This window comes from Marmota monax, unplaced genomic scaffold, assembly GCF_021218885.2.
Source record: "Marmota monax isolate L192 unplaced genomic scaffold, Marmota_monax_Labrador192_F-V1.1 WCK01_AAM20220418_F8-fsc00019, whole genome shotgun sequence".
NCBI lineage: Eukaryota > Metazoa > Chordata > Mammalia > Rodentia > Sciuridae > Marmota > Marmota monax.
In genome coordinates, this window is record NW_026695242.1 from 20,196,718 (window position 1) to 20,268,806 (window position 72,089).

Here is a 72,089-nt window from a genome sequence, read left to right on the forward strand (position 1 = left end):
GATGATTTTTATTTATATTGTAGATTTACTAAATGGTTCTGAGATGTTTCCATCTTAATAATGAAAATGTAATGTCCATATCAATTATATGCTTAGATGAATTCTTTTTCCTTCTCCACTGGCTATGCTATTTTCTGCATCAGAGAAAAATTTGTTGAGCAGCATAGAAGTTTTGTTTTGCATTTGATATATAGGGCTATTAGAACTTCATGAGCTACAAATAGAAGTTTTTTTTAAAAAAAAACATATACTTAACCCCTTCTTGAAATATTCAAAATAGTCAACCTGAGAACCAGAGAGTAGAATGTGGACAAGGGGGGACTAGAATTAACTAGTTGTTAATTAGCACACATGAAGATCTAAAATGAATAAGTTCTAGAGATCCGCAATTGACATTGTTATTACAGTTAGTGCTACTGAATCGTATACTTAAAATTTGTTAAGTGCGTGGATGTCATGTTGTGTTAAGTATGCTGAAGAGATGTGTGCACTCCCATGTCCCTTTCAGCATTATTCTCAATAGCCAAGACATGGAAACAACCTAAATGATCAAACACAACACAAAATGGGATTTTTTTTTATCCTTAGTAAAAAGAAACCAGGAAATTCTGGCATTCACAACACAGATAAAATCAGATATTTGATTATTTGAAATATTTGGATATTTGATTATTTGGTTATGTGACATAAGTCAGACATAGAGAGACAAACATGAAAGATACAATTTATGCAATGGAATCTAAAACAGTCAAATTTATGGAAGTGGAGAACAGAATGGTGGTTACTAGACACCAGTGGGAAAGATGAGGTAGTAAAGAAGTTGGTAAATGGCTACAGTTATAATTAGGAATAATACATTCTGGTTTTCTACTGTACAGCACAAGGACTACAGTCTAATAATATATAGTTTATAATAGCTGAAAGAGTATTTTAAATGTCCTTCCCACAAAGAAATGATATATATTTGAGATGATGAAGTTGGTAATTAGCCTGATTTGCTCATTCCACAATACATACATGCATCAAAATATCACACTGTATCCCATAAGTATATACAGTTATAGCTTGTCAATTAAAGGTAAGATTAAACTTAAGAAATAAAAACAAATTTTAAAACCAAACTTTTTTTAGTAAACTTGGTTTGTCTTTAACATTTGAGATCATTGTGATAGGTCTATTAATATTTAAATTTTAACATTTTGTTCATAAAATAACTAAAGTATCTAAAAGGGTATTTGGAAGTAAACTTAGAACCACATTTTTTAATGTGTGTGTGTTTGAACAATGATTTTTGTTAAAAAAAATAAGCAAGAATAATTTTTGTCTCCAAGTCACTTACAACTACTTGTTTACATAGAGATGGCATATTCAAACATTGTGGCCTCCAAAGTCCTTTCTAACCTTATCAACAGGAGGCCTACTATTTTGATTTCCTATTGTCTAGCTCCTATTTCTTCTTTGTACTATTCCCAATTTAAATTTAGGTGACAACTGTGATATACTTATTTTTTTTCTGAAAAAAATTATATATGGTATAATATTTCCACAAAAATTGTAATAAATAGTTCAGAGGAACTTATACTATTAAATGGGCTAATATGAAATTATCAATAAATGAATTAAAGAGCTAGGTAAAACCAGGATTTATATCTGTAGTAAGCTGAGTTTTAAGATGCAGGTATTTTACCCCAACCAAGATTTCTTATCCTTAGTCTCAGAACTATGATTATGATGAGCTACCAGGCTGTGATTATGTTATACTACGTGACAAAAGGAACTTCAAAAATATAATTGAAGTCACTGATGATCAGGTTATTCTAAGATTACCTACCAGGTCTCATTTAACCATTCAGGCTCATTAGAACCAGTGTGCTTTCTTCATCTGATAGAAGCAGCAGAAGGCAGGGAGATTCCTGCACTAGAGGGATTCATTGTGTTGTTGCTGGCTCTAAAGTAGAGGGATTCATGGGGGACAGTCTGTAGAAGCTAAGAGCAGTCCATGCCAACAGTGAGGAAGAAAATGGGGAGTTGAGTCTTACAACTGTAGGGAATTCAGTTCAGCCTCCAGAGACTGCTCACATTCCATTCTCTGCTTCTATGATCAGACAGCCTCTTCAACTTTTTAAAATCCTTAACACCTGCAAAGAATTTTCTTGAATCTGGCAACATTTATAGCTTCCATAAATTAGAATATGGATACCTTTATGGTTGGCGGAAGGTCATTTTTAGTCTGCTACAGTAAGTTTTAATTTTCTCTGAGATCAGTGCTCAAGAATGCAATATCTAGGTCTTATGGTAATTGCATATTTAGTTTTGTGATAAACTGTCAAACTATATTCCAGAATGGCCATACAATTTTACATTGCCACCAGCAAGGTATGAGTGATCCAGTTTTTCTATGTTTTATGTTTTTAAGCTAAATTTGTGAAACTTTGTTATACAGTGACAGAAAATTCACAAACTATACCAAATTTTATATTAGAGATGGCAATATACTTGACATCTTTTCATATGTCCAAGATATTAAAAATGTTAAAATGAAAACATAGATAACCAATCAGAATGTTTTTAAAACTTATCAACTAGAAGTAATTAATCTTTAGGTAAGATGATGATATATGATACATATTCCTCACTATTCAGGATGTATGTATAGGAAAAATAATAGTATAGGTTATGAAAATGGTCATGACTATATTCTTATGAAGATTTTTGATTAGGGGAAAGATTGCTCATATAGGAATCAGTGAAATTATGCTAATTCATTTTGCCAAATTTCTGTGAAAATGTCTATATTTTGATTCTCTCTTACCTCAATTTGTCTATTTTTTACTTTTCAACCTACTCCAATATAACATCCACCTTAATAATATAGAAAAAGAGCTCTCAACTCTGGCTAAATCCAATTAATAATTTTCAGTTGTGATATTCATTGACCACTTAATCTATTTGGCCCCTTCCTTGCTTTTAAAAGTCTGTTGCAACATCCACCAGCACATGCTTTCCTGTGTATTTCTGGTATAGATACTTCTGACCTTTTATAGTAACATCCTTTCCCCACTTCTATTAAATGATGGAGTTTTTCATGTGTTGGTCTTTCTTTTTGCTAACTTCTAAGTCACACATGTACAAGGCTTTAAATTCCTCTACTCAGTGACTATGGAATTTGTGTCTTTCAAAGCTTTCAATCCAAATACCCACTTGCCATTTTAATACCTACACTTAGATTATACCACAAAATCAGTATTCAAATAATAACAATAGTCTGAATCATAGTATAAATAATAAAAGAAAGCTATCATTTTTTTCCTTTGGCAATCTTAAACTTGGTTATCTTACAACAATAATGATCTGGGAAAATTGTAACTAGTCTTGCCCATTCATTACAGCACAATAAACCTTGGGAATATTATTGGTAAAAATTTTTACCCAAACCCTCTTCAACATTAACAGGCTGACTTTGCATTGTACTGATTTTTATCAATTTAATCATTTCCGTTATTTCCATTTCCCTTGCCATATCTCCATCAGGGTCAAATGAGACAGAAGCTCCCCTCACTCTTTATTGGGACCTCAGAAGCAATGTCTTAAATGGTCTTATTTTGTCCACTCTTAATCTCTTTCAATCTTTCATTTACCAGACATGCAGGATGGTCGTTTTAATAGTTAAATATTATTTCCCACTCATATATAAAGGCTATTCAGTAGTTTTCCATTTTTATTAAGATAAAATCTGACTGTATAATCTGTCCTGTAGGACCTGGCATGGTCATCCTCATAGCATGTGTGTTTATTGAACGTTTATTTTGGGACTAATCATGAGTCATGCAATAATGAACAAAAACATATCTAAGTCCTACCTTCTTAAAGCTTGCAAAATAGTGGGATACACAGAAAATAATTGAATAATTTTGCAGTCAATGTAATTTGCAACTGGGTCAAGTACTTTCAAGTACACAGGGCCATGACTATAAGTCTTCAAGATGACTTTAAAATGGAGTAATTGGATGTGGTGGCTGCCAAATGTAAACGCATACTCCACAATTTTGCATGAACATTTCATTTTACTTTATTTTTCTATTAATCATTCTGCAAATTATTGATTGTTGTATACCTCATACATAAAATTGTGTAAAATGAATAAGTGCAGTTTAAAGAATAATCATAAAGTATGTACCCATCTATTCACTCCCTCAGCAAAGACAGAGTACTGGTTTCTTGCCAGTTCCTTGTGTGCCTAGCACTAGTTATTTCCCCTTCTCCTCCCTGTCAGAAGTAACTACTTTCCTATATATTTCTTTACTTTTCTCTATAGTTTTGCAATTTATATGAACAATCCTAAAACCTCTTAGTTTTACCTAGTTTTGATCTTTTTAAAATAGAAAAAAATATGATGTACCTTCTTGTGATATTTATTTCTCTTATTGATGTTGTATTTTGAGATATGCATCTTTGTGGAAGTGAGGCTATATTTGTTTCACTCATAGATACACCACAATTAGTTGTTAGTTTTTTCCCCCATAATAAAGTGTTCTGCTATGAGTTTTTCCATTCATGCCACCTAGTAAATGTAATTTTAATACTTTTTTCCAAGGGATATGCCTAATGAAGCCAGAATTAGGCAGATAGGCAAGGGTGGTATCTAGAGAATAGAAGGATCGAGATGTTAATTCCTAGATGTTGGAGCCCTTATCAAGAACTCCCTGCTCCAACCTGTTGCTAAGGTAACCTGTCCTAGAAATTGTCCCTTCCTACAGGGAGTTGTAAAAGTTGCTAATTAATTCACCCTGGGCCCCCTTCACAGATCACTCCTCCCTGGCCACTCCAGCCCACCTGTTTCCCACCTTTTGGCCATTCCACTGAGCATTTCCTGGGCCTAAGTCAGGAAGGAAAGAGATGGGGGGAAAAGGGCAGGAGAACCAAGGAAGCCTAAGACATATAAAAAGGCAGAATGCTCTCACTTCTGGGGATACCAAAATACCAGATATGGCTCCCTTCTCCCTCCTGGGAGAAGTCTATATAACCCCTTTTGTAGAGTCAAAAAATATGTGTCCAAATGGTATCCAGAATCATCATTTCAATTTCCCCTTCTACCAGAAAAATATTAATGTTTTTGTTTTTCTGCTATAATCTCACCAAATCTAGGTATTTTTCAGAACTAAATATGTTCCAAACTAGCAAGTGAGATGTTCTCATTGTGGCTTTAATATGCATTAAATTTAAAACCTTTCTTGGTTTTCAAGACAATTGAAAATAATATCAAAATTTTATATTTTTTGTTATTTTGGTGGGTCTACAATTCATATTTTCTCCCCTGCCACACACCCTCTGTGGCCTTAAGCTCACTGCTTCCTTATCTGCTGTTCCTGGCTTCTTATTTTACACAGCTATAGCTTTTTGATGGTTTCATCTTAAATAATATCTCCTCATGAGACTTGGGTGTACACCCAGGGTGAAGTAAGCCCTTATCCGTACAGGGTAACTTATGCTAATCTTCTATATATTGTTTTTTACATTGTCTTAATAACTCCCAAATATGTCATTTTTAGTTTACTATTTTGTTTTTTTCTTTTTGAGAAGGGAATCCTGGAGAAACAAGGAATCTTATTTATCTTGCTAAGGATGTATTCATAAACCCTCAAACATTTCTTAATAGATAGTAAGCATTAAGAAACTACTTATTCAATGAATAAAAACTAACTTGAGATTTTAGATATGAGACAATAGAAAACTAAATGAAGGCAAGAAACAAAAGAGTTAGAGAAGAGGTAGGCTTCCAGAGATCCTTAGCTGGTACAATTGATGGGATTAAATGATCAGTAATGTGGGAATGTGAGAGGAATTTCTTGGATAATATTCAAAATCTTGCATGAAAATTGAAGACCTGAGGCCCAGAAAGATTAAGCGACTTTCTCAGGATCACAGTGCTAGTTATATCTGGGTTTGAGCTAGTGATCATGGGCCTCCTAAAAGTCAGATTACTGTTCCTTCTATTTAAACCAGGTGCTTTCACCTTATATAAACCTTATGCTTATATAAACCTTTTGCACCAACTTTTCTTTTTTAGTGTTGATGTTAAATGCAAAGGATAAAGTAAAAACTAGAAACCATTTCTTTTTAAAAATTATATGTTCTTCCTAGTTCTACATGAAGACAGAATGTATTTTGACATATTATACATATAAGGAGTCTGATTCTTCTGGTTGGACATGATATAGAATTACATTGGTCATGTAATCATGTATGCACATAGGAATGTAATGTCCTATTCATTAAATATCTTTCATATTGCCATTCCCTGTCCCTTTCTTTCTTTTCCCTTTGTCTGGTCCAAAGTACTTCTGTTCTTCCCTACCTCATCCCTCCCCCTTATCGTGAGTTTGCATATACATATCAGAAGATTCAACCTTTGGTTTTTCGGGATTCACTTATTTCATTTAGCATGATATTCTGCATTTCAATCAATTTACTGGCAAGTGCCATAATTTTTTGTCTTCTTAAAGCTGAGTAATATCCCATTGTGTATATATACCACATTTTTTTTATTCATTCATCTGTTTAAGGGCACCTAAGTTGGTTCCATCATTTAGCTATTGTGAATTGAAGCTCTTATAAACATTGATGTGGCTGCATCACTGTAAGTATACTGATTTTAAATTTTGGGAGTATAAACCGAGTAGTGGGATAATTGGGTCAAATGGTGGTTCCATTCCAAGTTTAGAAACATATTTCTTAAATACAATTTTTTTTTTAAAAGTGCAGTCTTGTGTCATGAACTCTTTTAGACAAATGTTGATTTTTTAAAGTTGTTCTCAGAGCATCTGCATTTGAAATATTACCATCATTCTTTTGACTCTGGAAAATCAGTTCAAATATATGTGCCAGAAAGAAAATCAGATCAAATAAGAAAAAAATTAAATTTATTATGTTGGAAAAGGACAATTCATGAACTGAGACTTCAGATTCCCTTATTGCTATTTTGACCTTGGCATATTATTGTCATCTCTTTTCCTCTGATGGTTAATTACTGCCACTTTGCGCCTGTTATTCTGGAGACCCATCTTTGCAAAAAACACTAGAGATTCCAGTTCAATGGCAATTTCTGGTACTATTAAGCCTCAATTATCAGTGGGAACCACTACTGTGGTCTTACCTGTGCCAGTTCCCTCCTTTGTCCTGTATTTCTTACCACTGTTGAGGGTGTGGAACTTAATCTTCGAGGAAAGCCTGGAGGGCAGAGGATAGATGACAGCTTCAATTTGTCCCCAGCCAAAGGGATGAGGAGGCTCATCTAATCACTCCCATCTGTTTTGGTTTGAGTGTTGGGCATAGTGTACTACTTATATGATTAAAAATTAGCTCTCTGAATGATTACCCTGATTATAGCTTTTGCCAATATCCATAGCAGAAGTACTCTCACCAGAGCCAGTATCAAGCTGTAAGATGTCATTGCATAATGTTGATTTCGGAAGAGATGTACAATAACTCACAATCACATAGAATTTTCACCCAGATACAAGGAGATACAAGGAGAACTCAAAACATTCCAAGGAAGAGATGAGTGAAATGAAAACTTTTCAGGCAGTTATGAGTTTTAAACATAATTTACCCTTATTTTTAATATGTTTTATTTATTTATAAATTTATATAAATTTTAAATTTTTAAAATTTGTTCCAACTAGTTATACATGATATTAGAATGTATTTTGCCATATTATAAATATATGGAATATAAATTCTCATTGTTCTGGTTAAGTTTATATAAAATTTAGTAGTGGCCATGACTAAGAACTGGCTTTTAATAATCCTGAAAATGTAATCGTCAGTACTTGTGTACTGGTACACACAGCTCAGATATACAACTGCCTCTGGAGATCCCAGTTTTCCAGTACTTTTGTTTCAACCTTCACAAGAACTGAGCATCTCCCTTAGCCAGAGGAAGTAATTGTTTTGATATTGGCAACTACTTGTAGCAAGAAGTTAGTTGGTATGCCTTGGAGTGGTGAGTGACAACATTCTGTTGATAGGGCATCAAAAGTATCTGCTAATTTATCTTCCTTTAATAATTCATGAAAACTTATATGTTGGAACTTAAAATGTTTGCTTTATATGCAACAGAGGAGGAATTTCTCATTTATTGCATATCAAAAATATGTTAAATGATCTTAATTTTCACCTGTGTGTGGGCTGTTATCCACCATCCAAAAGGAAGGACTTAAAAACAGCATACTACAGGGGCACAGCCACATCAATGTTTATAGCAGCACAATTCACAATAGCTAAACTGTGGAACCAATCTAGATGCCCTTCAGTGGATGAATGGATTAAAAAAATGTGGCATATATACACAATAGAATATTACTCAGTAATAAAAGAGAATAAAATCATGGCATTTGCAGGTAAATGGATGGTGTTGGAGGAGATAATGCCAAGTGAAGTTAGCCAATCCCCAAAAAACAAATGCCAAATGTTTTCTCTGATATAAGGAGGCTGACTCATAGTGGGAAAGGGAGGGGGGAGCAAGGAGGAATAGATGAATTCTAGATAGGGAAGAGGGGTGGGAGGGAAAGGGAGGGGGCAGGGGATTAGCAAGAATGATGGAATGTGATGGACGTCATTATCCAAAGTACATGTATGAAGACACGGATTGGGTTTCAACCTACTTTATATACAAACAGAGATATGAAAAATTGTGGTATATATGTGTAATAAGAATTGTAATGCATTCTGCTGTCATGTATTTAACAAAATAAAATCAATTAAATAAAAGAAAAGAGAGGCATTATATTCAGGATCCCAGACCAGTAACCAGCTAACCATTGATTTTAATACAAGTTTGTGTGACTTTAAAGGCTGAGCTATTTATTTCAGGGTCATGTGATTATTTCTTGTATGTTATGTCACACAAGTTGGACAGAGAATAAGTTTGTTCATTAAAAATTCTAAGGATCAAAAAACAAGACCAAAACAAACAAACAAACAAATAATATCAACAACAAATACTTGAGGATAAGAGGTATGTATTTGGCCTAGATTTCCTGATGTGAAATATTTATATCAGAAAATTAGCCCCATTTTTATTGATGAAGCAATAAAAATGAATTTGGGCCCAAAAGATCTTTCTCATCCACCAAGCAACAATCCTCTTCATCTACCCAGGAAAGGTCACAAGTTTCCAAGGGGAGATGTTTCCAAGGGAAACAGTCTTCATGAAATGTCTAAGTAAAATATGAAAAGAAATGGTTTGGGCAGGGAACTCTGAAGGAAATTTAAAAATTAAATAAAATCCCCTTATTCAAATAATATTTCTCTAAGTTGTTGTCAAACTTGGAAACAAAGTATCCTCAGACATTTTCTCTGTATATCACCATCACCTCAAGAAAAACCCTGATTATGAAACAAGAATTAAAGATAGGCAGTCATTGTGAAAATGCAGAGGCCGGTTTGGGTTCTGGAAGTTACTTTCAAGCCATAATTTTTCTCAACATTTCTTAAAAGCAGCCATAGATAATAATAAATGAGTAAGTATGAGCATGCATAGTAATAATTTTTTTTTTTTTAACAAAATGGGAGAGAGGTAAAATATAGCCATTGGACCACAATTTGCAGGCTCTTGATTCAGGTTAATGAACTTTATCACTAAGTGCCTGATCATTCTGATTTTATTAAATAATATAAAAAAATCAAAGGATTCATTGTTGATTTTTCTTTCTTTAAATATATATTGAATTGGTGCTTAATATGTGTCAGATCCCATTCTGGGCACTGGTGATAGAGCATTGAGTCAAAGATGTCTCTTTCACTAGGCTGTTATCAATTTATGGTAGAATATGATTGATGGACATATGAAAATAAGCAAAAATGAATAATGTTATGTCAGGTATTGCTATGAAGAGCAAAAGATGAAATCGGGAAAGTTGGTAGAGTAAAAACTACTTTTTGTTAGAAAATTGATGTGAAAAACATGACTGATAAGCTGATATTGCAGCTTAGATCTAAATTGGAGAGAGAATGCCAAGTAAATAACTGGAAGAACTCTCTTCTGGAAAGCAAAAACTCTTGAGATAAGGTGCTGAGAGTGGAGAGAGCCCTGTGTATGTCCATAGCACAGTGTTAAGTCCTGGATGTTTACAGTAGGGAAAAAAGAGAGAGGAAAGGATGTCAGAAAGAAAGACAAGGCCCACGTCACATGGGCTCCATAGTTCATGGTGGGGAGTCTGGATTTTATTCTGAAAGTGTCAGGAAGCCATGTGAGATGTTGAGCAAGAGTAAAATGATCTGAGTCATATTTTAAAAGGTCATGATGCATTCTGTGCAGAGGAAGTGAGCAAGAGAGGAAATAGAGTGTCTGAGGAGCACTGTAGCATTCTAGGGGAGAGAGCACAAAGGCCTGGATTACCATGGTATCTGTCAGGTAGAGAGTAATGGTCAGGCTATGGGTATTTTGTGAGAGCAGAGCTGACAGGATGTGCTTCTCCCAGATCTCTGGCATCCTCATAGCCATATTAATGTTCTCTAGTGAACTGGAGGTCTGCTGTGACCCTGTCTAATTTGACAGAATTTACTTAACCAGGACCTTGATTTCCTTCCAATACCTCTCCTGACACCAGGTGGCACATCCAAAGTAATAAATATGATGAGCTAAAAGAGCTGGCAAGAAGAAAACAAAATAGAGGCATTTTTCATGGAGTACCTTGTCACAAAGAAGGAGAATAAAGCTGATGCAGCTTAAGACAACATCAGGCCTTGGCTGTCAAGGCTGCCCCTCATTTCAAAATGTTGGAGACACTCCAGTTTCCCCATGATTCTGCATCTTTTCCTGACTTTAATGCTCCAAGATTGCACAGGGTGGATTCTAAGAAATGCAAACCCATAGTCATTCAGATAGCTTGTGTTGGAAAGAGGGCCTGCTGAGCTTCAGAACTTCAGGTGGGGGTCAGCTCCAACATCTGGCCTCATTAGCATGGAGGCCACTGCTGCTCTCACTGACATATCACATACTTCAAGGGCTGTTAGGTGCTCCAATTTGCAAGCTCACAGAATCCCAAATTTATGAGCGGAAAGTTGTCTTAAAGGCTGTTTTAACTAATAGTCAGCCAAAGGCAAGAGGTCTCTTATCTTAGCCGAGGCAGCCAAAGCAAAGGTAATTGCCTATCAATACACAATTGGGTAGTGGCAGAGCTGTGTCTGAATTTGTAAAGATTCTTCAGTAAGAGCTAGGGATAAAGAGACATTGGAACTGTTTTCCTTCTATAACATCAGTGGAAACAGTTATTTTGTATAGCTTATTATGCCCAGTGATGAGCAGAGCAACCTCCATTTCTCAAGTTTGAGCAAGTAAATGAAAATGTTTTCGTCTTATGTTGTAATTGGCCACTTCTGACAATGAAGTGGTCTTAAAATAAGGGTTTAGATTATTACTATTGTTTTAAAATCTCCAGTGTCAGAAAACAGGAGCAATTTTATACCTATTAATTGGTCTGAATTAAACTGAGGATATGTCCCTATTTCATTTTCAAATACTTTAGCATTGGAAGTGGCAGAATAGTAATGTTCTCCACACTTTTAATATAATTCACTCTTCTCAGTCCTAGAACTTCTCACAGATGACTGCTATTAATATTGATTCTTAATTTCCAATGCCCAAGAGAGTTGGTAGGGCCTTTACTCCTGATGCAAGAACTCAAGGGGATATGTCCTTGTCTCCACACCAGGCTTTTAATGTGTTTCCCAGAAATAAGTGTCATTAATTTATTGAGGCTCTAATTCACCATCACTAATATAAGATATGCAAAAGACATGGGGAGGAAATTAGTATTTGTTGATCAAAATCTGTGCTTCCTGTTTTACATATTTTAACTTAGCAAATTGAAGTTTTATGGAGACTTACAAGTATATCCTGCCCTATATATTTATTTTCATTTTCTTCTATACATTTATTCAATCAGTATTTATAAAGTATCAGTTATATGACAGGTTCTTTTCTGCATATTGAAGATGTGTCAGAGAACAAAATTGTAAAACCTTTACCATAACGGAGAATTGGAGAATGGAGAAATTAGAACAGAGATATTCAGCACTCAAGAAGTAGTAACTGCTATGAAATAATACAAGGAAGGGGAGTGGTTGTAGCATCTAGGGCGAAGAGTTGTTAGATGGAATGCAGTATTTCATTTGAAACAACATGGGTGGGAGGGGTGACTCTGGGAATGAGACTTTTGAGCAAAAACCTTGAAGAAGATAAAGGTGACAGGCATGGGAATGTACATGAGAAGAAGGATACAGGCACCTAGAAAGGAGAGGGCCTAGTGTATTAGGGGAAGATCAAGGAAGTCAGTGCCACTCAAGCAGTGTGAAGAGTGGGGCAAAGTGGGAGATGAATTAGATAAAAGTATAGGAGCTAGCAGGTCATTGTAAAAACCTTGACTCTTGGTTTAAGTGAGATGGAAAGCCACTGAAGAGATGAGAGACATTTGGAGCAGAGGAGTTTCATTGACTGGATCACTCTGGCTTATGTGTTGACAGTAAGCTGTAAGTTAACAAAGGAGAAAGAGTGAGATGAGTTAGAAGGCTATTGCAGGGATATAGATAAGAGCTGTTGAGTCAGGTTAATAGTCCTTGAAGTGGTAAGGAATAGTAAGGTTCCTAATATAGTTTGTACCAAATTGGACATTTTGATTTGTTGGATAAAGACAGAATAATCAAGAATGACTATTTTTTTTAACCTATTAGACTGATAAGGTGGAGTTCTTCTGTGATAAGATAAAGAAGAGTGCCAGATGAACATATCTACAGTAGAGATTAAATGTTCAGTTTGGGAACTTGTCCAAGTTGTCAGTGTAGCACTTTTCTTTTTCTTTTCTTTCTTTTTTTTTTTTTTTTTTTAACTAATATGCCTAGAGTTTACAGAAGAGGTTTAAGTAGGGAATATAACTTGGACCATCAGTGTATAGATAGTATTTAAACTCACAGAAATGGGATTACCAAGAGAGAGAATATAAGTACAAAAACAAAAAAGGACAGGGGCACCTAAGGGGCTCTATCACTTGCAAGTTGGTGAGGGTGGAAGAAGCAGAGAAGTAGAAAAATGAAGGAGGACTAGAGAAGCAAGTGGTAGTATGATATCCTGCAAGTCATCTGAAGTGTTTCAGATGGATGAAATGATCAACTGTCAGATACTAGAGAAGAACCATATAAATGAGTTGAGAAATAAATTTGTATTTTGCAGCATGGAAATCATCAGGAGCAGTTTTGGTGAATGCTAGGATTCAAGACTAATAGCAATATGCTCAAGGGTAAAAGGAAGGAGTAAAACTAGGATATCATTCAGAGTTTAATTTAGAAAGGAACAATAATAAAGCACTAACAAGAGCAACAAATGGGACAGTAGTTGAAAGGAGATATAGAGCTAAGGAAAAGCCACAACAAAGTTTTTGAATGGATAAAAAAATGGGATTTGAAAAACAAGCAGAAAATATTCCCTTAGAAAGGGGCACAGGAAGCTGCCTAGTGATGAGGTGGGGGGTGGGGGAAGTTCCTGTGAAAGGTAATGTAAATTCTTTTCAGACCATTCATATTTCTTCAATGAACATCTTATCTGCTTTATGTATATAAGATATACTTTACAAAAATAATTAAAATAAGCTAAATTATGGGACGCTTATCTGCTGAAAAAGAAGATCGAAACTTGGTGTAGGTTTGAGGATGGATAAATTTTGGAGAGGTTGTTGAAACACAGAATAATGAATAAACAATAGAAAAGTAGTAAGAATGATGGGCAGCCCTAAGCCTGATGAGATTAGCGTTAGTACATTTAGCAATAAACCTGTCAGCTCTGTTTGCAGGTACAGAGGGGACTGACAGCTGAATTTAATAAGATTGGGCTTTGTTTTTTTTTCCCTACTAAAATACAACAAATAAAGTAGGATAGAGAATGGGAACTAAGTACATATACCTGGTATTTATTATAATACTGGACCATTGACTCTAGCAGGTTAAGAAGTGTTAAAAGATGAGGCAGTATAAGTGATAACGAAGCAGTAATGGTGGAGCAGTAGATGTTAGGTTCTCATGGGGTTGAAGAATTTAGTTGGGGTACTAAAGAGAGTAAGCTGAGAATTAAAAACAACAACAACATTGTATCAGAGGGTGGAATACAAGAAAATGAAGTTGAAGATGGAGTTTCTGATCAGAAAAATAAGTTTGAATATGTAATAGAGACTAGTACTCACTAAAAGTTCCTCTTTCTTCTCCTTCCTTACACTATAGAAAATTCCACTTTCACATTCCTTGAGTGTAGTTATGTTCATGTAACTTAAACTAGTCGAGAAAAAAGAAAGCAGATGGGATAATGACTTGGTGATCTTAAAAGACTGCAAGTGGATATTGGGTGGTGGTGCAGTGTGAGGACATGAAAACCAAAGCCGGGAGCTTTGGAACAAAGAAGAAATCTGAAAAGAAGCTATAAAAAGAAAGAAAGATGGAGATCTGGCTATTTTAAACAACACACATGCAATATAATAATTTCTTATTAGACAACCATAGCAATTCTTCAAATAAAATGTATTCTACTAAAATTCTCCTTTGGAAGAACTTTGAAACCCACAATTTCTGCTCTTCTCTCCTTCCCCAACCCCCACCTCTCTCTCTTTTTACCTTTCCCTAGCACTGCCCCTCACCATGGGAGTCACATTAAAGCATACTGAAAATGGACTTAATATTCTGGAATCCCCATGCATTAGGGGATTATGGGAACTCAATTTCTAATCCTCTAATATAGTTTATAAATCATGGAATTCACTAATTTTTGCTTCTAGTTTTCCTCAGTTTAGTTTCAATATTTGCCTTGGTTATTAATAAATTAAGAAATGTGATTTTCTTTTATATTTTAAATAGTATTATAATGTGCCTGAGTTTATTTGAAATAATATAGTGTGCCTGAATTCTATTTTACATGTACATTCTTCTATTTTTCCTTTTCAAAAACTATGAGTCATATATTTGATTACTCTTTTGGCTATTTTTCCACTAGAGGCTTAAATAATTTAGGCCGTAATGTTTAATATTTTTGTAAGTTTGTTTCTGTTGCATATTTTATCGAGTGCTTGCCAACTTTAGGAACTTGAAGAGTAATTATGAGTTAATATTGAGGACCTACTTCATGTTCTAGACAATCCTTAGTACCATATATTTAAACCTCATAGCAATATTTTGAGGTAAGATTTAGTTCACATATTTAAAAGGTAATTGTTACACTTGAAATATGTTACAATGTAGAGAGGGAGAAGAGTTCTTTGTCATTAATGGTAATTAGAGATTAGAATTCCATTGGACCTTAAAATAATGAACATCCCTTTACTTTGTTTATAAGAAATTACTTTAAACATTCCATTGGAAAAAAAATATATTTGAGGTTTATTATAATATTAACCAAATTGCATAATTAGAGAAACTGAAAATGCTCAGTATACAGTAACATGGATTTGGTACAGAAGTACTAAAAATAATTGAAGTACTAATATTTTTACTGAGTTTATTAAATTTTTACTGCTTTTATTGTCAACTTTTAAAATGCCTCTATGTTCTACTATAATTATTTCTATTTATTTTTCTTTTGGCTATTCTTACTGGCAGAAACACATGTTGTAGCTTAAGCTTGATCTTTCTTTCTTTTTTTTTTCCTTTTATGAGTTAAAGTACAAATTTATTGTTTGTTATGACAGTATCTCAAACTTAAATTTTAAACTCTTTTAAATTTGCTTTTTTCTCTTTTTTAGTATACATAATATTAAATATGAAATACTCTATTGGAAAATATAAATTTTGGAACTCACCTGTTAAAACTTAACAGTCCCTTCTTCTGTACCTCAAATCTTTGCATCCACCAGATCTAATGACATCATTATGTCATCAGATAATTGAGTCCTACTTACACCTTTAGTTATGTATTCACTATCCTTCTTTGTTACTTTCAAAAATATAGGAAACAAGCGATATGACTCTGTTTTTGCTTTATTAAACCACTCCCAGAGACTAAATTTCCTTCATTTAATGTTTATAACATGTTGTGAAAAGTTTGTTAATAAATCAGAGAGAAGTAAAATTTTTAAATTTTGCCAATCAGAATGAGGAAAAGAAGCACAATAATTTCCCCAACTCATCATTAGGCTTAGCCTGCTCCTCAGCTCTAATAATATTGTTTAATTTCTGTAAGCAAATATTAAATGTATCATGCACTATTTTTTTATTTAGTCCTTATGACAAACTTGTGAATTATAATTGATTATGATTTTATTCTGGGAAGCTGTGATAGTGGAATTTAAGAAACTTGCTCAGAGTTTCACAGTCAAGATATGGAGGTATTGGTATACAACTGAGGGTCTGTTTCCAAACACTGTTTCCTAATCACCAACCATTTTTCAAGGTATGGTCCTCAGATGATTTCTCATGCTTTATAAAACATAATCCAGGGCATCAATCTGGGTGATGGACCATAATCTCCATTTTTACTATGCTGTTCAAGGAATTGTGGCATTCATAATTTGAGAACTTTTACAGTAACACTTACAATTGGCCTTTTTGCCTGTTTTTTTTTTTTTTTTTTGGATGCTCTTGTTCTTACTTTCAATAATCAGCTTCCCTCTACTCTCTAAATTCAATTTCTACCTGAGACACAAACAATAAAGGTCTGTAGCTTGAAGGTAATTAGCACCAAGTCAGCACTTAATTTAGGTTATGTATTTCTTCTTCTTCTTTTATGCCCTTTAAGCAGAGGGAATTGGAACTCCCCCCAATGTTTTTAAAGCTCAACTTTTAAATGTTTTTTTATTAATGATTTTTATATACAAACATTTTACATATATATATATATACACACACACACACACATACATATAAAATATTGATGTCCCTTTTGACATGAACATACAAGCATGGAACATAATTTACTCCCCTTCAGTCCCCAGTAATTCCCCTTTTCCCCTTTCCTTACCCTCTGCCTTCTCGAGGTTTCCATTCCTCTACTTTGCTGGTCTTCCTTCTATTTGTTTATAGATTTATTTATTTATTTATTTATTTATTTATTTATTTATTTTTACTTACTGCTTCGTACATATACATAAAGGTGAAATTCACTGTGGTATATTCATATAGCATAGTTTACTCAATTTCATTCCACCTTTCCTCCCTTTTGCTGTCCCTCCTACCTCCCCCTCAATTCCCTTCCTTTAGTTCACTCTACCTTCCATTTTCATGGGATCTTCTGCCTCAGCTTTTAATTTTTTTTCTTATTTTAGTAAAATTTCTGCATATGAGAGAAGACATTTGACCCTTGACTTTCTGGGTCTGGCTTATTTCACATAGCATGCATATGCTCTGCAGTTCAACCCATTTACCCGAAAATGCCATAATTTTATTTTTCTTCATGGCTGAGTTAAACCCCTGTTGAATATACCAATTTTTTCTTAATTCATTCATCTGTTGATAACACCTGAACTGATTTACTAACTTGGCTAATGTGAGTTGTCCAGCTATAAATGTTGATGTGGCTGTATCGCTATAGTAGCTCAACTTTTTTGACTAGTCTTGTCTAGAACTCTTCTACTTTCTATCAGACACTTATAATGCTACTCTGATTGAATTGTGTCCCATTTACTTCCAGATGCCTTCAGGCCAAGTACTATCAATCTTTGGCTTAGAGCTACCACTTGCCATCTCCTAGTTTGGATCTGGAACATCTTCCCAAAAGCTCATATTTTGAATGAATGATCTCCATTGCATGAAGGTTCAAAGCTGGAGGTTCTGAGCAATGACTATGGCTCTGACCTTATCAGTGGATTCATATATTTGCTGTATTAATTCACAAGAGCTGAAGGGACTGTTGGCTGGTAAATGTTGGCAGTTAAACTGGAGGAAGTGTGCCACCGTGTTCAGGGGTGGGGTGGCCTGACCTTGGAGTATTGCTGTCCCAGGCCCCTTCTCTCTCCCTCTGCTTCCTGGTTGCTATAAGGTGAGTGAATTTCTCCTGCCATGCCTTCTGCCCTGTTTCCCCTTAGAGCCAGCTAACCAGACTGACCCTCTGAAACCATGAGCTAAAATAAAATAAACTCTTTCTCTTCCACATTGTTCTTGTCAGACATTTTGGTCACAGTGGTGAAAAGCTGACTAATATACCATGAGTCATGGAAGATTTTATATATTTATGACATTATTTTGTGGACTTTTATTTCTTTTTATTTCTTCAGCTGAATATAAATGATCCACATACTCTATTTAAAATAACAGGCTTCTTTTCTGGACTATTCCAGTGACCTGGATAATTCTTGTCCTGAAATATAGCATGTATCATTTTAAAAAAATACAACAACTCTATCATATAGGAACATACCATGTAATCCATCTAAGTTCATTAGATGTAACAATGACATATTCTTAAATATCATCTCAAATATTCAAATCCCAGTACCAAAAAGAAAAAAAAATTCAAAATCTCTTACAATTTTTGATTTAATGATTCCATAATTGCATGAAGTACGTTACAACATCTCTTTCCTGAAAACAACATGAGACATCTATTGAAAAACGACATTTATTGAGAAAAATGATTTCTTCTCAGAACTTAATTCAAGAGGGGAAATTACTTGAAAACTAAGGTATTCTAGCCCTGAATTACAAAGGGAGAATTTCATTCTTATAGGCTCTTAAATTAACTTCTTTTCACTATTTTCTGCTTGTTTGTCTGACTCTGGTTTTTCAAAGGACCATAAATTCCAAGAATATCAATAGATCACCACTTCCTTTGCAATTTCTTGACTATCTGTTTCTATTATGTATACTGTTCCTTATGACATTCCCCTTCTATTACATATTTTTTCCTTTGGCTTCATTAACATTGACTCTAAGCCGTTGTCAATAGGATGAATAAAACATATTAAGGAACCCCTAAGCCAGCTCAAGATTTTATTTCTGATCATCACTCAGGTTGAATTAATTAGTATGCCTTTTGTGAATAATTTATAAACCAAGAATGAATAGTATCGTTAATTGGAATGAGTTCCTGTGGGTTGGTAAATCATTATTCATGACCAATAGTTATATAAAGAAAGGACTTTATGCCTCATTGGTGCATTATCACATAATTCTCCAGCAGCGACTGAGAAAGAGTAATTGAGTGAATAAAACTATTTGGAACAGCATCCTATAATTATAAAATTTAGGACAAATGTAGAAAGAAATGTATTCAACTTCTTGAAAGTTACCAAGGAATTGCATACTGTTTCCTCTGCTTTTCTGTTTAATACACAGCAAAATAAGAAGTGAGAAGATTTTGGTAGATACACCCTCTTGACCTAGTGGTGACTACCTCTTTTCTTCTTTCATTTTCTATAATTGTCTCATATATGATAACTTTCCTAGGAAAATTCAAAAGGTGAACACTAAAGAAACACTAAAGAAAAGGTGGAGATCTGCTTATGTCCTCGATTATCATGTTTACAATTTGATTAAAGATTCTTACTCCTCAGTTGATTGGAATAAATTACCTCTACTCTAGTAAATTACCTATAAATGAATTATCAGTATAAGTGAAACTGAAACAATATAAAGATTGAATAATAGTATGGCAGACTGAATAATGGTCTTTCCAACAATATTCACATGTACTCCCTAGAACTTTCATAGGTTGCTTAAGTGGGAAAAGGAAATTTCCAGGTGTAATTATGGCTACTACCCCCTTAAACAGAGCAATCATCATAGATATCTGGATGGACCAAATCTAATTCTATAGGTACTTTCTCTGTCTGGAGTCAGAGAAACATGACAGATTATGAGCTTGAGAAAGACTTGAGCCACCACAGATGGTTCTCAGAATTAGGGGCCACATGTAAGGACAGGAGAGAAGCCTCTAGGATCTCATGGAAGACAAGAGAAGGAATACAAATAGCCATTAAGTGCAAACACTGACTCCTGGCTGGTAACCAAGGAGGAGATGGGGACCTCACTCTTATAACTGCAGCGAACTGAATTAGGCTAAGAGTTTGAGTGCAAACTGGATCCTTTCCCAGATTTTCCAGTAAAGAATACAGACCTGCCAACACCTTGAATTTAGCCCAAAGAGATCTATGTCAGACTTCTAACCCACAAAACTGTGAGAGAGTGAGCGTTTGAAGCTGTGGCAATCTTTTTATGGCAGTAATAGAAAACAAATTCAAAGAGTAATGAAACATAAGTTTATGATTTGAGCATGTAACTGTCTCTGTATCTCTACATCTCCATTTGTAAAGTGGCCAGGATAAAAGTATCTAACTCATTGGACTGTTGTACTTCATGACAGGTCAATTAGCTTTAGATAGATAGAAACAGACACAATGTCAAAATGGTGATCAGAGTATAGTAAAATAAAATAAATGACATAAAGGAAGTAAATGTCATGCTATATTCAAAACAGTCATATTTCGTTAAACTGTATGCAAATGAGAGAGGAAACACACATTTTCAGATAGACAGTGATCACAGTTCATTTGAGGTTATGGATCTAACCAACTCTTAATATCAGAAAAACTGTCCAGGTTTAGTCATTTCAGAAAACAGAGAGTACTTTGTTCTCTTACTAGAATTGTGCCCAATTTGACAAGGGTTGAAATGGCTTATGATTCTGTCATTTAAGATGCAGTTACCTACTTAAGCATAAAACTTATGCTTAAAGTAAATTTAATATTATTTCAAATCAGTATGCAATTTGATTGGCATTTAATTCAGCCACACTGCTCAAGGTGGTTCTTTCCAAAAGGGTTTTCATGAAGCCAGCTTCATCACAGCCAGCACTGAGTGCAAGTACTCTGTGCTTGAGTAGTTTGAAGCCTTGTAATCTAGGAATTAGATCCCTTAACCTATTGAGATTTTGTATCCTGAACATGGTCTGATTAATTAATGATATATATGAAGTAAGTACTTCAACTCACATAAATTTGGTATATAGAATATTGTTTTGCAGTTCTGAAAAGGATATCTAAAGATATTATCTCTGGGAAAATTAGCTTGGCCACTTTAAAAACCTTTAGATTTAAATCTTATTAGTGTTCACTTTTCTACTTGCAACCACTGGCTTATAACCCAATTATACTGCCAAAATATAGGTAAAAAAATCTAACCTCAGGGAGAAGTGGGAAAGCTGTTTTCAATAATTAAATCACAAATTCTCCAATGTAACTAAATCAAGGAGAAGGGGAAAAACACCTAATACTAAATTATCAATGCTCTTTGACAGGCATTTGCATAGAAACCAAAAAAGGTAAAAATGAAATTGAGGATGTGCTCCTTTGCCTCAAGATCCAGGCACTCCTGGAATAAACTATAAAATAATTCAGTTGTTTTTCCATAACCCTAATCAAAGTTTAAAATGAGAGGATAGTTGTTACCTCTTTCCTGAACTTTCTCTTGATGAACCTTCTGTGGGATTGAACTCCCTTGGATGCAGATAATTAGCAAACTTAAGTATAGCCATGTATCACTTAGGGATGAGGATATGTTCTGAGACATATATAATTAGGTGATTTTTATCATCATGTGAACATCACAGAGTATACTTACTTAAACCTAGAATGTGTAGGTCAATCACTTGATGTACATTCTTAATGACTCCACAGACATGGTACACATGAGATGCAGTTGGGTAATATGGCATATTGTTTCACCCTAAGCTTTTATTTTTATAAATAGAAGCCACACACTCTAAAACAGCAATAATATTCTAATAATTACATAAACCAGTAACAGTAATTTATTATCATCATCAGTATCATATACTGTCATTTTAAAAAAGATTCAATTACCTACTTAAGCATAAAATATTATTTCAGATCAGTATAGCAATTTGATTGGCTGTACCTAGTTATTTGTGCTATACTTTTATATGACTGGAGACACATAGGCTTGTTTACACCATCATCACCACAAACACATCTGAGATTGGTACATTGCTCTATCATGTTACATTGACTGTCATGTAACTAGGTTACAGAAATGTTTCAGTTCCATTATAATCTCATGGGACAATTGTTGTATGAATGGCCCACAATTGACTAAAGCATTGTTATGTGGTATATAGCTATGGGTAAAAGTGAAAATGTTACTTGTTTATGGTTAGAATATTCCATGTTCTACATAGAATTTAAACTCAAACATAGGTTGATTACGATCCCAAGAATAGTTCAATAATAACTTGAAAGAATATCCCATTTGGGTAGTGGCAGATAAAATTTCACTTGCAGTGGCACTGGACAATATATTAACACAATTCCATCTGAATTTTTGTAATAGTGTAAGCTATGTTTTTATAATTCATATATACTCAAACATACAAAAACCCTTCTTTTATGAAGAAAAACTTGAAAGAAAATGCAATAATAGGTAAGTAAGAGTATAAATCCATGGAATTATCCTCTAAATGAAGACTAAATCAGCCAAAGATCAATGACTAAAATTATTCTAGGAACATGGACTTGGTTTATAAAGAAAGGATCTATCCTTGTGTTATATATATAATAGATGCTTAGTACAATGATGATAATAAGAGTAGCTGCTGGTTTTTGAGAGCTCAATTTATGTCAGGCATTACCTTTAAAAAATTCAAATCTATGGAAAAACTACTATTGTTCTCAATGAGAGATAAGTGAAATTATATAGGTCAAGTATTGTGCCTATAGCTGTGTATTTAAAAATTTCGTTTTAGAAACAAAAGCATGTTAGTAAAAACATTATCAGGCTATAAAATTACCCAACTCTGCCATAATTCCTGAGATGTCTTGTCAGATGGAAAGTTAAAGAGAACAATCTATATTATTTCAGAAGTTTCAAGATAAAATCTATTTTACCTCCCCTTCAATTTGGGTGGGGGGGACTTAGTGACATGTTTGACCAATAGAATGAAGCAAAACTCTATATTCTGTAAACTATCAAGACTTAAATCATTGGAATTCTTCCAGCTTTTATCTGGTCACTTGGGATGCTCATTCTCAGAGAAGCCAGATTCTACATAAAAATTCTGAGTATTCTAAGATTGTAGCCTGCCACAGTCTGGCTGCAGCAAAATAACCGGGGGGTGAAGAGCAACTTGTGTAGATTGATACAGCAGGAGTGGAAGCCATTTATTGTAGGACAACAGAGGTATTTATACATTCCACACAGCTTATCTTAATTAACATAAACTAGATACAGCAGTCAACCAATAAGGAATCTCCACACTTAATGGCTCTCTGGCATTACTTCACAAACCACTCCCTCTGGCAAAATGCCAGGCACCATCCAGACTTGTTTACAGACTCTAACAGTAGCCTGTGAGGAATTTCAAGCTAGCTATGTGGGAAGATAGAGGAGACAGCAAGTTGCCTGACCAGCCTTAGCTGGTCCACTCATCCCAGGACAGGCACCAATGTGAGTTAAGAAACCATCATGGATATTTAAAGACAGAAACAGACAAAAGTAAATATGTGGAGAAGAACTGAAGAAACTAGCCAGCAAACAAACTATGGGCTCAAGACACATCACCAGTCAAGCCAGCCCTACTACCTCCAACCATTTGAGTCACTCTAAGCGATACCCCAGGCTTTCTGGAGCACAGATGAACTACACTTTCTATACTTTGCCCAAATTCATAATCAACAAAATTGAAAGCATAATTATACTATTGTATAATGGGGCATATGAGGACCAGATTCCAAATATACCACCATAGTTGACTTAAAAGAAAAGTAGTACATATCATCATGATGTAATTATACAGACAATGACATAAACTTGATAACTTCAAACTGAATTTAGCCTAAGGCTGCCTCTGTATCTTGAGTCCCTACATAATGAACTGCAACCTTATATAAGTATATAAACAAACTGAAAGCCAAACTTAGGAGCATACTTTGGTGACTATTAGCTGAGTTTCAGCCAATCAGTAGCTGCCACTCCATCAGATGATTTACGCAAGGCAAGCACCGAGCTGTAACAACTCAAGCTGTTTCTGTATATCACTTCCCTTTTCTATCTTCCCCTTTCTCTTTCTTGTGAAGTAGAACTCTTTTGAGCTTCTTTTAGTTCTGAGGGCTGTCTGGTGAATCATTTTTAGCTGACTTAAGCTCTGTTAAATGTGAAATTTTTTTTTAAAACACCCTCACCAAGGGATTTAAACTCTCTGGTAGAAATTCTGTACCCCTTAGGGAAACAGATTTCTAAATGCATAAATGGAGGCACATATTCAATTGGTATTTAAATAATGAAATCAGTAGCCATATTTATCCTTACATCCTTACATCCTTTTGAGAAGTATGTAAGGATAGCATGTCACAAATTATTAGTGCAAATGCATGTAAAATTCTATTAATATCATAATATTTATTATTTTCTTTTTTTGTTAATCATTCTACTTAAAGAATCATATTTTTCCAGAGAACAAAGTTGTAGGTCATCTAGGTCAAGTTCCATTGACCTTTACTTATTTCCTGAAGAACCAGGTCCTTGTTAATATAGATAGATCATCTATCTTAGATAAATAAATAGATGATCAGTAGGCCATATGATATATATATATATATATATATATATATATATATATATATATATACTGGTACACCAAAGTTGTGTGTCATGTAAATCTTTAGTGTTTAAGTTTTTGAGATTTCTGTGTTCCTGGAAAGATACTATTCCATATATTTGCTGGTCATTAAAAAAAATGATGTACAGGTTTAGCTCTAGGTTCTGCCAAGTGAAGGCAGATCTCAAAGGTAACAATTAGGGGACATCAAGCATAAGCGAATGGTTGATACTAACTCTGTTAATACTTGCTAGTCATCACTTAACAGGCATTATTTGCACTGAAAATTTATGATGAAAATATCATGCTCAAAATAGAAGAGAGAACTGTGCATCCCTGTTCTCCATAATTTTGGATCCTCATAATGTTGTTTTGGCCTAATAATTCAGACTGCTTCCTGATTATAGATATCAAGTAATTAAGACAGAAGACAAAGAGAACTTTCCATATTATGCACTTATAATGATAGATGCCTGGCAGGTAAATATCAATATGAGTTTTGTTAGAAGCAAATCACATTCAAACCATAAAATTGCAGCTGATTTTAGTAATTTCACTGACTTTTTCATTTTCAACAAAGATTACAGAATGTGAAATTTACCTGAAACCAAAATTTGGAAACTGCCGGGCATGTGAAGCACACCTGTAATCCCAGCAGTTTAGGAGGCTGAGACAGGAGGATGGTCAGTTCAATGCCAGCCTCAGCAACAATCAGGTGCTAGACAACTCAGTGAGACTCTGTCTCTAAATAAAATACAAAATAGGGCTGGGGATGTAGCTCAGTGGTCAAATGCCCCCAAGTTCAATCCCAGTACCCACCCCGGCAAAAATTTGGAAATAGAAAGAAATCCTTTCAACTTGAATATAATATTTCAGCCTGTGTTTCTAATGAAATTTTAAAAATCTGAAACAATTTTATAGTAAAACAGCATTATTTCTCTTCTATGTTATATTTTGATGGATGTCTACAAATGCTGTAAGAAATCTGGTGTACAGATGACGATAGATAAATGTAGTACTTTCTTTGACAGAAGTGACTCTAGGATGCAGAAGATAGAAATGAATTAATTTAGAAAGTCACTGTTAGTCCACAAATCAGGGTCAGGCTATCCAAACTTGGGATATTTACTTTAAAATAGTTAATTTTTATTGAGTTCAGACTAAATACTACACAAATAATTAGGATTTCCCACAAGGATATGTCATCACCCCAGCTAAACAACTCTGTTCTGAAATTTAGTCCAGGAAGGAATCCTGCCTTTCTTTACTAAGGCCACATCCATGTGTTCTGTTCCCCTTGTGAATCAGTACTTCTTTGCTTCATGCTGTTTGTACTTGTGTATTTCTTCAGCTGTTTCTTTCTAGCAAATTTCAGTTCTAATTTGCTAAGGGAGCTAAGTAATGGACTGTGTGCATGTCTTGTTTGCTTTTCAAATAAGCTGCATATTAGGCTATCTGTGGATTGTGGGGCTTCAAGATTTCACTCATGAAAGTCATATGTTCCTGTGATGTCAGGTCCTGGAGGCAGTATGTGCTATGTATAAGATGTGAATTCTAGACTTTAGGCTGATAGTGCAACATGCAAGCCCTTGAAAGTATACTCCTTTGCTATTCTTCTACACCCCACCACCATCCAAGAGAGTTGTGCCTTCTCACCCATTAATCCATGTTCTGTACAAAAGCATCTAAAGATCAACTTCTTTGAGCATGGGATAAGAAACTCAAATAAAATTGTCCTTGCACATTGAAGGCAAGGGGAACATGTATTTACGATCCCCTCCTCAGGGAATAACATGCTGTATTAGGCTCCTACTTGGTATCTAAATGCTTCAGGCTAAATACTACACAAATAATTAGGATTTACCTAATATTATAATATTAATATTATAATATTATAATAATGACCAATGCATACCTTCCATATGGGTATTCTGCTATAGACACTGAGGTTAAATAAACACAGAGATGCAAAGTCCACTAGTTCATTCTCACTCCTATTTTTTCTTTCTTTCTCCCTTGTTTTTTTTTTTTTTTAAAGGCCAGGTATGGTCACACATGCCTGTAATTCCAGAGACTTGGGAGTGTGAAGCTGAGGGATCACAAATTTAAAGCCATCCTCAGCAACTTAGCAAAGCATTAAGCAACTCAGCAAGACCTGTCTCTAAATAAAATATAAAGAATGGCTGGAGAAATAGCTCAGTGGTTAGGTGCCCCTGGGTTCAATTCCCAATGCAAAAAGTAAAATATAAAATAAAAATATATAATAAAAATAAATTGTATCTCCTAAAGCCAAAGTTAATTATTTTAATTCCCATGTTCCAACCCAAACCAAGAATGAATGAATGATCAAGGACCCACTGCAGAAATACAAATTTTCTTTTCCAAATCTCATGGAAAGGCTATGGCTATTCATTTGAAAAGAACTGTAAAACCTATAAATCTTTTAGGTCGACATCTCTGAAAGTTTGTCATATCCTCTTTGCCAAGTACAATTTTTTTTGCACATAAAAACTATTCAAATAGTTTTGTTCATCTGATTTTTTTGTTTGATTGGTTGATAATTGCAATTATGTCAGTGAAGTGGAAAAATAAAGTGATACTTAAACCAAGAAGGAAGGCCATTTCTCCCAGAATAGAACTATTTTAAAATATTGAGTGCAGGTTTCATCTAGATGTAAATTTGAACCAAATTTGACTCATTTGTTGACTCTGTTGGTGTCCCCTATCCCAGTATCATATGGTTTACAATGCAGCTAATCAGGCAGGAGGTCTGAAAACACAAGAGACTATGTTAATATAAAGCAGAAAACCAGTTATTTTTGCATAGTTTTGAGCAGCAACTTTTCATCTTTAAATCCTGCTAACAGTTAGTACTCAGGATTACACTTAAGCAAAATAAGTACAATGATTGCCTACAGGAATTCAGAATGTAATTGTTTTTTAAACAAGATATAAAGTTACACAATGATTTGATATCATCATAATGACATAAAAATTCATTGAATGCCATTTATTCAGAATGTAAAACAAAGACATTTTATATAAGCAGCATTTTGTATATATACTAGCATATTATTCTTTATTGATTGCCCATAAGCCTGAAAACTTTTAAGGTGCTTTGAGAAGATTATAAGAAAGGAAAAATATGTGAAATATATTTGGTTTCATTTCTGAGTTAAGTGCATTTATTGAATGTGAACACTGCATTCAGTAGCAACTTTGGAATAGTGTTTAATCAGGAAACGTGTATTGATTCCCTGTTTTGTACAAGCCAAAGTGCTAGTTCTGGAGCAACAGAGTTAAATTCAGATAATTTCCAGGTTGTTTGCAATATATTAAAATGGATAAAAATGTACATTTTTTGTACATTTAAGCTTTCTTAATAATTTGGAATGGTGTAATCTAATTTAATTGATCTAAGTTGAATTTTGTCAATATTTTTGATGATGAAAGAGAAGTTTGAATTATTTTCTTAAAGGAAACTTTAATCAGGTCTCAAATAATTTTTAAAAGGCACATTATTTTTTTCAAAATTAGATTTCCCCATTTTATATTAAAGGCATTTTATATCATGAACTCCATATTTTCCATCACTGTCTCCTGAGACTTCCCTCTTTATACACCAGATACTTTAGAATTTTTCTTTCTATCCCTGAACACATGGTAGACCCCCCTGCTTTGGCACCTTTTGTCTATTCTTTTCCAGTTCCCATCTAGCAGTAATTAAGTATGCTTTTCACAAGTACTTTTGTGAAGGATTTTCTGATATCCCTATAATTCCTTCCTCAAAATCTTAGTTATATTCTTCTTGAATTCTCTCTCAGGTCACTGCTTTTGTAACATTAAAAGAGTTTTGTTTGCATTTTTAATAGCCACCTGATAGCTCATTGTGGTGTTTTTTGATGTTTTTATTAGTACATTATAGTTATAAATAATAGCGAGGTTCATTTTTATGTAATCATAAATGTATATAATGTAGTTTGCCCATTCTCAATTCCCAGTACATCATCTTTCTCTCCCCCTTTCCCTTCCTGTGTTCTCCTTCCTTTACTTGTTTTCCTTGCTTGTTTACTTACTTATTTAAGTTGGCCTATTATAGTTGAACACAAAAGTAGAATTTGTTGTGATGTATTTATATGTGTGTATAGCATAATTTGATCAATTTCATTTCAAAATGGCTCCCCTTATCCATTACATTGTCTTCTATCCTCTTCCTGTACTCTCTATTTTCATGATATCCCCTGCCCTTTTTAATTTATTTTTTTCTCTCTACCTTCTGAAAATGAGAGAGAACATTTGGCTCTTGATGTTCTTAGTCTGGTTTATTTCACTTAGCATGAAGTTTTCTAGTTCTATTCATTTAACAGTGAGTAATATAATTTTATTTTTCTTAAAGACTGAGTTAAGACTCCATTGTGTTTACATACATGTTGGAGAAAAGATAACCTTTTTAACAAATGGTGCTGTGAAAAGTGAATATATGCAGAAAAATGAAGCTAGATCCTTATCTATCTCCCTACCCAAAAATCAACTCAAAGTAGATGAAAGAATTATGAATAAGTCCAGAAACAATACAAGTGCTAGAATAAAACATAAGGTCAACATTTCTACGTGTATGTTCAGACCTCAATTTTTTTCATAAGACTCCTAATGCTCAAGAAATATAAGCAAGAATCATTCAGGGGGATGGCATCAAATTAAAAAGCTTCTGTACAGCACAGGAATGATTAAGAGTGTTGATATGAGAATCTACAGAATGTGAGTACATCTTTTTTAGTTACTTTTTTTTTTTTTTTTTTGCTACTGGGGATTGAACCCAAGGGTACTTAACCACTGAGCAACATCCCAGCTCTTTTTATTTTTTTATTTTGAGACAGTGTCTCACTAGGTTACTTACAGTCTCAATAAATTGCCAAGGCGGGCTTCAAACCTGTGATCCTCCTGCCTTAGCCTCTCAAGCTGCTAGGCTTACAGACGTGTGCCACTACACCCAATTTTTAGTTACTCTTTATACAGAGAATTAACACGTAGAATATATAAAGAACTCTACTTAACACCATAAAAACTGAAAACAAACAAACAAACAAAATCACAAATAACCCAATCAATAAAGGGACAGATAATTCAAACCAAGTTTTCTGAAAAGAAAAAAATACAAATGGCAAATAACTATATATGTAAAAAAAAGTTCAACTTCCTTAGCAATCAGATAAATGAAAATCAAAAGTACACTGAGATTTCATCTTACTTCATTTAGAATGGCAATCATCAAGAATACAAATAACAATTACTGGCAAAAAAACAAGAAAAGATAAAGTTATACATTGTTGGTGGAACTATGAATTAATATAACTATTTTGGGAAGTAGAATGGAGATTAGTCAAAAGGCCAGGAATGGAACCACCATATGAGTCAACTATTCCACTCCTTGGTGTTTATCCAAGAGAACTAAAATCAGCATCCTGTAGTCAAAACACGCATACTAATGTTTATAGCAGTGCAATTCACAATAGCCAAGTTATTGAACCAACCCAGATGCCTTTCAACAGATGAATGGATAAAGAAAATCCTCATGCCCCCCATACACATACACTGGAGTTTTACTCATTGTGGTTTGGTTTGTATTTCTCAAATGACTATAAATATGAGTGTGTTGCCTCTCCCCTTGTTTTTGAGGAGTCAAACTTCTGGTTAAAAATCTATGAGTGATTTTTCAGGCCTCAGCAAAGGCAATTACAAGGCATGATAACTAGCCAGTATTTTAGAGACTTTTAAAGGAATTACTGTCAAGGATTCAGACCCCCTACCCAGACATGTCCTTATACATATCCACATTCCTGGCCTAGGAACTTCCATTTGCTGGCCTGTTAATCAGTAACTTTCAGCAGATGTGTCCTAAGACTACCCACAGGGAGAGGTGTGGGACCTAAAGAACACTTTTCTCTACTCTGACTTAGGTCGAGAAACTTAACAAGAGCCTCCCAGACCCCCCACCAGCCTCATAACCCTGCTCCATAAAACTGCAGCAGTCTTTTTTTTCCCCCAGAGTTCCTTCACAGTGAGACAATTCCCCACATTTGTGCTGATCTACTTGATTCTCTATGGACACACCATTCCATGGGAAAAACCAGAACAGTGAGGGGACTCAGTTTTCTACACTTTAGCTTCTTGTGTATACATTACTATTTTAGGAAATGATCAAAGGCTTGACTATTTCTTTCATTTTGGCTTGATGTCTTAATCTGTTATTCTGATACTTGATATCTCAACACTCTCTGGTTCAGCTGAGCTCTGGGTATTTTTCATCTTTCTTTTTTTGAGATTTCAAATATTTGGGAAGTGGCCACTGTGTGTCAAGCACTTTGCTCAATGCTAAGCAGCAACAAGAAACTAAGGATATCCTATTAGCAACACTCAAATCAATTTTTGCAGGTTAATATAATAAGAGCTATAACTGACAGCACAAAGGGAGTAAGGAGGAGAATTAAACAAGTCAAACTGTGATCAAAGACACCATCCTAGCTAATAAGGTTGGAATGTGAAGGAATAAATAGATCTTGGAAGTATGCTAAGAAAAGTGACTTCTAGGCCAAAAAAAAAAAAAAAAAAAAAAAGCCATGAGTCATCATCATGACCATCAGAAACATCAAACAGCTGCAATAAAATAAAGGATATATTTTCAGGTTGTTAGAGATGAGATTATAGGGAATGATAGAGGAAGTTCAGTGGTATCACTTTGCAATAAACATCAATCTATAAATGTACTTGAAATATTTTTAAATTTTTTGAGATAACGTTCACCTAGCATAAAATTCACTATTATAAAATTTTAAAAATATAATTGAGATACACAAAGAAATTTCTGCATGAGTGGGGTGCAGTGTCACATACCTGTAATCCTAGTGGCTCTGGAGGCTGAGAGAAGAGGATCGTGAGTTCAAAGCCAGCCTCAGCAAAAGCAAGATGCTAAGCAACTCGGATCCTGTCTCTAAGTAAAATACAAAATAGTGCTGGGGACGTGGCACAGTGGTCAAGTGTCTTTGAGTTCAATCCCCAGTACCAAAAAAAAGAAAAAAAGAAAAAAGAAAAGAACTGCATGCTTTCACTCATTTGTGGAAACTAAAATGTTGATCTCATAAAAAGAATAAAGTGGAATAATGGTCATGAGTGGGAGGGGAAATGGGAAAAAGTTAGATAAAGGGTCCCCAAACACAGAGAGGTAGATTAGTTTCAGTTTGTTACAACAATCCATGATATATCTCAAAATAACTACAAAAGAAGAACATAAACATCCCCAATACATAACAATGATTAATATTGTAGCAGACAGAGGTGTTATCCTAATTGAATCATAATACATTTTACACATGTATCAAATTATAGTATGTCCCATAAAGATATATAAATAGTCTCAATAAAAATTTAAAAAGTGTTTATTGTATTCAAAATGCTTATAAAACCATCAACACTAATCCCAGAATATATGTTATCCTCAAAAGCTTCCTCACACCTTCCAATTTCCCCTCCTACATAACCTGGAAACTACTGGCCTGCTTTCTGTCTCTATGAATTTTCCTATTCTGGACATTTAATATAAATGGAATCATACCATGTGTGTCCTTTTGTAACAGACTTCCTTTAGTTATCATAATGTTCTCAAAGTTCATCCATATTGTGGTATATCCAATACTTTATTCCTTTTAAAGATTCAGTAATATTTCATCATATGATATAACATTTTATATATTACTCAACTGATGTATTTTGATCATTTATATTTTGGCTTTATGAATCATGCTGCTTGAAGTTTTGTATACAAGTTTTCATGTGAACATGTTTTAAATATTCTTAAGAATGAAAGTTCTGGGTCATGTGGCATCCTGTGTTTAATTCTTGGAGGAACAGCTAAATATTTCCACAGCTTATACAACATTTTATGGTCCTACTTGCTGAGAGCCATTGCCAAGTAGGAATGACACATCACAATTTCTTTGTCAGCCTACTCCATGTTGCTTAGAGGAAGGTCTCTCCATGGTGGACCCAGGTTTTGCAGTGACTTTGCATGAAAGGTGACCTTGCTCAAGGACCAGGGCGGATCCGGGTTTAGGGTAGATCAGGGTTTAGGGCAGATCCGGATTTAGGGCGCTCTGGGTTTAGGGCTGTTTCAGGTTTAAGGTGTACCCTGCTGGGAATAGGGCGTATCCTGCTGGCTCAGGCACGCCGCTCCTTGAGTTCCCGTTGAGTTCTCGCCGGATTCAGAGAGTATTTTGGGATTCAGAGCCCGGTGGAGAGTGTGGATTTTCCCAGAAAGTGGATTTCCCCCAGAACGTGTTTGTAGAGTGCCGGTGTGAGTTCGGGAATAAAGAATTGCTGTTTGAATCTACAAGGCTGTGAGTGGCTCGTGATTTTGTGCCCAGCCAGACTGCGGCACCTACTAGCAATGCAGGAAGGTTACAATTCTTCCATGTCTTCACCAGTGCATATTTTCCAGTTTTTCAAAATTATAGTCATCCTATTGGATATGATTCGATATCACACCATGGTTTTATTTGCATTTTTCTAGTGATTAATGAGTTTAAAAATCTTTCCCATGCTTATTGAATTCTTCAGAGAAATGTCTATCCCAACCCCTTGTGTGTTTTCTAATTACATAATTTATCTTTTGATTATTAAATTAGAAAAGGTTTTATGTATATTTGTGATAGTAGTCCCTTGTCAAGCATGTAATTTGTAAATATTTCTCCCATTCAGTGTATTGCCTTTTCACTGTTGCTAGCAACTTTTGACACATACATGTTTTGAATTAAAATTAGTCTAATTTATGTTTTTCTCTTATTGCCTGTGCCTTTAGTGTCATAGGTAAGTAACTGTTGCCTAATCTAACTTCATGAAGATTTACACTATATTTCTAGAAGGTTTATAGCTTAACTCTTACATTTATATTTTTCTGATTATTTTATGTTAATTTTGTATATGATGTTGAGGGAAGGGTGACAATTTTTAAGGGGAGGCATGAAGATATTGATTTGTCACTTCAACATTGATTGAAAAACAATTATTTCCTTCCATTGAATAGTTTTGTACCCTTATCAAAATCTACTAACTGAGTATAGAAATATTTATTTCTGTACTTTCCATTCTTTTCCATTTGATCAATCTGTTCTTCTGCTGATACCACCTTGTTCTAATTACTATAGCTTTGTTGTAGATTTCAAACTGGGAATGTATCTTCCTGCTTGATTATTATTATTTTTTCTCAAGATGGTCTTAAATTTCTTTGTAAAACTTTATTTATCATTCTTATTTCTCAGAATGGAAAATTGATTGTGTTGAACCTATAAGACAATCTCATTTTCCTTCTCAGAGTTTTAAGTCAATCATGGATGTTACTATTGATTTGTACTTCTGTTGAACTTATAACATTGTGCTTCTTAGAATTTAAAAAGTCTGTCAAAATATCATACTTCAAAGTCAATAAATATTAAAGTTTTAATATTTTTTCCAAGGAAACTTTTGGATAAATGTGTATGTTCTGATTGTCCTTGAGTTTCCTTAATACCCAACAAAAATTCAGGTTTAGGTACAGCATACACTGTACTTAAATAAAAGATGATATAGTGAGTTTCATAATTTTGTAAGAATATTTACCTACCTGTGACCTAAAGATCTTGACCATCACTAGGCATACTATAATTTGACAAAGACATTTTTAATGGTTACTGAATATAAAATTACCAACCTACTTTTTAAACTATTGATATTGTCTATATTCTACCTTTTTTTCTTTAGTATACTTGATGTTTGAAAGTTTAAAGAGATACATCCAGTTATGTTTATATAGCATTAAATTTCCTAGATTTAGAACTTCTATGTATAAATTTACAGGTACAATATGAGGTGTCCTTATCTTTTCTACCACACAGGGAATCTGAAATTTACAGCATCAATCAATGTGCCATATACAAAATATTTGTACCTAAAAATGGTCTGTTAGATTGATTTGTACCTTGACAAAAACAGATAAGTACTTAAAATGAGAATTATTTATTATAAAAAGATAAATGCTCAAATAAGAATTAAGTATTACAAAAATAGTCATATTCCATGAGAATTAGTTATTACAAGAGCACTAATTGGACACATAGTTTTTATTCTGTACAAAATTTAAATTTTAAAGTGATTTATTCATATGTACATAAACTGATTATGTCTTTCCAGTCATGAGGTCTTTTCATTTCTAGTTTGATTATATTTTTCCCCAAGACTATGATTACAACTATGTAGACGTCCAGATGATTTTGCCAATATGTTTAGATAGTGACAATAATGGTATTTTAATTGGTATTATAGTAGAGGATTTCTGGATAAAACTCTGCAAATGTCAAGTGAATTGTTAGCCTCTTACCTTGAACTGTTTGTAGATTTTAGAAAACTGAGGCTGGTGCACAGCAAGCTCAAGTGTTTAGGCTAAGCAAACAATCCTTTCATAAAGAATTGACAAATTTCATTTGCTCTCTTTAATCAACAAGAATGCTTAGCAGTGATGTGTTGGGGAAAAGTAGACTCAGTTTGTTATTTTTAATCAAAGTTTTTTGAGAATGATGATAATTTTGAAATAATTGTTCTTAGTTTCCATTTAATTTCTATACAAATTTATAAAATTATACAAATATCAAAAAACTAACTGACGGATTGTGATTTTTTTTATTTTGATAAGTATTTGGGGGAAAATCAGCATACACTGACAGAAATAATATTTGAACATGAAGGGTTTGTTTGTTTTTTGTTTCAACTTGAAGAATGTTGCTAGAGAAGTTTGATATGCTGTTGAAGGCAATCAGATCCATACCTCAAATTAGGTTGCCAGGCCCTAAGTTGTATTGAACAAATAAATGAACTCAAGCTATTGTAAACTAAAAATCTTGTGAAAAGTACTGCATTGGTAAGATGTCTATTTAAAGAAGGACACACATTAGAATCTAACAACAATTATATGTAGCAGAGGGAACTTTGTAATTGTTCTACCGACTGGAGCTCTTTGTAAAATTATTTGTATTTTTAAGTGACTGAGGTACCCAATTTACCAGAGAGGTAAACAGTGACTTCAAACCATATCTTAATTAATTTGTGCCTTCTCAAAGATAGAGTCCCTACATATAAAGGGTAAATTTAAGGTATATCTTTTTTCTTTATATCATAAGTATTATTTTCAAAATATGTGTCCTTTAGTGAAATTAAAACAATTAGATAAAGAAAAGATTATATTACTTATTGAATCAATACTTAAGGATTTAGATATTTCTTATTGACTTCAGAGAAATAACAACAACATTAACTGATTGATATTGCACAGAATGAGAAGCATTTCATATGGAAATAGCTGGGTATAGGGAAATAAACTCTGGGGTTTTGTATCATATAGATAAATTTGCATTTTTGCCTCAACACTTACTTTTTATCTTGAATATGTAAACTACTGTCTACCTAAGTTTACCGAGTTACAACTTCTTCATTTAGCCAGGATGAATAATAATATGTACCTTATGAAGTTGTTGGAATATTACATGAAAGAATGTTAGTTCACACACCTAGCCAAGTCCTTAGTGAAAATAATCCTAGAAGCAGACTTCCTACTCATTTAGGGTCAAAAATCACTTCTGTTTAATTTCATCTTATTGGCTGATTTCTTTCTGCTGAAGCACATAGAAGCAGTTGAGTATTTAGAGACAGGAACTCCAAACTGTCAAATCTTACCTTTTTTTTTCACTTAAGTATTTCTTAAGGGATAAACCAACTTAGCTGTAAAGTATTTCTCAGAACATGAAGGAGTCTCTTGGGAAGTAAAATGGAAGCAGGTAAAGCAAAACGAAACCAAGAAAACTGGGGAGTCTGGGACCCCCAGTGGTGGTCTCTAGGCTCCTTGCAATATGTGAGAGTTGGAGTTTGCAAGGACTAATCAAGTCTTTGTCTGGTATTATTATACTGAATTTTGCCGTTCAGATGCAAGACAATTGGTAGCATCACATTTTATCCACTTCCTACTATTTAGACTTTTAAATAATATTTTTGCATGAAATCATTCTGTTGAAATACTTTCTCTGTTTTTGTGCTGTTTTTAGTACAGTGGTATTTCTTGCAATAAATGAGAATTGTTTTTTTAGAAAAAAATTAAGGACAGAAAAAATCATATTTCTTTATTTTACTGATGGATGGATTTTTACAAGGGTATTGTTCATGGAATTTTTACTGAATGAGTAAAATTATATGTGAAAGTATAATCACTGTAAATCTGAGAATTAATTCAGAGATGCTGGGACAAAAGACATGGCTCAGACAATCAATTTATAGAAACTGGGTTCTTTTCCTAACAAAATATATTTTTAGAAAAAAAATGTTTTTAAAAATTTATGTTTATTTTTATTTCTTCCTTGCCTTTTCCCTATCTTTCCTCCCAAGCATGACCACTCAGATTACTTGTAATTTACTAAATGCAAATAGGTGAATGCTGCTACAAGGTCTATAGTCCTCCTAAGCCCTTAGCTACCCCCAAGTACTCCTGTCTATTCTCTTGTTAATATATGCCTGCATTTGAGCAACCCTCCAAAGAAGCTAAGATACACTAATCTCCTTACCATCACATCTCCCGACCTTAACATAAAATCCTAAGTTCAAACTGTAATTCTCTATATGCCATCAAAATCTGTAGGCCTTTAATGAAACTAATGAATTTACTTTAAATCACAATTAAATCCAACATCTCTAAACATTGTCTCCCAACACAAAGGAAAGATCTCGGAGCTATTCAAAACCAAAACAAATTTATAGGAGAAAATAATAACACAGCAATCAAACAGAGCTGGAAAGAAACATGAGCACCTTGAAAAAAGGAAGAAAAGGAACACAAACAATGCAGGACAGCTTAAATTTACAGGAGATGCTGGATGTATCAGAAAAATGGTCAAATAAAGAACTCAATGCATACCTGACTCAGATGGAATGGAATCTTAAAGAGATCATTAGACAGCAAATGTAAGCAATGAAAGAATACTTCTTCGACAATGAATTACACAAACAAATTCAAAAAGCAAATGAACGACTCTACAGGGATATAGAGGTTATAAAATAAAACAAACAAACAGAAATCCTAGAAATGAAGGAAAGTATAAACCAAATTAAAAAATCAAATGAAAGTATCACCAGTAGAGTAGACCAAGTAGAAGTCAGAACATCAGAAAACGAAGACAAAATATATCATCTCAAAAAGAGTCTAGTCAACTCAGAAAGGTTGGTAAGAAATCATGAGCAAAACACCCGAAAAAAAATGTTTTTTAAAATTTATTTTTATTTTTATTTAATTAATTAATTTATTGCATTTGTGATTATCTCTTTCAACATCCTGAAATTTTAGATAATCATCTTGGAAGGTGAGATAAATTTATTTGCTTTAATTGTTTTGCAAAAAGGAATTGCCCAAACAGGTGTTGTTCACCTGATACCCTTTCCTAGAATATATAAGCAAGTCAGATAACACCATTTCCTTGTGAAATTAATATGTATCAGGGCAGCAACAACATAACACTAAAAAATCCTAAGGCATACTGCAGTACAAGCAAATAAATTTGAGTACATTTAAATTAAAAGGAAAGGAGGAAGAAAATCAATACTTTAAAGAGTTTAAAAAATAGGATATTTTCTATTATCCTTGTAAGGTGTGTGTGTGTGTATTCAATTTATACAACACATTCCTTAATTTTTAGATTTTTGTTCTTTTAGGAGAAACATCTATTAATCTAATTCTAAGCAATGAAGTCTTCTATGTAGGGGAAATATGGGAAATGAGGGAGTACTGTGCTTAAAATCAAGAGAAGAATGAGTTGAGCTCTTCCCTCTACCTCTAACAAGTGAGAGGTGAAGATAGGTATTTGATCTAAGTGTATATATTGTTATAAACAAATGTGATTGTAAAGATTATTTGAGGTACATATAAAGTACATGATGCCCAGAAAATGGTAATAGAAGTTATTAAATATAAAAAATGTGAATGAAAGATATTCAGGTATGTGTTTTGCTTGATATATAAATAAATTTTTAGGAGGATAAAATTAAACTATAAATAGGAAATTATAATTATCCTTCTGAAAATACATACACATACATACACACAAACATAAATGAAATTTCTGACTTGGGTATAAATTTAGGGGTTGGAAACCTGAAATAAGTGACATTGAAATATATTATTGCCGTAGCATAAAGTTTATTTTCCTTCTAGAGAATTTTATGAAACAATAGAGGTGTTTTGGTTCATTAAAGCACAGATATCATAGCAGAAATATGTTCTATAAACAAAAATTCAACAAATAATTACAAATATGTTTGAAAGTCTGAACTCAAAATTCATTTAGTCTGGTAAAACATTTATGAAATGCATGTTTGTGTATTCTCTTATTGTTAAAGATATTCACCCACTACCCAATAAGATGATAACTGTTTTTAGAATTCATTTTTGGTTTGCTCTGGTTTTTAGAATTATTAATAAGAATTTTAGGTTCCACAAGGACTTAAATTTCATGTCATATATTTTCCAGCCAGAGGCAAATACTTTCCCAGGTTATTAACTCTAATCAATATTGCAGTACTTACCTAAATAATTTAGTCAGAGAAATAGAAGTGTAAACTGCAATGTAAGGAGCTTAGTTGTTCTTAAGTCATCTCTAGCATTAAACTATATAGAGAGTTGTTTAAATGCTGTTTTCTTCTTCCATTAAGGCTCATCTATATATTCTGATTGTGCTACCAGGAGTGGCACAATCCCTTTCCTAAGGGAGACTACAGGAGTCTTACCCTCCTGGAGAATTTTATTTTTCTTCCTAAAGTAAACTGCATTTGCATTTTGTAGTTTTCTAATGGAGTTGTGTTTTCGTTTTGTTTTATTTTCTGGGTGTTGGGAGGAAAAACCCAGTGCCTCATGTTTTTGGTAGTATGGCCATTTTGACTATATTAGTTCTGCCTATCCAGGAGCATGGGAGATCTTTCCATCTTCTAAGGTCATCTTTAATTTCTTTCTTTAGTGTTCTATAGTTTCCATCATAGAGGTCTTTCACCTCTTCTGTTTGATTGATTCTCAAGTGTTTCTTTTCTTATTTATTTATTTTGAGGCTATTGTGACTGTGGTAGTTTGTCTAGTTTCTCTTTCAGTGGATTCATCACTGATTTACAGGAACGTGTTTGATTTATGGGTGTTGATTTTATATCCTGCTACTTTGCTGAATTCATTTATGAATTTTAGAAGTTTACTGGTGGAGTTTTTGGATCTTCTAATTATGGAATAATGTCATCAGCAAATAGTGGTAGTTTGAGTTCTTTTTTTCCTATTTGTATCCCTTTAATTTCTTTCTCCTGACTAATTTCTCTGGCTAGAGTTTCAAGGATGATGTTACATAGAAGTGAAAGAAGGCATCCTTGTCTTCTTCCAGTTTTTAGAGAGAATGTTTTAATTTTTCTCCATTTAGAATGATGTTGGCCTTGGGCTTAGCATATGTAGATTCCATGATGTTGAATTATGTTCCTACTCTCCCTAGATTTTCTAGTGTTTTGAACATGAAGGGTGCTGTATTTTGTGAAATGCTTTTTCTACATCTATTAAAATGGTCATTTCTTTCTTGTTTTTAAACCTATTGATTTGATTAATTATGTTTATTGATTTCACTATGTTGAATCAACCTTGCATCCCTAGGATGAACCTACTTGATTGTTTTACACTATCTTTTAAATATGTTTTTTTTTTTTTTTTTTTTTTATGAAATTTTCCAGAATTTTGTTGAGAATTTTTCCATCTATCTTCATCAGGGACAGTGATCTGAACTTTTCTTTTTTTAATGTGTCTTTGTGTGGTTTTGGTATCAGGGTAATATTAGCCTCATAGAATGAGTTTATAAGGGTTCTCTCCTTTTATATTTCATGGAATACTTTGAGGAATTTTGGTGTTAATTCTTCTTTAAAGGTCTTGTAGAACTCAGCTGAGAATCCATCTGGTCCTGGGCTTTTCTTGGTTGGCAGGCTGACACAGTCTGGCTGGGCACAAATAACCGGGAGCTCACGAGCCACTTGTAGGTTCAAACAGGAACTACTTTATTGCCCGAATCCAACGGGAACTCTCTAGAACTCCATGGAAACTCCGCGAGAATCAACGGGAACTCAAAAGTAGCAGGCACCTGAGGTAGCAGGAGCCGCCTTATTGCAGGACAGCAGAGATTTATATACACAACTGAATACACAGCTTGTTTCAATTTAGCGTCATCCAGTTACAGCAATCAGTCATTATCTTAATAATTATACACAGCTTAACTTAATTATCATCATCTTAATGGCTCGCTGGCGTTACTTCTCAACCACTCCTTCTGGCAAAATGCCAGGTGCCATCTTGACTTGGTTGTGGCTCTCAACAGTAGGCTTTTCATGGTGTCTTCTATTTCATTGCTTGAAATTGAGCTGTTTAAATTGTGTATGTCCTCTGATTTGGTTTGGGAGGTCATGTCTGTAGAAATTTGTTGATGTCTTCAATATTTTCTATTTTAGTGGAAACTAAATTCAAAATAGTTTCTGATTATCTTCTGTATTTCAGATGTGTCCATTGGTCCATTTTGATATTTCCTCTTAAATCCAGTATTATATTTACTTTTTCAAACAACCAACTTTTTCTTGTGTCAAGTTTATTGAATTGTTTCTTTTGTTTGATTTTCCTTGGTTTTCAGCTGTGATTTTAATTATTTCTTGTCTACTAATGTTTAGAGTGTGATTTGTCCTTCTTTCTCTAGTAGATAAATGGTACCGAATATAAAACAATCCACACATGAATATAGTTATCTCATACTAGACAAAGGCACTAAAAACTGGAGAAAAGATAGCCTATTCAACAAATGGTGCTGGGAAAATTGGAAAGCCATATGGAACAAAATAAAATTAAACCCCTATCTCTAACCCTGTATGAAACTCAAATCAAAGTAGATCAAAGACTTAGGCATTAGAACAGAGACCCTACACCTAATAGAAGAAAAAAATAGGCCCAAATCTTTATCATATCATCCTAAGATCTGACTTCCTTAACAAGAGTCTTAATATGCAAGAAATAAAATCAAGAATCAATAAATGGGATGAATTCAAACTAAATAGCTTCTTCTCAGCAAAGGAAACAATAACTTGGAAAGCCTACAGAATGGGAAAAAAATATTTACCACATGCATTTCAGATAACACACTAATCTCCAGGATATATAAAGAACTCAAAAATCTTAACACCAAAACCAAAACAAAACAAAAACTGAACAGACACTTCACAGAAGAAGAAATACAATTGATCAACAAGTATATGAAAAAGTGTTCAATATTACTAGTAATGAGAGAAATACAAATCAAAACTCCTCTAAGATTTCATCTCAACCCAGTCAGAATGGCAATTATCAAGACTATGAGCAAGAACAAGTGTTGGCGAGGATGTGGAGAACAAGGTACATTCATAAATAAATGGTGGAAATGCAAATTGATGCATCCATTATGGAAAGCTGTATGGAAATTCCTCAGAAAACCTGGAATGGAACCACCATGTGACCCAGCTATCCCACTCCTTGGTTTATACCCGAAGGTCTTAAAATCAGCATATTACAGTGATGAAGCCACATCAATATTTATAGCAGCTCAGCTTACAATAACTAAACTATGGAGCCAACCTAGGTGCTGTTCAACAAATGATGAATAAAGAAAATGTGAATATATATAAAATGAAATATTTTCCAGCCATAAGGAAGAATAAAATTATGTTGTTATTTGCCAAAATGGATGAAACTGGAGAATATCATGATAATAAAAATAAGCCAATACTAAAAATTCAAAGGCCAAGTGTTTTTTTTTTTTTCTGATATGCAGATGCTAATTCACAGTAAGGGGGTGCCAGGGAATAATAGAATTATGTTAGATTAGGTAAAGGGAAGGAAGGGGAGGGGATATGAGGGTAGGATTAATAGTAGAATGAATCAGACATTATTACCCTATATACATATATGACTATAGCACTAGTAGGATTCTACATCATGTACAACCAGAAGAATGAGAAATTATACTTCATTTATGTATGATGTATCAACGTGCATTCTATTGTCATGTATAACTAATTAGAATAAATTTTTAAAGGCCCAAAATTATCTTTTTGTTTTCTCAATTTTATCTAACACTTTTCTGTGTTTTTGATTTCCACCCTAATCTCAAGTTTTTTCTTTGGAGGAATTTTTTTCTTAAATTGGAAGATAAGATTATTTATCTGTGATCCTCTTTGTTCTGAATGAGATAGACATCATTACTCTAAGTACACATATGAAGACATGAATGGTGTGACTCTACTTTGTGTACAACCAGAGATATAAAAAATTGTGCTCTATATGTGTAGTATGAATTGTAATGCATTTTGCTGTCACATATAACAAATTAAAATTAAAAATATATCTGTGGAAAAATGGGTATTTATAAACTTAACATTTTTTCTTTAATGTTAATTTAGTAATATCCAGAATTTTTATATGTTGGATTTTCATTGTCTTTCAATTCAAAATACTCTTGAATTTCCCTTTTTCATTGATTTTTTGGCCCCTGAGCCCTTAGTACTTTGTTAATTTGTTTCCCAGTATTTGGTTATTTTCTGTAAGTGGATATTTCAGTAAGTGATTTCTAATCTAATTTGATTATAGTTGGAAAATTACTTTGAATGAACTGAAATTTTTCAAATATGTAGAGAATTTGTTATGGCACAAAATATTGTCCATCTCGGTAAATGTTTCAGGTATAATTAGAAGAAACATATATTTGTTAAAGTTATTTAAACATCTATTAGTTTAAATTAGTCATTAATGTTGTTTAAGTCTTGTATCCATTACTAACTGTCTGTCTATATTTTAAAAAAATTATTAATAAAAGTTTATTGAAATCATCAAGTGTGGGTTTGTCTATTGCCCCTTGTGATTTTATCGGTGTTTACTTCATGTATTTGTAGCCTCTCTAATTGGATATATAAGCATCAAATCCTCTTGATAAATTAATAACTTTAACAGGATTAAGTGAGTTTTCTTATTCAATATAATATTGTTTGCTCCAAAATATGTTTTGACTGATGTTAATATAGCCACCACTCCGGTTTCTATGGATTAATGTTAACACATACAAGTTTTTTACCTTTTTACTTTCAATACTTTTGTGTTTATATACTTTGAGATTTTTGTAAGAAAGTATGTGGTTTAAGCAAAACAAAACAAAACAAAACTATAATCCTACCCTCTTGCCTTCTAGTTGGGGATGTATTAGGGTTCTCTAGAGAAACAGAATCAATAGGAAGTATGGTTATAAAAAAGGAATTTATTAGATTGGCTTACATGACCAGCAGCTAATAGTCCACAATGGCTGTCTGCAGGCTTGAGAGTTGGAAGACAAAGTAGCTGTGCAGTACGAGAAGCTTAAGCCTCAGAAAAATAGGGAACAACAGTCTGAAACTGAAGGCTTCTGTAAATTCCCTGGAGAATTGAGTCATTGTCTGATGTCCTCAGGCGATTTGGGCAGGAATCAAGAACTTGTTCAAGGAGAATTGAGCTTGCATCTGCTGCTGCTTCCTTGTTCTTCCAGATTTTATTCCATCCAAGCCACCATCTTATTGGATGGTACTACTCATGCTTATGGAAGGTCTTCACTTCAATTCACTATCCCATATGCCAATCATTCCTAGACATACCCTCAGTGACACACCCAGAAGCTTCTTAATGTTTGTCATCTCTTAATCCAATCAAGTTGACAATTCAAATTAATCATTACAGGGAGTATTCACATTATTTACTTTTGATATATTATTAATAAGATTTGTCAAAATCCTTCATCATCCTATAATTTGCCATGTGCCCCATCTATTATTTGTTCCCTTTCTCCCATTTTTTCTGCTTTGTTTTGGGTTTGGCATAGATTATCTTCTAGTTGTAAGCCAAATTATCTTTTACCTTTTTCTTTTCATTCTTGGTAATTTTTTATTGTATATTAGATATTATAAATTCTGGTCTCTTTTCTTTTTTTAGATATTGGATATGTTCTCATTGTTATAAATATCTAAAACTTTCTTTTGGTACCTAGATAAGTTACCTGGAAACAGTTTGACTCCTTTGGATCTTGCTTTTAAGATATGTATATAATCAAAGCAATACTGTGTCTTCATCTAAGCACTGAGGCAAGAGTATTTTATAGCATGTTATATATTAAATTTTTTTCTAATCTGATTATAAAAGGTGCCATTTTCTACCAACGCAAATGCCAGGCACTGTTACATATAATATTTTTGTTTGTTTGTTTGTTTTTTGTTTTTGTTTGCTTGTTTGGTGAGCTCTTCTCCAGCATCAGGTAGGTCTTTTACACACACACACACACACACACACACACACACACACACACACTGATCAGTACTCAACTGAGCACTCAAGTATAGAACCTCTACAGCTCTCAGGAGTTTTCTGTCTGTGCAGAAGTTAGCTGCCCTGTTCTTGCTGTATGCTTAACTCATCTCTTCAACTCAAGGAGTGTGTAGCCTCCCCTTTCGTTTTCCTCCCTGTTCTGTCCCCTGGAAACTCTCTCAACAAAATAGGCAGAGGCAATCACAGATATTACATGCTTCTTTCCTGTCTCTTAGTGATCACTGTTTTACTGCTTGTTGTCTAAAGCCTTGAAAACCATTGCTCTCATGTTTTGTTCTCTTTTTTATCATTTCAGGAGATAGGATAAATCTGGACATGTTACTTCATCTTGATGAGAAAAATAATTCATTTCTTTTAAAGATTAATAAACTGTGGTTAAGATGTTATATAATATTCCCAAACAACTCTAATGATCTCATAATCACCAGAGTGGACATTCTAAGAAATAAATTCGGACTTTTAAGAACTAAAACCAAAATGATGATGACAAACTAGATTAAAGATACTTCACTGATGTTATTTCTGGTGCATTTTTGGTGGTTTATTCCAAATTGATGCTCCTTTGAAATAGAATAAAGGATTCAATTTCTCCACTGACACACAGATAAAATGATTATGTAATTTGGGCCTAAAACTAATTTTTTATTTGTTTTAATCAGTTATACATGACAGCAGAATATTCTTCGATTCACTGTACACAAATGGAGCACAATTTTTTACTTCTCAGATTGTACACCAAGTAGAGTCAAAGCATTTGTTCAATCATACAAGTACCTAGGGTAATGATGTCCATTTAATTACACCATCTTTTCTACCTCCATGCTCCCTCTTATCCTCTTCCCCTTTGCCCAATCTAAAGTTTCTCTATTCCTCCCATGCCTCTCCCCCATCATGGATCAGCATCCACTTATAAGAAAAAACATTCAGCCTTTGTTATTTTTGGATTGGCTTACTCCATCCATTTACCTCAAATGCCATAATTTTATTCTCTTTTAATGCTGAGTAATATTCTATTGTGTATATATACCACAGTTTCTTTATCCATTCATCTATTGAAGGGCATCTATGTTGTTTCCACAATTTAGCTATTGTAAATTGTGCTGCTATAAACGTTGAACTTGCTGCTTCACTGTAGTATGCTGTTTTTAAGTCCTTTGGGTATAGATCAAGGAGTAGGATGGCTGGGTGGAATGGTGGTTCCATTCCAAGTTTTCTGAGAAATCTCCATACCACTTTCCATAATGGATGCACCAGTTTATAGACCCATCAGCAGTGTATGAGTGTGCCTTTTCCTCCAAACCCTTGTCAACACATATTGGTGTTTGTATTCTTGATAACTGCCATTCTAACTGGAATGAGATACATAGGATCTTAGAGTAGTTTTGATTTGCATTTCTCTAATTACTAGAGATGTTGAACATTTTTTCATATATTTGTTGATCGATACTGTATTTCCTTCAAAGAAGTATCTGTTCATTTCCTTAGCCCATTTATTGATTGGGTTGTTTGATTTTTGATGTTAAGTTTTTTGGGCTCTTTATAAATGCTAGAGATAAGTGCTCTATCTGATGTGCATGTGGTAAAAATTTGCTCCCATTCTGTAGGTTTTTCTCTTCACCTCATTGATTTGTAAAAATAAGAGACCCAGAATAGTCAAAGAAATCCTCACAAACAAGAATGAAACAGAAGGATCATAATACCAGAACTTAAATTATACTACAATGCTATAGTAACAAAAATGGCATGGTATTGGCACCAAAATAGAGCATGTAGACCAATAGTACAGAATAAAGACACAGAGACAAAACCCACATATATACAGTTATCTAATACTAGACAAAGGTGCCAAAAACATGCACTGGTGAAAAGATAGCTTCTTTAACAAGTGGTGCTGGGAAAACTGGAAATACACATGCGGTAAAATACAACATGAGGAATTAGAATATCACAACCTCCAAGAATAGGGATGGGGTTTGGAAATCATTTTGGCTCAGTGATTTTCATTTTGCCAATATAGAATCTGAGTATTAGGAAAATTCAGGTTCTAGTTCTGCCTTGACAGTATTCTTGGAGTGTGTGTTTATGTTTGTGACATAATGCAGATTTTGAGATACAAATTTCTCTAATTTTGAAACAATGACCTAATTCAATTATACTTCATTAATTTGACATTTAATTACTATATGAAAAAGTGAGTTTTTGCTAACAAATATCAGAATGAAAATGAAATTATACCCCTATCTCTCACCAGGTACAAAACTCAACTCAAAGTGGATTAAGATCCTAGGAATTAAACCAGAGACCCTGCACCTTATAGAAGAAAAACTAGGCCCAAATCTTCACCATGTTGGCTTAGGACCTGACTTCCTTAATCAGACTCCTAAAGTGTAAGAAATAAAATCAAGAATTAGTAAATGGGATGCATTCAAACTAAAAAGATTCTTCTCAGAAGAAGAAACAATCAATGAGGTTATAAGAGAGTCTAATTTTATTATTAATAGCTTATAGTGGTATTCTGCTTATAGTGGTATTCAGTTGATTTCACCTCAGATTTTCACTTTGGCTGCAAAGGATTAGGACTGAAAATTTTATAAAGAAGAACACTACTTCCAACAGTTCATCCCACAGTCTAGTGCTTGGGAAAGCTAAAATTAATGGCATTTATAATCTTAAATTTGGCTTCAGACCTGGTGCTTGCACACTTGTATCCAGAAGAAGCTAAGGTTCAACACAGGTTCAATATATGTTCTAAGTACATGAATTGGTAGAATACAAGATAATCACAGAAAAAAGGGCACATCTGAGACAATCCACTAGGAAGAATGGAGTGAAGAATTCTCTCACACAGGCTGAGAGTCTGAGAACAGGGGAGACAAGTTAGTAAGATCATGGAAGCAATAGTAAGCAATAAGGTTTGATGGTGGAGCAAAGCTTCCACCGGAAAAGGACTCACTTTAAATTTCTTTCTTGGACAAGAAATCATGGGTAGTTTTCACTGCTTGTTTCCTTGTGAAATTCTCTTCCAGGAAGGCAGAAGCCATTTCTGTATTGTTCAAAATCATTGCTAAACTGTATATGGTGGTGCATGCTTGTAATCCCAGTGGCTCTGGAGGCTGAGGTAGGAAGATCACAAGTTCAAAGCCAGCCTCAGCAACTTAAAGAGGACTTGGCTCTAAATAAAATATGAAAAAGGGCTGAGGATGTGATTCAGAGATTAATCACTCACAGATTCAATCCTAAAAAATCATATTGCTACTTTTGAGCACAGTGATTTTAGCCCTGATGATTTTATTGAATGAATGGTTGATTAGATGGATGATAAGGAAGACCATATAAATACAACATGAGAATTAGAACATCACAACCTCCAAGAATACAGATGGGGTTTGGAAGTCATTTTGGCTCAGTGATTTTCATTTTGCCAATGTAGAATCTGAAAATTAGGACAATTCAGGTTCTAGTTCTGCCTTGACAGTATTCTTAGAGTGCGTGTTTATGTTTGTGACATATTGCAGATTTGAGATAAAAATTTCTCTAATTTTGAAACAATGAACTAATTCAGTTACACTTCATTAATTTGACATTTAATTCCTATAAAAAAGTAACAAATATCAGAGATTCTGAGGAAAAAATAATCTCATCATAATCATATTTGAGCTTGTACAATTATAATCACTGGCATGATTCTAGTTACTTTTGGTTTTATAATTCAATTAGATTATAATGTTTAATTCTTCATAATCCTGATTAATTCTTCATAATCTTACACATAAAGGACCATATTTTTAAAGCTTTTAACTATTTTTTAACTTATTTTACATGAGTATAGAGTACCTAATTAAAACTAAAATAATTCACTTATACATAAAAACTCCTAGGCACAAGTATTTTTCAGCAAATTGGTCATTTCTTTCCACAAACTACTTCATAGAATAACATTAGAAAGAAAACTATTTTTCCAATATAGAGTTAAGTACTCTGTGCCTGAACTCAGCAACTATAGCTTTTGAGGCATTTTTTTAAAAAATAAAGTCTTTTTAGAACACAGCCTAGCCCATTGATTTACTTATTTTCTGTAGATACTTTTATGTTACAACAACAGAGCTGAGGAATTGTGACAGTCTCTATGGTTAGCAAAGCTGAAAATATTTGTTATTGACCCACTATAGAAAAATGCTTGGTGATCTCTGCTTAATATGATGGGGAAAGAAGAAAAATCCAACTTCTCCTTGTAATGTTCAAGTTTTAGATAAAATGAAGAATGTTGCTTTTTAAATCAATTCAGTTGTTAGAGATTAATTTTTCTTTGTTTTATTTTGGTTTATAGGGCTACCAGTCAAACCCAGAGGCCTGCACATGCTAAGAATGCTGTAAGTACTCTTCTACTGAGCTATATCCTCAGCCCTAGAAAGTTTTTAGTGTTACTTTCCTGAAGAGTCAATGTAATCTTGGTATCAGGCTTAGAATTGCATTTTCTTTTTTTTTTATTGGTTGTCAAAACATTACAAAGCTCTTGACATATCATATTTCATGCATTAGATTCAAGTTGGTTATGAACTACCAATTTTACCCCAAATACAGATTGCAGAATCACATCGGTTACACATCCACATTTTTACATAATGCCCTATTAGTAACTGTTGTATTCTGCTACCTTTCCTATCCTCAACTATCCCCCCTCCCATCTTCTCTCTCTACCCCATCTACTGTAATTCATTTCTCTCCTTGTTTATTTTCCCATTCCCCTCACAACCTCTTATATGTAATTTTGTATAATAATGAGGGTCTCCCTCCATTACCATGCAATTTCCCTTTTCTCTCCCTTTCCCTTCCACCTCATGTATCTGTTTAATGTTAATCTTTTCTTCCTGCTCTTCCTCCCTGCTCTGTTCTTAGTTGCTCTCATTATATCAAAGAAGACATTTGGTATTTGTTTTTTTTAGGGATTGGCTAGCTTCACTAAGCATAATCTGCTCTAGTGCCATCCATTTCCCTGCAAATTCCATGATTTTGTCATTTTTTAGTGCTGCGTAATGCTCCATGGTGTATAAATGCCACATTTTTTTTATCCATTCATCTATTGAAGGGCATCTGGGTTGGTTCCACAGTCTAGCAATTGTGAATTGTGCTGCTATGAACATCGATGTGGCAGTATCCCTGTAGTACGCTCTTTTAAGGTCTTCAGGGAATAGTCCGAGAAGGGCAATAGCTGGGTCAAATGGTGGTTCCATTCCCAGCTTTCCCAGAAATCTCCATACTACTTTCCAAATTGGCCGCACCAGTTTGCAGTCCCACCAGCAATGTACAAGAGTACCCTTTTCGCCACATCCTCGCCAGCACTTGTTGTTGTTTGACTTCATAATGGCTGCCAATCTTACTGGAGTGAGATGGTATCTTAGGGTGGTTTTGATTTGCATTTCTCTGACTGATAGAGATGGTGAGCATTTTTTCATGTACTTGTTGATTGATTGTATGTCCTCCTCTGAGAAGTGTCTGTTCAGGTCCTTGGCCCATTTGTTGATTGGGTTATTTGTTATTTTATTGTCTAATTTTTTGAGTTCTTTGTATACTCTGGAAATTAGGGCTCTATCTGAAGTGTGAGGAGTAAAAATTTGTTCCCATGATGTAGGCTCCCTATTTACCTCTCTTATTGTTTCTCTTGCTGAGAAAAAAACTTTTCAGTTTAAGTAAGTCCCATTTGTTGATTCTTTTTATTAACTCTTGTGCTATGGGTGTCCTATTAAGGAATTTGGAGCCCGACCCCACAATATGTAGATTGGAGCCAACTTTTTCTTCTATCATAGGCAGAGTCTCTGATTTGATATCTAGCTCCTTGATCCACTTTGAGTTAACTTTTGTGCATGGCGAGAGGAGGGGATTCAGTTTCATTTTGTTGCATATGGATTTCCAGTTTTCCCAGCACCATTTGTTGAAGATGCTATCCTTCCTCCATTGCATGCTTTTAGCTCCTTTATCAAATATAAGATAGTTGTAGCTTTGTGGATTAGTCTCTGTGTCCTCTATTCTGTACCATTGGTCCACCCGCCTGTTTTGGTACCAGTACCATGCTGTTTTTGTTACTATTGCTCTGTAATATAGTTTGAAATCTGGTATCGCTATACCGCCTGATTCACACTTCCTGCTTAGAATTGCTTTTGCTATTCTGGGTCTTTTATTTTTCCATATGAATTTCATGATTGCTTTATCTATTTCTGCAAGAAATGTCGTTGGGATTTTGATTGGCATTGCATTAAACGTATAGAGAACTTTTGGTAATATCGCCATTTTGATGATGTTAGTTCTGCCTATCCATGAACAGGGTATATTTTTCCATCTTCTAAGATCTTCTTCTACTTCTCTTTTTAGGGTTCTGTAGTTTTCATTGTATAGATCTTTCACCTCTTTTGTTAGGTTGATTCTCAAGTATTTTATTTTTTTTTGAGGATATTGTGAATGGAGTGTTTTTCCTCATTTCCGTTTCAGAAGTTTTGTCGCTGATATACAGGAATGCCTTTGATTTATGTGTGTTGATTTTATATCCTGCCACTTTGCTGAATTCATTTATTAGTTCTAGTAGTTTTTTTGTAGACCCTTTTGGGTCTTCTAGGTATAGAATCATGTCACCTGCAAATAGTGATAATTTAAGTTCTTCTTTTCCTATTTTTATGCCTTTAATTTCTTTCGTCTGTCTAATTGCTGTGGCCAGTGTTTCGAGAACTATATTGAATAGAAGTGGTGATAGAGGGCATCCCTGTCTTGTTCCAGATTTTAGAGGGAATGCCTTCAATTTTTCTCCATTCAGAATGATACTAGCCTGAGGCTTAGCATAGATAGCTTTTACTATGTCGAGGTAAGTTCCTGTTATCCCTAGTTTTTCTAATGTTTTGAACATAAACGGATGCTGTACTTTGTCGAATGCTTTTTCTGCGTCTATCGAGATGATGATATGGTTCTTATCTTTAAGTCTAGTGATGTGGTGTATAACATTTATTGATTTCCGTATATTGAACCATCCTTGCATCCCAGGTATGAATCCTACTTGATCATGGTGCACAATTTTTTTGATGTGCCTTTGTATCCGATTCGCCAGAATTTTATTGAGGATTTTTGCATCTAGGTTCATCAGACATATTGGTCTGTAGTTTTCTTTCTTTGAGGTGTCTTTGTCTGGTTTCGGAATCAGGGTGATGTTGGCCTCATAGAATGAATTTGGCAGAGCTCCCTCTTTTTCTATTTCCTGAAATAACTTGAAAAGTATTGGTAATAATTCTTCTTTAAAGGTTTTGTAAAACTCTGCTGTATACACATCTGGTCCTGGGCTTTTCTTGGTTGGTAGTCTTTTGATTGCTTCTTCTATTTCATCCATTGTTATAGGTCTGTTTAAGTTGTGAGTATCCTCCTGACTCAGTCTGGGCAAATCATATTACTTAAGAAATTTATTGATGTCTTCACTATCTTCTATTTTATTGGAATATAGGTTTTCAAAATAATCTCTAATTGTCTTCTGTATTTCTGTAGCATCTGTTGTGATTTTGACTTTTTCATCCCATATGTTAGTAATTTGAGTTCTCTCTCTTCTTCTCTTCGTTAGCATGGCTAAGGGTCTGTTGATCTTATTTATTTTTTCGAAGAACCAACTTTTAGTTTTGTTAAGTTTTTCAATAGTTTCTTTTGTTTCAATTTCGTTGATTTCCGCTCTGATTTTAATTATTTCTTGCCTTCTGCTACATTTGCTGTTGTTTTGCTCTTCCTTTTCTAGGGCTTTGAGATGAAGTGTGAGCTCATTTATTTGTTGGTTTTTCCTTTTTTTGAGGAATGACCTCCAGGCGATGAATTTCCCTCTTAAAACTGCTTTCATTGTGTCCCATAGATTCCGATATGTTGTGTCTGTATTTTCATTTATCTCTAAGAATTTTTTGATTTCCTCCTTTATGTCTTCTGTAACCCATTGATCATTCAGTAACATATTGTTCATTTTCCATGTGATGTAGGATTTTTCCTTCCTTCTTTTATCATTGATTTCCAGTTTCATTCCATTATGATCAGATAAAATGCATGGTATTATCTCCACCCCTTTATATTTACTGAGGGTTGCCCTATGGCATAATATATGGTCTATTTTTGAGAAGGATCCATGTACTGCTGAGAAAGAAGTATATCCACTTGATGATGGTTGATATATTCTATATATGTCAGTTAAGTCAAGGTTATTGATTGTGATATTGAGTTCTATAGTTTCTTTATTCAACTTTTGTTTGGAGGATCTGTCCAATGGTGAGAGACGTGTGTTGAAGTCACCCATAATTATTGTGTTGTGGTCTATTTGATTCTTGAACTTGAGGAGAATTTGTTTTATGAACATCGCAGCACCATTATTTGGTGCATAAATATTGATAATTGTTATGTCTTGCTGGCGAATGGTTCCTTTTACCCATATATAATGTCCTTCCTTATCCCTTTTGATTAACTTAGTCTTGAAGTCAATTTTATTCGACATGAGGATGCCCACCCCTGCTTGCTTACGATGACCGTGTGCATGGTACATTTTTTCCCAACCTTTCACCTTCAGCCTGTGTATGTCTTTTCCAATCAGATGTGTCTCCTGAAGGCAGAATATTGTTGGATTTGTTTTTTTAATCCATGTTACCAGCCTATGTCGCTTTATTGGAGAGTTTAAGCCATTAATGTTTAGAGTTACTATTGATATATGGTTTGTACTTCCAGCCATGTTTGATTATTTATCTTCTTTTTTTTTTTTTTTAAATTAGTTTGTTTCTCCATGATTAGCTTTCCCCCGCCCTCTGTCTTTACAGAGGCACTTCCCACTGATGGTTTTGGTTATTGTTTTTCATTTCTTCCTTGTGTAGTGTTTTGCTCAAGATGCTTTGCAATGCTGGTTTTCTGGCTGCAAATTCTTTTAGCTTTTGTTTATCATGAAAGATTTTTATTTCATTGTCGTACCTGAAGCTTAATTTTGCTGGATACAGAATTCTTGGTTGGCATCCATTGTCTTTCAGTGTTTGAAATACGTTGTTCCAGGTTCTTCTCGCTTTCAGCGTCTGTGATGAAAAATCCATTGTTAACCTTATTGGTTTACCCCTGAATGTAATCTGCCTCCTTTCTCTTGTAGCTTTCAGTATTTTCTCTTTGTTCTGTATATTGGATATCTTCATAACAATGTGTCTTGGTCTACTGTGATTTTGTGTGCTCGGTGTCCTGTATGCATCTACAATTTGTATATCTGTTTCCTTTTTTTATTTCTGGAAAGTTTTCTGTAATTATTTCATTCAGCAGGTTACTCATTCCCTTGGTTTGAATCTCTGTACCTTCCTCTATCCCGATGATTCATAAGTTTGGTTTTTTTATATTATCCCATATCTCTTGGATGTTTTTCTCATGATTTTTTACCAGCCTTTCTGAGTTGGCTAGACTCTTTTCAAAATGATATATTTTGTCTTCATTATCTGACGTTCTGGCTTCTACTTGCTCCATTCTGTTAATGATACTCTCAATTGAGTTTTTAATTTGGTTTATCGTTTCCTTCATTTCTAGAATTATTGTTTGATTTTTTTTTTATAATCTCTATCTCCTGATAAAGATACTTAACCTCTTCTTTTATCTGTTTATGTAATTCACTTTCAATGTGTTCTTTCACTGTTTGGATTTGATGTCTCGTATCCTCTTTAAGATTCCATTCCATCTGTCTAAGGTATTCCTTGAGATCTTTATATGACCATTTTTCTAATGACTCTAGGTCCTCCTGAATATTTAGGCTGTCCTTCATTGTTTGTACTCCTTTTCTTCCTTGCTTTTTCATGCTGCTCATGTTACTTCTTGTTCTGTTTGACTGCTGAGTTACTGTTTACTCTTATAAATTTATTTGATGCTTGGGAGGAAAGATATTAGAAGGGAAGGGAAGAAGTCACTAAAGAGAATGAGAGTAGGCAGGTAGAATTCAAGGAAGGGGGAATAATAAAATTGAAAAGACAAAAGAAAGAAAAAAATAGGAAAGAAAGAAAGAAAAAAAATTTTAAAAATAATAATGATAATAAAAAAATGAAAATTAAAATTTAAAGAAATAATACTAATAATAATAAAATAAAAAAATTAAAAAAAAAACATTAAAAAAAAGTTAAAGAAGAACAACACCAACAAAAAAATGAAAATGAAAGAAAAAGAAAAAAAAAATAATAATAAATGCAGTCATAGAGTTCGATTAACTTCTCTTCCAGTAGGTGGAGCTGTGCCCACTGGGCCAAGCTTCTCCTCTCAGTAGGTGGGAACCTACTGTGCAGCAGCTCTTTGTCCCAGACTGGGCGGGTCTCCAATCCTGAGTGCCTAGGGCCTTCTCTTGTGTTTCCTCAAGCCAGGCCCCGCTCACCTGTGACGCTTACCACAATACTGGTTACATGCCAGGTCTGCTGCTCCTGGGAGCTCTGTTTTCATGAATGCCTAGGCACACTCTCCCTGTTTGCCTCCCTTAGACCCTAAGTTTGTAGAGCTTGGGGCTGAGAACCCCCAGCGAATTCGCTTGCCCTCCAGTAGCCACGCCCCCGGTAGCTGGTGCAAGAGCCCTCAGTTGTCAGCACTGGTGGGAGCGGTAGCCGGGAGTTCCGCGCCGCGAGTCCCGCGCCACTCCTGATTCCCTCAGTCTGGCTATGGAGCTCACAGGAGAGCTAGGAGCGGCCCTTACGGGAGAGCTGGGAGGGGCTCTTAAGGTTTCCCCGCTGTGTGGAGAGAGATGGCTAGGGGATTACACACCTGTCACGCTGGTTTCAATGAAGTTATCTCCTCCGCCCGTGACGTCAGTTCTCTGCCAAGGTGGTATCCCGTGCAAATGGTGACTGTTTGTTCCCTTTGCCGGGTGACCAATGCAACGGGTGAGTCCTGACTGACTTTCCCATGCCCCGTTTCAGTCCTGTGGCCACTGCCTATGAAGGCTCGGTTGGCTTTTACCTCTGTATGTTCAGACGGGCAGACCAGTTATTTCAGCGGGATCGTTAGTGCTGAGTCACGAGAAGCAGGCGAACTTGAATGTAGCCGATCCGGGCTCTGTGTGTGTGTTCTGAGGGGCCCAAACTGTTCGCCCCAGATCCACATCAGCTCAGCATTGCCTAGTGATCCTGAGCAAACAGCATTTAGACAATTTACTACTCCCTATGCCCGCACAGCTGGAGAGGTCAGAGACTTGATCTCTCCGTGCCCACAGCCATGTTGGATCCTCCTACTGTGGGTAGAACTGCATTTTCAAGCTAGTAGTTTATTCTTTACAAGTGTATTATGAAGATTTAGCTAATTTAAATGGCTACATATTCTTTGCTCTCTTTCCTTCCCTTTTATCTTGGAATAAACCATGATTGATTAGATAACTAGACTGTGCTGAAGTGACTATGTACAGTTTCTGGACACAAGCCTTAGGTCATAGCAGTTTCCACTTTTAGTTTTGGGATGTTGCTTTTGGAACTCTGACTCATAACATGAGAAAGATTTTGGAGAAAATTAAAATTACTTTTTTGGGGGGGTTGCGGGTGGGTACCAGGGATTGAACTCAGGGGCATTTATTTGACCACTGAGAGACATCCCCAGCCCTATTTTGTATTTTATGTAGAGACAGCATCTCACCAAGTTGCTTAGCTCCTTATTTTGCTGAGGCTGGCTATGAACTTGTGATCCTCCTGCCTCAGCCTCCTGATCCACTGGGATTACAGGTATGTACTACCCTGCCCATTTTAAAATGACTTTTAGGCATGAAATGTTGGGGTGATTTTTCATGTAGTAATATATAGCAGAATTAGCTTTTATCTTTTAACTAATTCTTTTTGCTACAGCTCAAACCTGACACTAAATTCCTGAAGGGAGAATTATTAAACTTCAGTAGAGGCTCACATTGAAAAGTTCCACTGTTGTACTTTCCATCACCATCTCTGCCCTTGAGAAAAGGGACTTATTCTTTTATGTATTTGCATTCACAGATTTCTAATAAATATTGGATAGTTAGACTAACAGAATGATCCCTCCCAAACAGGTAATATTATTTTCATAGTTACTTCCTTGATAAGTATATTCCTTATTATAATATTATCTATAATATAATTTAATGATGATGAATGTATAATAGTCTTGTATGGTTATCATCAATTATATTAATTCAATTTTTTGATATATATTCATTAATTTTCAGTTCTATACCCTTGGCTTTGATTGTCCATGTATGTCAATACACTCCAAGAGAATTTGGGGGAAAGTCTTGGCAATCATCTAGGTAATAGACACAAGAAAATCTAGATAACTAAAATAAATTTTCCTTATTTATCACAAATGAATAATTTTGTTTTTAATTATTCCTTTTGTTAATTTCGTAATGATAGAAAGTATGTCTTATATATTGTCTAGAATTCCTTACCTTTGAGGAGAATTTAAACCTCGATGAGAAAGACAGATACTCCCTAAATAAACTTAACTCTGGGGAAAGTGTTAAGAAAGAAATTTCAAGGTGGAGATGAAAAATGTCCCTCAAATATATAAGTTAGGATTTATTTCTTTTGAAAAACTGAAATACACTTATATAGTAGTTAGGTTTATATGGGCAGTGTTGGGATAAAAATATTCTTTATAGTTGAAATGAAATATATCAGATTCAACTCTACTATCTTTAGAAGAGCAAGATGTATTTTCTTTAATAGCACATGTGCCTAGGAGTAGAGAGAAAACAAAGTTCATTGTGCCCTGGGGTGAGTCAAAGATTCAGCAGTTTATCCCTCTAGACCTACTACTTCATCTTTTACTGTAATAATATCATGATTATCTTCTCTAGAAACTATCATATAGAATTTTCATGGAATATTCCACTATTTTGCTCCATATTTTAATAATTATCAAATTAAACATCTCAAATGCCACATAAAGTGTCATTTATAAGTCTCACCTATCATAACTAAAAGACAAACAAAAACAAACATTGTATTGACAGCTAAGTGAGATATATTCTTCCTTTGGACAGGTGGGGAAAACAGATCAGATCCAAAGATCCCAAGTAAAATTTCTAATGCTGCTCATAGAGATTTTAACAAAAAATATTTGGTAAACTTTTATTAAAATATAACCTCATCTTAAGGGAGAATTTTTTTTAAATTTTTTTTAGTTGTAGATGGACACAATGTCTTTATTTGTTTATTTTTATGTGGTGCTGAGGATTGAACACAGTACCTCACACATGTGAGGCAAGTGCTGTACCACTGAGCCACAACCTCAGCCCTTAAGGGAGAATTTTATATAGATTTATATAAAGGATAAGAATCATATGATTTACATTGGAGTTTTCTCGTTTTTTAATTCAAAAGCTTGCTACTTGTCAGGGGAAATTTTTTTTCTTATTCTTTATTCATGAATTGAAGAAAGCAATCATTCTTGACAAAACACAAACAATTAAAAAAACGAAAATAAGAGCCTGGCTACATAGGCTTTAGAGTACAGGAAATTTATTCCTATTTGTTGGATCATATAATTCAAGATTTGCTTTAATGATTCTGTCCCTTCCCTCTCATTCTCTACCAAGACACAATAATAACAGTCCACTTTCTAACAGGGTCACCTTGAATATTACTAATTTTTCTGAAAAAAATCCAAGAAGTCTCAATGAGATAAAAATAGTTTGCCATCCTGCCATATGTCATCATCTCTGATGCCCACTTATCAAAGAATATGCATGTATCTATATTTAGGGAATGCTTATAAAATCAGATTCATAAAAATATAGAAGTGTCTTTTCCATCTCTTCTTATCTATTTGCCTTTTATTGTAAAAGTATATTTTTGACCTTGAAATCATTATGTTAAATCAAATTAGCCAGGCACAAAGTCCTTTAGTATGGCTCGAGTTATATTAAAGGTCCAGAAGAAGCCAATTCATATAGAAAGAAATAGACTGATCATTTTCAGGATTTAGAGAGTAACTACTAACAGGTATAGAGTTTCTCTTTGCAGTGATAAAATGTACTACAATTAAATAGTGATAATCACAGCTCTGTGAATATTTGTATAACTGTGAATCAACTGAACAGCACTGAATTATATACTTTAAAGGGTAAATGTTACAATGAATGAATTATACCCAGTTTTTAATGCACATGAAAAAAGAGTTATAACCTTTTGTCGTACTAATAGTATTGGCTGATGCATTTTAAAATGTAAGAGATTATGCTATATAAAATTAGAAGTAAAAATTAGACCATTCTTTTTTTCTTAATTGAGGTAGCTAAAAGCTTATTTATTTATTTTTTTTACACAGTACTGGAGCTGGAAGTTCAAGGTCAATTTATCAGCAGGTTTTGTTTCTTCTTCTTCTGAGGTCTCTTGTCTTTGGCTTACAGCTGGCTGACCTCTTGCTGTATCCTCACATGGTCTTTTCTCTGGGTATGTAGCCTGGTGTTTCTCTGTGTGTCCTAATTTCCTCTTTTCAGGACACCAGTCAAATTGGATTAGGTCCCTAACAACCTTATTTGAACACAGTCATCCATTTTCATGCCCCATCTCCAAATACAGTCACATTCTGAGGTGCTCACATTTGAGATTTCAACATATGGATATTGAAGGAACTCACTCCAACCTTTAACAAGAAGTATACACATTTATTCATTTTCTAAAACTCCATTGTAGTAATAATTGTAGTAGATCACAAAATAAAGCTTACTGATTTTTACTGTCAAATTATTTTGATATTCTTAAGATTCTTTCTCAACTATTATAAAATTTCAGTCTTCTCTCTTACCATAGAGATTACTTCTCACAAGATCCATTTGTCCTATTTTATAGGACCAGGCTACTTTTCTTTATATTAATGGCAATTTACAAAATCAACTATTCACATTTCTTAATAATTATTTGTAAATTAATGTAAGTGGATTTCTAGGTGTGTGGTCTCAAAATTTTTTTCTGAAAAAAATTTCATTTGCCTGAAAATTTTTCATCTGCATTTTCTTTCTAAATTAGGCAAGAGCCATTTCCTTTTTATTGTAATAACTGCTGATTTTTAGTACTGTTTGAACAATTTAGTACTGTTTGTTGGCCAAAGGAGTTACTATCATGACTACAAGACACAGGTAGGCATTTAAAATTTGAGCCTTCCAAGCCCTTCTGCATGTTTCAGTGATATGTGCTTTGGTTTTAATTCCTTGGGATCTGAGGATATTACCTATATTTAGCTTTTAGGGAATTTGAAAATGGCTATTTAAATCAGCACTGAGATAATAAATTGAATTTTATTGGCCAGATATCAGATTAGTAAATATCACATACCAAATGTGATATCAGATATATTTAACACAGAAAGTATTATTAGAATATTAATGGAATACATATCACCAAAGAGCACTTAGAATATCAAACATTAGTGAAGGCACTTAGAATGCATTATCTTTCAAAAAATATGTATTATACATATTAATAGAAGAAACACCATGTAGAATATTTGTTTACAATGATTTCTGAAGATTACAAAGATGAGAATTTAAATTTTACTTCATATGTGTAAAATATCTGTAATAATTTAGAAATTTCAAATTTTGTTAGGCTATAACATTTCCTCCACTTACAAGTTAGAATATAGTAATTATAAAATCAAGTGAAATCATACTATTTAATAGCCCAAACAAAACATATATTGCAAAGATTATACAACTTGATTATTTAGTATGCACATATCATCTAACTTTCACAATTTTTATAAAGAAGCTAAATTCAAGGGTGTAATACATATTATACCTCCGAAAGATATTGCCTTGTGCTATGCTATATCAATTAATTGTATAAGATCAATCACATTTAGCTAATGCATTGAATGTGGAAATTTTTTAAGAGGGAAAAAGGAAGCTAAGCTTAAGCAACGTGGTATAAAATTTTATCCCAAATGCATTCTAATATGATGCTATTAGAAGAAATTTGCTTTTTGTTTTATTATCACTGCTGGACCATTTGGGAACTGATGTGTGATGCATACTAAATCTATCCAATAATGTAAGCAAAGTTTTAAAAATAAAACAAAATGCTTAAAAGCAAAAAGGTTATTGAGGTATAAGTATGAAAGGAAAATAGCACAAAATGTCAATTGGATTTTGAGATTTGTATAAAAAGCTATCAACCAATGGGTGCCCATGCATACTTGCCATTTGTGCTTATATTGATTAATGGTAAGATAAATAAAATATAAGCATTTTAAATCTAGACAGAAAAATGCTGTTAACCTATGCAGGCTGAATTTTATAAAGCTGTTTCTAACTATGCTATTCTTCCTGAAATTACAAGATAATGACTTTATCTGGCCCAAATCTACCCTATGACTTGAAAAAGGATTAGTAATGCTGTGATGAATTTGTCAGGAACAGTGTGTGGGTGTGCAGTAGCACTTCACAGAATGATGAAGATGTCATTGCATGATAAAGTGTAAAACCATCGAATGGGCTGCTGTTTTCTAAAATGGATTCTCCGTATGAAGATTATAAAATGTTTAGTCTGTATTGTTTTACAACACAACAAGTTAATCATCTCATCAAAAAATACATCCAGTACTTTCTTTTTTTTCCTGTTTTTATCCTGGTCCTAATAAAAAGTGTATTTGCTAGGCTCAGTGGCACACAACTGTAATCCCAGGAGGATTGTGAGTTCAAAGCCAGCCTCAGCAAAAGCGAGGTGCCAGACAACTCAGTGAGAACCTGTCTCTAAATAAAATACAAAGTAGGGGTCAGGATTTGGCTCAGGGGTCGAGTGCCCCTGAGTTCAATTCCCAGTACCTCAAAAATAAAATAAAATAAAAAGTGTATGTGGCATTATGAGAAAGATTTTTTTTTTTTTTAAAAAAGAACAATCCTGTTCAGAAAGTACATATATCAGTGAGGTAGGGAGAACAAACAAAGTCAAACAAAGAAAAAACCTAAGGAAAATGGAAGGGGTGTTAAGGTAGAGGTAAGAGCCCTCTGTTAGACAATTTTGTGCTGATACAACAAAATTCCACACCCTGGATAATTTATTTAAAAAAATAATAATTTATTTGGGTCATGTTTTCTGAGGTTTGGAAGTCCAAGATCAGAGGACTTCTTGCTGGTTTTTTTCATGGCAGAAAATGGAATGGAAATGGGCAAGAGGACTCTTGAGAGAGGAGTGAGAGGGGATGAGGAGTGTGAATTTGTTTTTGTGACAAACCTCCCTCACAATAATAAATAGACTCTCATGAAGTGAAATTAACCCATATGTGAGGGCAGAGTCTTCATGACCTACTCACCTCTTAGAGCTTAGCTCTTAAAACCACTGCAGGTAGCAGATTAAGTTTTCAACACGTTGATTTTGGGGGAACACATTCATAGCAAACAACTACAGAAGAAGTGCAAGGGGAGATTGCTTATATTTTTGCCTGTTTTATTCAAATTTTGAGTGATATAGAGAAAACCTCTCTGTAATACACAGTCAAGGGTCCCTAAAAATAAAACATGGCTTCTTGGCCAAGATGCTAATTATAGCTAATGTGTAAATGACAGATAGTGAATGAATCAGTCAAAATTACATATTATTTCTGTAACTGATAAATTTATGACCAATATTAAAGGAAACAATCTAAAAAATAACAAAGTGACATAAATTCATATTAAACTGTTTATTAATATCTGATTGTCATTTCTGAGGCACTAACTGAATATATGATTCATGATTGCATCAAAATTCATTAAACCATAATCTGAGAGATGTACCGTCTTTTTTAAAATGAAGTCTACAGTGTTGGTAAATCTACTGTTTCTAACAAATTTAAATATATTTAACAGGTATAAGGTGGAAAATTCTTTCATGCTAAATACTATATAGATTCCCATGTAGCTCTTTATTCCTTCTAACCAGAGTGTCCAAGTTATAAAGGAAGATAATACTGTTTCTGGCACTCTTTGTTCACATTGTACTCTATCTAAAAACATTTCCAACTTCTCAGACAGGAATAATCTGTCTGTATTTCTGCATGTTACATATTTCTCCTAGTTTTAGTCTGCTTTTTGCCACTGTGACCAAAAGACCTGACAGGAACGATTTGATGAGAAACAGTTTATTTGGTGCTCACAGTTTCAGAGGTCTCAGTCCATAGATGGTTAATTCCATTGCTCTGGGCCTGAGGCAGGACATTGTGATGAAAAGGTATGGAGGAAAGCAGTTTAGTACATGGCCTCCAGGAAGAAGAAAGAAACTAATCTTGACTCATCAAGGACAAAATATAAACCCCAAATGCATGCCCCCAGAGACCCACCTCCTCCAGCCACACTCTACCAGCCTATAGTTATCCCACAGTTACAAGTAGTGGATTAATGTACTCATTATGTTCTCATAACTCTTTCATTTTACCTCTGAACTTTTTTTTTTAATCAGGGGTTAAATCCAGGAGTGCTTAACCACTGAGCCATATCCCCTGCCCTTTTTTGTGTTTTATTTGGAGACACGGACTCCCTGAGTTACTTAGAGTCTCAATAAGCTGCTGAGGCTAGCTTTGAACTTGTGATCCTCCTACTTTAGCCTCCAGAGCCACTGGAATTACCAGGTGTAGCTATCACATCCAGCCTGAACTTTCTTCCATTGCCTCTCACATGAACTTTTGGGGTATGGCTAATATCTAAGCCATAATACTCCTACTACAAGAATTGTGTGTGTGTGTGTGTGTGTGTGTGTGTGTGTTGCTCTCTTTTTAGGTTGTGTGCTCCAGGAAGGAAGGAGATACTATTGATTTTGTGTTGTTCTTATGCATCACATAATACAGCAGCTCAAAAAATACTAATGAAGTAGCTATGTGTAGATGGCAATTTTGAGTCTGAAATAGATTACTCCTTACTCATTCTTTCAGCACTGTTTTGATTTTTTGAATTTTATGATTAAGGTAATACATAAAAAAAGGTTAGTGTAAAGCTTGGCACAGGGTAAACACTATAATCATATAATTAAGTTCCTGTCCAAGATTTGGGTAATTCTCCATCTGTTTTCCTAAAACACCCAGAGTTTCCTATTCTGATTCTGAAGCCTGAACCTTCCCTCTGCATAGTATTCTGATTTCAAAGCATATAGGTAACAGTAGCATTTTCAAGTAAGAGTAAAACTTTCAGGATGAAGTTAATACAAAGTCATTGAACTCTCAATCATTAAGTCATTTCTTTCCTGTGCCCTCAAAATATAACTTCTAAATTGCATGTGTTGATTGTGCAGTAAGAGAGAAACTTGGAATCTTCTGTAATAAATATAGGCATAAATTCTAAAAGAACACAAAACAAAGACAAATCTAGATCACAAAGGCAACACAATTAGAGTTTAGCCACGTTTTCAAAGTTGAATAGACAAGTGAATTAACATGTACTAAGCAAAAAATGCAGAGGCAATATAGTTCATGGGTTAAATAGAAAATCATTATGGAATCTGAATGATCAAATCATGAAGTTGGTAAAGGGAAAGATATGAAATATCCGAGGCTTCCAAGCAGGCACACAACAGGGTATACAAAGGGTCTAAATGTTATTTTGAAGAGTTACCTATTGTTGACAAAACCTATGTGAAAATATTCATATTCTAAAACAGTAACTAAATGGAAAACTGATTTCAGATAGTATAAAATAGTTGTATAGGTGTTGTATTAATAAAACTATGAGGCTACATAATCATGGGCATGAAAGCATGGAAAGATTTGTCAAGGAGTATTGTAAAAGAGGAAGCCCGTCCACAAAAACATTTTCATTTATGAGTCCATTTTCAAATTCTTGGATTCCCTAAAGCACCTTCAGGTTCAATAACTTACTAGAAGAACTCACAAAAATAATTAACAGATTTTATATTCAAGACAATGATAATTTCTAGGAAAAGATATGAATTAAAATCAGCCAATGGAAAAGGGGGTGGGAAGAAAATAAGAAGGTTCCAAACCTGAGCTTCCAGGTGTTCTCTCCCTGTGGAGTCATGGAAGTGGTAATTAGTGGCAACAATGTATGGCTATATATTTCTAAGAAAGGAAGCTCACCTGAGATTTGGTAGCTCTACTATACTGGTAGTTTCATTGTCTAAGTGGTCTCTCTCATTCTTCGTCTCTCCCTAGGTTGAGCTGATATCATGTAACCTAAGCTTCCCAATAAATCACATTGTCTGACTTCCTAGCATGGTAAGACCCACTCTTTAACTCATTCCTATCAGGCATAACATTTCAAGGGTTTAGAGATTAGCTCCAAGAAGCAAAGCAAAGTCTAGACATCTCTTTGGGAAAGTCTAAATTCCTTATCATACATTTATCAATAGGATGTGATTTTAACAACAGGCATAAATGAATCTTTTTTTTATTAATTTTTGAATCTTTGTAATAACCCCCCAAAACTATTAGTTTCTAAATTCTGTAAAGCACTAGATAGTTACCTTCTTAACATTTGAGGATAAAGTTTTTAAGGAATTTGTAGAAATTGGTTTAAAGTTCCATGAGGTACAAAACTTATAAAAATTCACAGCATTGGGTTTTTGATTCTTGTTGGGTTAATAAAAAAATATGAGTGCCAAAATAGGAAAATGGAAGCATCAGCAGAGAGAAATAAATAAAAATAGAGAAAGGGAAAATATTTAATATAGTTGCCACCATAAAATAGAAACTAATTGTCTTGACTATTAACGAATGGCATGCATTAGCATTATTCATAGCAACTGTGTTGTCAGTGGTAACTGTATACTCCTCTGATCATCCAGATCTAACAGCAAATAGAACAAACTTATTGCTCCATGATACATATGTAAACAGATGATATCATCTGTTTTATTATAAAATAAATATTTAAAATTTGAGTACAATGACCTTAAAAAATCATACCTGATAATAAATTTCAATCTTATTTTTAACACCAAGTGACAGAATATGAAATAAATATTGGGAAAAGAAGATACAGCAAAATCAAGTCTTGCCTAAAACCTATATAAAATAGTGGATAGATAAAGGTTTAGTATGATGATTGGTAGGTAGGTTAAAAAAATATAATAAATACATATTGTTTGAAATTTACTACAAAATACACAGTCAACTAAAAACTATTGATGGACTTCACTGTAGTAAATATTTAGTTTCAGAGAATGTAAAATGTATGCCATTGGACACATTTTTAGATATTTTGAATTACAAGTCAATTCTTGTTAATAAACACAATGAACAAGGAAAATGAAAGAGTACTTATAAATAAGTGACATGATTAATGATCAGATGACATATAAGCATTCTCTCCTGTAATTACGGCGGCTTTCCTTTCGTTTTCTCCTTTACAATTTGGGGCAATGTCCTCTACATTTCTCTTATGGAAGGTGTCCTAGTTCCTGCAACCAAAGGTGAATGCCCTCTGATGTTATGTTATATCTTCTCAAAAGCTCTTTACCTCTCTGTCAACCAAATCAATCTCAATTCTTCAAACAGTAAAATTCCTGTATCAGTCTCTGGTAAGTAAAATATTTTTACTTTACTTCACTGATCTTATGTTTTTAATCAACTTTATTGAGAAATGATTTTCCATTTTAACTCTACCCTTTAATTGGCCTTTGCAACTCTATGGATCCTTCAATGTTCTCTACAGACACAATACAGAATATTTTTATTATCCTAAAATTTTCCCTCTGTCTTTTGGGATCAATCTCTACTCCCAGATCTGTCCCCCTACTGAATTATTGTCATGAAGATTAGTTTTCAGTCTCTAAGATTTCATAGAAATAGAACCATAGTATGTTTTCTTTTGTTCTTATTCCATTTTACTATTTAATATTAATTAACACAGTAATCGCAATTTTTATTGCTGAGAAATATTCTTCTATATAGATATGGCAAACTATGTCAGCCTTTTAAATTTTAGGACTTCTATAGTGGTATCTCATCATTATCTTATCCTAGTTAAAATTATATGGACTTTTTAATGTTTAAAGGTCAGGTGAATATCTTCTTTAATAAACTACTTTTATAAACATTTTCCATTTTAAAAATTGTGTTATTTGTCTTATTGTTTGGTGTCTGTGGTGCTTTATGTATTCTGGATAATGGTATTTTTCCAGATACATGTATTGCAGATGTTTTCTACTAATCTGTAGCTTGCCTTTAATTTTCCTAATGGTGTTTTTCTTTAAAACAAAAAAAAAACAATTTTTGATGCATAATAATTATACATAATAGTGGCATTCATTGTGACATACTTGAACATGCACATAATACAATTTAATCGTTTCATTCCCTGGTACCTCCCTTTACCCTTTCCTCCCCCTCTCCCTGTCTTCTTCTACCCTCATTTTCTCCTATTCACATGAGATGCCACTTTCTTCTCTTTTCTCTCTAGCTTCCAAATATATATATGATATTTTTCAAAAAATATTTTTAAAAAACTGTTAATAAAATCTAATTGATAATTATTATTCCTATAATCCTAAGGAATCTTGCCTGCTCCAATGTCACTAGGTTTTCTTCTTCAATGTTATGATTTTAGCTTTTATGTTTAGGTCTATGATTTGTTTGGAGGTGACTTTTATGTATACTGTGAGGTAAGAACACAGTTTATATTTTCCATAAGGATATTCAGCTGTTCTAGTACTAATATTTTCTTTCATTGGTTTGTCAATATCCAGTTCTCAAATTGTGATATGATGAGAACTATGTGACCCCTGCATATGCAATAGATTATATTATAGGGAAACTGGATTCTTAATACCCTGTAGGCATGCCTAGTCCTTGCTCCTGAGACATTAAATATATTATCTAAAGTATTTTTCTATACAATCATCCTTTAAAAATAGCTAAGAAAGAAGAATTTGAAGATAAAACATACAGAATTATGAGACCCTAGAGGATTATTTATCTTAGCTTCTTTTCTTGGTGCCTCATGATTTCAGCATTCTGCACTTTTTGATATGCATTTATTAGTTCTTTATAAAATTCAGAATTTGTTGGGTATTGTTTTTTCTAATGTTGTTTTGTTGTGTTGTTTTTTTTCTCCTGTCATGTTTTCTTTCTGTTTTTAGTCAGGGACTGAATTTGCACATTTGTTAAGCAACATAAAATTTTCTAACAGCTCATCATTTCTTTATTTTTTTCTGCAGTATATTTTCTGTTTGGGGTAATTTCTTTTGTAATGGTTTTAATTCACTTCCCCGCCCTCCCAATCACAATGTGAAAAACAAGTGGTAGAAAAATTGCCTTAGTGTAATATAGAAAGATTCAATATTTGTTTCATATAACAGGTACACTTTGGGGAGATTTTTGAAATTTGGACATTTACTAAATTTTTTTTTATATTAGGGGATTATTGTTAACTTTCTTGGAAGAAATAATTACATAGGAGAATACCTTATTTTTTAATTTAATTTTTAATTTTTTATTAGTTGTAATTAGTTGTGCATGACAGCAGAATGCATTTATGCACTTTGATATATCATACATAGATGGGATATAAGTTCTCATTTTTCTGAGTGTACATGTTGTAAAATCATACTGATCATGCAGTTACATATATACATAAAGTAATAATGTCTATTTCATTCTACTATCCTTCCTTTCCCAGAGATTTTGATATGTTGTATCGTGTTCTCATTTACCTCTAAGAATTTTTTTATTTTATCCTTCCTATCCCCACATTCCCTTCCTTCCCTCCCTTCACTTCCCTCTACCTAATGTAAGATAAATATATTCTTCTCTAGTACACTTAACATTAATGTGAATTAGCATATTATAATTTTGTGGGTTAGTCTCAGTCTGTTTTGGTGCCAATACCATGCTGTTTTTGTTACTATTGCTCTGTAGTATAGTTTAAGGTCTGGTATAGTGATGCCACCTGCTTTACTCTTCCCACTACGGATTGCTTTAGCTATTCTGGGTCTCTTATTTTTTCCAGATAAATTTCATGATTGCTTTTTCTAGTTCTATGAGGAATGCCATTAGGATTTTGATTGAAATTTCATTAAATCTGTATAGTGCTTTTGGTAGTATGGTCATTTAGATAATATTAATTCTGCCTATCCAAGATCAAGGTAGATCTTTCCATCTTTTAAGGTCTTCTTTGATTTTTCTCTTTAGAGTTCTCTAGTTTTCATTGTATAGATCTTTCGCCTCTTTGGTTAAGTTAATTCCCAAGTATCTTTTTTTTTTTGAGGTTATTGTAAATGGGGTAGTTTTCTTCATTTCCTTCTCAGAGGATTTGTCACTGATATACAGAAATGCCTTTGATTTATGGGTGTTGATTTTATATCCTGCTACTTTGCTGAATTCATTTACTAGTTCTAGAAGTTATCTGGTAGAGCTTTTTGGGTTTTCTAGGTATAGAATCATATCATCAGCAAATAGTTCTAATTTAAGCTCTTCTTTTCCTATACATATCCCTTTAATTTCTTTCATCTGTCTAATTGCTCTGGCCAGTGTTTCAAGAAAAATGGTGTTGGAGAAGATAATGCTAAGTGAAGTTAGACAATCCCCCCAAAAATAAATGCTGAGTTGTTTTATCTGATATAAGGAGGCTGACTCATAGTGGGGTAGGGAGGGAGAGCAGGGGAGGAATAGATGAATTCTAGATAGGACAGAGGGGTGGGAGGGAAAGGGAGGGGGCAGAGGATTAGCAAGGATGGTGGAATGAGATAGACATCATTATCCTAAGTACATGTATGAAGACACAAATTGGTGTCAACATACTTTATATACAACCACCTGATACAAAAACAAAAAACAAAAACAAAAAAACAGAGAAAGATATATCAGGGACATTGGTCTGAAGTTTTCCTTCCTTGATATATTTTTGTCTAGTTTTTGTATCAGAGTGATATTAGCCTCATAGAATGAGTTTAGAAGGGTTCTCTCCTTTTATATTTCATGGAATACTTTGAGGTGTATTGGAGTTAATTCTTATTTGAAAGTCTTGTAGACCTCTGCTGGGAATCCATCTGGTCCTGAGCTTCTTTTGCTTGGTAGACTTGTGATGGCATTTTCTCTTTCATTACTTGAAATTGATCTGTTTATATTGTGAACAACCTCCTCATTCAGTTTGGGTAGGTCACATGTCTGTAGAAAGTGTCTTCAATATTTTCTATTTTATTGGAGTATAAATTTTCAAAATTGTTTCTAATTATCTTCTGTATTTCAGACATGTCCTTTATGATATTTTCTTCTTCATCTTGTATTTTACTAATTTAGGTTTTCTCTTCATAAGCAGGGCCAGGGGTTTATCTATTTTATTTATTTTTTTTCAAAGAACTTTTTATTTTGTCAATTTTTTAAATTGTTTCTTTTGTTTTGATTTAATTGATTTCAGCCATTATTTAATTATTTCCTGACTTCTACTGCTTTTGTTGTTGATTTGTTCTTCTTTTTCTAGGGCTTTGATATGTAGTATTTGTCATTTATTTATTTGCTTTTTATTCTTTTAATGAATGTGCTCAGTGCTAATAAACTTTCCTCTTAGTACTGCCTTCATAGTAGCTTCTCTGTTTTATTTTATCATTGATTTCTAATTTCATTCCATTGGTTCTGATAGAATACAGGGTAGTATGTCTGGGTTTTTTTTTTTTTTTTTTTTTTTTGTATTTGCTAAGAGTTGCTTTGTGGCATAAGATATGAACTATTTTAGAGAAGGATCCATGTGCTGCTGAGAAAAAAGTATATTACTTGTTGATGGATGAAATATTCTGTTAAGCCTAAATGTCTCAATTAACATATGTCTGTTAAGTCTAAATTATTGATTGTATTATTTAGTGCTATAGTTTCCTTATTTAGTTTTTGTAAGATCTTTCCAGTAGTGAGAGAAGTGTGTTAAAGTCACCCAGCATTATTGTATTGTGGTCTATTTGACTCTTGAAATTGAGAAGTGTTTGTTTGATGTATATAAGTGCTCCTTGTTTGAGCCATAAATATTTATAATTGTTATGTCCTGCTGATATATACTTCCCTTAAGAAGTATTAAATGTTCTTCTTTGTCTCTTCTGATTAACTTTGGATTGAAATCTACTTTATCTGAGATGAGAATGGAAACCCTGCTTATCTACTCAATCCATATGAGTTATACATTTTTTCCCATCCTTTCACCTCCAGCTTGTGGATCTCTTTGCCCATGACGTGAGTCTCTTGAAGACTGCATATAGTTGGTTCTTGCTTTTTAATCCAATCTGCCGGTCCATGGGGTCTTGTAAGCCCTTTGTATTTGATTTCCATTCCATTATTTAGGGTTGGGAAATTTCCTGCTATTATATCATTGAAAAGATTGTGCATTCCTTTGGTTTGTAACTCTGCTCCTCCGTCTATTCTGATAACTCTTAAATTTGATCTGTTCATGTTATCCCATAATTCTTGGATGTTCATGGTTTCTTATCATCTTCTCTGCATGGTCAACTCTACTTTCAAGATTATATATTTTGTCTTCATTGTCTGAGGTTCTGTCTTCCAAATGGTCTAATCTGTTAGTGATGCTTTCTATTGAATTTATCATTTGGTTTATCAATTCCTTTATTTCGAGGATTTCTGCTTGGTTATTTTTTTACATCTCTAGTTCTTTATTGAAGTGATCTTTTACTTCCTGTATTTTTTTCTTTGATTTCACCCCTTATACTATCCTTTACTTTACAGATCAGTTTAATTATGTACATTCTGACCTACTTCTAGGACATTTCTTCTACTGTGTTATCAGTGGATTCTGTCATTGGAGCATCTTGGTTTGTTTGGAGCGCTTTATTCCCTTGTGTTTTCAGGTTGTTTGTGTGTTTTTCCATCTGGCAGTATGGATATAAGATAGCACAAATTCTACTCTGTAGACCTATAGTGTCCCTTAAGGTTTCCAGCACCTCACCTTTAATGGTGAGATCAATATCAACAGCACCCAGTATAAACAATATATAGCCTTAAACCTAATATCTCCCAGTAAGGCATCTACTGCTTTTTCACATTAAACCAAAATGACTAGTTCAATAACTATAGTATAAGCAGAAAACTTGCTAGAAGGATTTACAATTTCAAATGGTGGACAAGAGAACAGAAGTAGCA

At 33.9% G+C, this 72,089-nt stretch overlaps 1 long non-coding RNA gene across 1 annotated transcript; it reads left to right on the forward strand.

Annotated features, from left to right (window-relative positions):
• The first annotated feature begins 17,663 nt into the window (after positions 1–17,663).
• LOC131424031 (uncharacterized) lies at positions 17,664–49,439 on the forward strand. Its single transcript, XR_009226402.1, has 3 exons — positions 17,664–18,007; positions 47,320–47,455; positions 49,396–49,439. It is a non-coding gene; the product is annotated as an uncharacterized LOC131424031 (long non-coding RNA).
• Positions 49,440–72,089: the final 22,650 nt, after the last annotated feature.